The sequence below is a fragment of the Sparus aurata genome, chromosome 19 (genome assembly GCF_900880675.1).
Source record: "Sparus aurata chromosome 19, fSpaAur1.1, whole genome shotgun sequence".
Taxonomy (NCBI): domain Eukaryota; kingdom Metazoa; phylum Chordata; class Actinopteri; order Spariformes; family Sparidae; genus Sparus; species Sparus aurata.
The window spans coordinates 29,155,391-29,227,479 of NC_044205.1; the positions used below are offsets into that span (position 1 = coordinate 29,155,391).

General features: G+C 42.3%; 1 protein-coding gene across 1 annotated transcript; it reads right to left on the reverse strand.

Moving 5' to 3' along the window:
• Positions 1–12,815: 12,815 nt before the first annotated feature.
• LOC115569881 (NACHT, LRR and PYD domains-containing protein 14-like) lies at positions 12,816–57,441 on the reverse strand. Its single transcript, XM_030398086.1, has 11 exons — positions 57,418–57,441; positions 56,479–56,629; positions 56,021–56,140; positions 27,616–27,851; positions 25,620–27,426; positions 24,459–24,632; positions 15,857–16,033; positions 15,441–15,614; positions 14,984–15,157; positions 13,922–14,095; positions 12,816–12,964 (listed from the first exon to the last, which is right to left on the reverse strand). Exons 2-11 carry the CDS (start codon positions 56,607–56,609, stop codon positions 12,952–12,954), a joined length of 3,180 nt encoding a protein of 1,059 aa, XP_030253946.1. The 5' UTR covers positions 56,610–56,629; positions 57,418–57,441; the 3' UTR covers positions 12,816–12,951.
• Positions 57,442–72,089: the final 14,648 nt, after the last annotated feature.

The following is a 72,089-nucleotide window of genomic DNA, read 5'->3' on the forward strand; positions in this document are numbered from 1 at the left end:
GGCCCTGTGGATGTTTTCCTCATCAGTTCACCCAGCTGCCTTTTCCTTATTCATTAAGTATAATTGTTTGTTTTGTATGCTTTTTTCACAGTTGTGGTTACAGACTCCCTCTCCAACTCTCTACACTCACATAATAATTATCTAGTGAAAATCTAATACACAGCTTTCAGATCAGCAATAGGTGGTTTTGAAGAGAAAATTCAAAAACACAATTTCAATACTCAATACAACCTCTGTGATATATATTTTTTCCATCGGTGAATAAACAAGCTGTTCTCAAGCTAGACAGGTGGCAGGGTCTGCCACATGTAAACAAAATAAAACAGTATAAAGCGTGTTGTTCTTTAAGGTCAGTTTTTTCATTCAGTCATGACAACAAAGAGTTTGATTATTTAGTTTGTTTTGGCAGAAATCAGTCAGATCTTTCTCTCCTCATTAATTTGTCTTCCCTAAACTACAGACTGCTCCTTTAATCAGGATATTATTCAAATATCACCACACAACTGTGATAACCACAGGAACGATGTCAATGACAACAAATGTGCAAAAGGTCATTGAACTCACCACTGCCTTAGACACAACAACAGAAACATGTTTTTTTCCTGCTGTACTAATTAATAATCAAGATGAAAATGTGTAATGATTGTAGAATAACCTGAGAGGTTTGTGTCTGGCTTATAAACGTACAGCTGGTTTGTCTGAGGCAGCTGTGACTCCATCCCTGGACCTCCATCAACCAGGATGCTGCCTGTTAAAAAGTTAATAGCTTGTTAGCTAATGATAGCAGGCTATCTCTGACGGTAGCCTGGTTAGCTTGATGTCAGTGGCAGGGAAGGCACCATGCTAGTGCAGGAAGCCACACAAAGCATCATGTGACTGAATCTCAGTTAAATTAGACTGAGTATGTCCTCTACATTCACGGAATTTTGACAGCTAGCAAAACATGGCTAAAATGGCCCAGTTTTCTTGTATCGCGAGAACGTCAAACCAGACTCCATTCAAACATCTGCCAATTTAAGGTGTTTTTGCTTAGTGGCAGAGCAAACGCCTGAGGAATCACGAAAAAAAACATTCACATGAACGTATAGCACCCACTTTTCAATTCGGCGTGGATAAAATACACAAAATATCTTTACTTTGACCAATTCTTACGCTTTACTGCGGGTTAACACCGCTTCTAGACGCCCAGCAGGACGCACTTCATGCCAGAAGAAGACCGTGGGAACCACAGGCAGTCCGGCGCTGAAAGCTGTAGTTTGTGCTGCATACTGTGTCGCTATGTTAGCCGCAATGAAGAAACGCATCTTAAACGATCACAAACTCAAACATCTTCGGGTTTGACCAGCCGGACTTTGCCGAAAAGGAAAACTACCTCAATTAGCTGAATATGAAATGGAAATATGTGGAGAGGACACAGGCGCGTCCCTAGAATCTAGCGAAGAAAGGGTAACTCACTGACCTTTTTTGGACTGGGTTCTGGAGTTCTTTCTCTGGGCCATTGCTTCGTAGAATCTACAATACAGATTTTCCAGTAAAGCAGCTAGGAGCTAAGAAGCTAGCTGAGCTGTAAGTGTGTCAGAAACACGGACAAAGTGACGCCGCTCGGTGTGTTCTGCTCTCAGTGATGAAGAGACGACTTCACCAAGAAATCACGTCCTCACTTGGATACCAGCAAAGCCAAAGTCCATAGTAACGGTGACTGACTTTACATTCCACCAATCAGAGCCACGGAACCAGCTAAGGGGCGGGAGTAGAGGCGGGCTCTGGCGGCTTTGGACCAATCAGGTTGCAGCACAGCTTCCCAGTCTCGTCCTTGTCTTTGGAAAGGAGCAAAAACGTGGCAGAAGAAGAAGAAGAGTGTGAAACATCTGGGCGGAGAGCAGACGCGACCTGAGGACAAATACTGACTTTAACTAAACTTTATCTGTGTGCTATGTACGTGTCAATGCACAGAATGAAGAGCAGAACAAACTGAATCACATGATGGGGTAGAAACATTAACACAGCTAATTAAAGATCAAACTGTGCAAACACATTTTCTTCTAATATAAACTTTCACTTTGCTTCTCTCTCTCCTCCCCTGACTGTCATCATCATCATCATCATCATCATCTTCTTCCTCTTCGTCGTCATCATCATCCTCACCACCATCATCATCATCATCATCACCTCTTTATGAGTAATCAGTGATGTATCTCTGTTGATGAGTAAAGTGAGCAGCTCCCCTGCAGCACTTTAACATTTAGTTTTTGTATTACTGCGGTCAAGCCAGCCGTGACAAGCTAAGTTACTGATCTGATATTAATTTTATTGACTTCACTAATTGTTGGAATCAGGATGAATAATAAAATAAACCGAACAATGTGTGTGCAACTGAACCACTGAACTGCTGAACTAAGTATACTTCCAAAGTACTTTTACTGTGTTCTGTTTGAGTAATCTGTGTCAAAACCCTTGACAGGGAAAAAGAATAAGGATATTTCACCCAACTTTGATGTGGAATAAAAAAAACATACTTTACATAAGTAGTAAAAAATAATTATTATTGATTTCTGGTAAGGATTTTGAAAGAGTATTACTTGAAAAGTACACAGTAAAAGTACTTTTTTATCATGCATGCAAGTAGTCTAGGAAGTACTAAGTTCAGCAGTCAATAAATCTTGCACAACTTGTGGAAAGTAGCTTTTTTATTCAACATCTAAGTTCAAAAATTGATGCATTCAGGTGCGCTCTAGGACAATGGGAGGTGGGAGTTGTCAAACCTCGGGTGACTGTGTCAAGCAGGCGCCACCTAGTGGTCATTAAAGTCGATGCACTTTCATTTGTCACAAACACAATGTGATATACTATTAGAAACATTTTCTTATTTATGGCTGATCAGAATATTATGTCACTGACCTCCTCATGCAGTTCCCAGGGATCGTGATTGACTCAGAACCAGAATCAGAATCAGAATCAAAATCAGAATTCCTTTTATGGTCCTGCAAACAGGGACATCTGTGGGTCACAGCAACCTGAGGACAGTTCAATTTATCAATAAACAATAATAATAGTAGAAAATAAACAATATATTAAAAAGAAAGACAGACATTCCTATATACATCACATGTACAATTGCCACGCTCCTTTCTGTGACATCAACCGTATGAAGTCATTTGATTTCATTCACATTTAATTTAATTAATTTTATGGTAAAAGTACAGAACAGAAATCAATAACACCTCAGCTGAGGTGTCCAAATGACCTGAATGCACCCAATTACAATATCAAAGTAATGTAACTTGATTACTTTCCGTTAGTTTTGAATAACAACAAATAAAGACTGGAGAAATGAAATATCAATTAAAAAAATGAAGAACTATCTTAATTCTATTACCAATTGTTTATTTGTTAATTACATAATTATTATTGCTGGAATTGTTTCAGTCTCTTATGACAACAGGAGCCCAGGCCGGGACTCGATCCCTGAGCTAATATAAATTCCTAGTCATGGGGGTTATGCTCTACCAACTGAGTTACAGTATCCAACAGTTACCTGTCTCTCAGGTAAATTCACTATGAAAAATGAGTCCCGCCCACAGAGTTTCTGACCAATGCAGGTGGTGCGTGCCAAAAGGGGCGTTTTCCCGCGTAAAGAGAGTGGATTTCCCTCCAAAACCTCAGAGTGTATAAAAATGGCTGACTGATCGTCACTCTGTTTGGAGCTGCTCTTCTCTGAGGACACAAACACGGTGAGTAAACTGTTCTGTATAATCTGCTTTATGTGTCCAGTTACCTGCTCAGTACAGGTGTATTCATGTCTGTGTGGGAGGTGTACAGGTAGTTAATACTTATTGATCTCAGATAATAAGCCCAGGTGATGTTCCTTCATATATCAGCAGCTCCACATATTAACTACCGTCATGCGCTGTAAGTGCTACTTATGTGCGGGTTATAATGGAGCCAGCCTCCCTCTCATGTGGTCATATTTGTTTCTAGCTCAAATGTTTCTGAAATAACTCTGAACAGAAGCTGAAGAAGTCTCATTTAACTGTTAACTGTTGAGGTAAATTCAGCTGGAACGTAATCCTTTAATTACAGCCAATTAAATCCGTGATGGACGTTGTGTTTTGTTCCATGCACCAAACTCCATTGGGATTTGGGTCGTTTTTATCTCTGCCATGTTAATTACATAAATAATGCACAATTAACTAAACTTTGGTCACTATCTAAAAACAAGACGGTAGTTTCGGTAAAGTCGGCCGGAAGTCTATTTAAAATGTATTTATTATTTAGAACGGCATGAAAGCTGTTTAGCTAACGTTATACTGGTCAGTGTAAGTGAGTGGTTATGCTATGTTAGCTAGCTGGTGTAACTTGTTGCAGATGCACTGCAGGTTTGGAAACACGTTAGCAGCGGCTCAGCTGCCTTTATTAACGGTACTGACACTATAACGAGCTTGTAAAGACTTCTGAGTCATTTAATCGATTTAGTTTCGATTAATTACAGACAGGTTTGCATGTTAGCTAACGTGTGTGTCTGTTGTAGAGTGTTAGCATGAGGGCATTATCATGCTGTGTAATGTTAGCTTGTTAATACTAGCATCATTACAGCACAGTTAGCTAACAGGCTCCATGTGTTGTGTGTAATAATGTCACAGTATGTTAGTATATCAGCATCTAGAAGGTCATTTTGAGCAGCTAGTAGCATATTGTGTGTAAGTAGTTTAACACACAATATGCAGCCTCATTGTAGCTGCACAGAATGGATTCAATGTGTTTGTCTCAGTTCTGGTTTAATTTGATATTTAGATTGCTGCACTGACTCCCTGTGTGTCAAAAGATAGACTTTGAAATCATATTACTTGTCTATAAAGCACTACATGTTCTCAGGATTGAATACATTTGGTTAACTTTTGGTTTACCTTTAAAAAAACACATTTATTAAATCAGATTATAGCAGATGTTATAGTGCAGAGTGATGTGAGACTCCCGAAGTGATGTCATGTACATGGTTACAGACTGCTATACCATTCTTTATTATGAAATTATAATCCTGTAAGAATTCCCCTTTTTGCCAGATGTGTCTGTAATCTGATTACATTTTCTTTTTTACTGCTATAATCAGAATATACGCAAACACACACACCTATATCTATGTGGTCATCATGTTATATTAAAGTCCTTCCTCCTCTCTCCAGGTGAACAGTGGGACTTGTCTTCAGCTGCAGGTGGAACAGCTCTGACCTGTATGGTGATCAGACCCGGAGAGGAGAGACACCTGGTCCAACAAGGTCAGTGCAATAAAAGTGCAAAAATTAAAGGCAGAAAGTGTGAGATTTGTCAGTTGCTGTTTATTAATACTCTAAAATCAGTAAATGATTCTGGAGGATAGTCGAGTCTCATTCACAGGTCGTTGAATACCGACAGTTTGGGTTGGTAGAAGCTACTATAGTGTCTCTGTTAGGACACGGCTCTTTAAATTTAGTAGTATTTTAAATGTTTTTTGTTTACTGAGAGGAAATATAAACAGTGTGTCTGTTTAGAACGCCTGCATTTATATGATCTCATTTATATATAATATAAATGATATAATCATATTTTATTTAACATGTATATCTCCACTGTTCAGCCACAACATTAAAACAACTGACAAGTGAAGTGAGCATTGATCATCTTGTTACAATCAAATGTTCTGCTGGGAAACTTTGAGTTCTGTCATTTCTGTGGATCCTCTTTGACAAACACCACCCACCCAAACACCGTTCAGACCAACTACACCTCCTCATGGCAAAGAAACCAAGGTGTCAAACTGGCCTCCTCATTCTCCAGATCCCAGTCCAGTTGAGCATCTATTGGATGCGCCAGAACCAACTCCCATCCACGTTGGGGCCCCCGTGGATCGTTCTTGGCTCTGACTGCATCCAGTGGAAGCTCAGGTGGATTGAGATCTGGGGAATCTGGAGGCCAGGTTGACACCTTGAGCTCTTTCCCACGTTCCTCGGGTCGTTCCTGAGCAGTTTTTGCAGCGTTGCAGGCGCGTTGTCCTGCTGGGGGGGCACTGCCATCAAGGAGTGCTGCTGCCATGAGGGGGTGTACTCGGTCTGCAGCTGTGTTTGGGTGACTGGTGTTTGTCAAAGAGACATCCACATGAATGCTAGGACTCACGGTTTCACAGCCGAACATGACATTGGAACACAATGATCCATGTTATCTATTTCACCTGTCATTGGTTCTAATGTTGTGGCTCTCAGTGTATACACATGTTAAATACTTTATGAATTAGATCAAATAAATGCATTTAGGCACTGTAACCAGAATTGTTTATATTTCCTCTAAGTGAAACAAAACCTGTTTAAATGACTTCCTCTTCCTTTGAACCCTGTGGGTTTTGAGCTCGGACTTATACATTTTAAATGGACAGCTTCATTTATGTAGATTCAACATTAACATAAGCCTCGGCCTATACAACCAGCAGGCCACTAATAAGGATCGTATTCAGTTTCTCACGTGCAATTGTGCGGTAGTGAAGTTTTTGGTTGAGAAGCGGTTCTTGTGGTCTCATTCATGGTAGAGGTGCAGCAAACTGAGCTCCAAACACCAGCAGAATTACCGGAAACATGTTAATTTCTGTCAGCCTGTGTAAGGTTTTGCTTGAGCAGTTGTTAGTTTGTCTGCGTCCTTTGAGTGTATAAACCATGTTAAGCAGAGCTTGGTGTTAACATTGGCGTTCTCATATGTGGTAGAAGTGCAGTGAATTGAGAGCTACAACACCATCAGAACTGAGCGGAGAAGTGTTGATTTGGAGGCCTCGTTGTATAGAGCTGTCTAGGGACAAAAGTTCAGTAACAGTAATCCAGTTGTTAGTGGTCTGCCAGGCAAACCTGGTGTTATTATTGTAAGTTACATGTTAACTTGACCAGACTTCAGCTATCTTCAATGGCAAATGCCCGAGTGCAGTCCATCGGAGCTGATAGCAGTGTTTTCTATGAATGGCAGTAGTCAGGCCTTTGACCAGCTGCTGGTATTGGTAATACCGTATCCTAAGAGCCCTTGTGCTATCCCGCCAACTTACAGGCCTCTGTTGTTACACACCTATGGTATGGTAGAATCGTGCACAATGTGTACGTGTTTAGTTGGGCCTCGGCCTGGCTAGGGATATGCTCAGGGCCACGGTAAAAGATAGCCTGACGCCACTGAAGCGGCTCCGGTCTCTGCCCTCATCTGTCCATGCCGATTTCACTCGCGAGCTCAGTGTGTATGGGCGCGATGCATTTGCTTGAAGATAATGTTGAACTCTGTGATAAAACAAAATAAAAAAAAAAATTGCAGGAAATCAATTTCTTTGCAACTGTGTGTAACAGCATCCTGCTTGATAACACCATGCAGAGATCATTACAAAGCTGTTACAGGGCCCTCGGCCTCACTGCCCAGCAGACCACTAATAACGATCTGATTGTGTTGTGGTGACGATTTTCGTTCAGAAGCAGTTGTTGTGGTCATGTTCATGGTAGAAGTGCAGCAAACTGATAGCTTCAAACAGCTTGAGCGGTTGTTAGTTTGTCTGCGTTCTTCTGAGTGTATTGAAGGTTGTTTTCAGTTCAGGTACATCTCAACTCGAGCGCACAAATACGTGTTCCGAGAGTGCTTGATAAGCTTTATGAAGTCTTTGAGGTTGTTGTCTTGCAAACTGATAGCTACAAACAGCTTGAGCGGTTGTTAGTTTGTCTGCTTCCTTCTGAGTGTACTGAAGATTTGTTTTCAGTTCTTGTACATCTCAACTGGAGCGCACAAATGTGCGTTCAGAGAGTGCTTGTAAGCTTTATGAAGCCTTTGAAGTTGTTGTTTTGCTGGAGAAACATCGCGGTATAAAGCTTTTCAGGCTAACAGTGTTAGCTAAACAATTTTGAGTGCAGTAAGCTACAACAACCAGATCACCACTATAGAGTTCTAGGCACAAAAGTTCAGTTACAGCAATCCAGTTATTTGACGACCTGAGAATGAGACTAAAAAATCAGCTGTCTTTCTACAGAATTGCTTTATAAATATACCGACATCACCCAATTAATCAATTGATTAATAATTGTCCTCCATATGCAGCACACTGGCTCTCAACTTTCTGCTTTAATGCTGAATAACTTAATCTATAATAATACATCATGTTTGAATATTTCATATTGTTTATATAAATCTGCAAAGTAACTAGTAACTAAAGCTGTTGGACAAAGTGCAGTGAAAGTATGAATAATATAGTTAAAAACTCAATTTAAGCAAAACATGAAAAGTATTTAACATGTATATCTCCACTGTTCAGCCACAATATTAAAACAACTGACAAGTGAAGTGAGCATTGATCATCTTGTCACAATCAAATGTTCTGCTGGGAAACTTTGAGTTCTGTCATTTCTGTGGATCCTCTTTGACAAACACCACCCACCCAAACACCGTTCAGACCAACTGCACCCCCTCATGGCAAAGAACCCAAGGTGTCAAACTGGCCTCCTCATTCTGCAGATCCCAATCCAGTTGAGCATCTATGGGATGCATCAGAACCAACTCCCATCCACGTTGGGGCCCCCGTGGATCGTTCTTGGCTCAGACTGCATCTAGTGGAAGCTCAGTTGGATTAAGATCTGGGGGATCTGGAGGCCAGGTTGACACCTTGAGCTCTTTCCCACGTTCCTCGGGTCGTTCCTGAGCAGTTTTTGCAGCGTTGCAGACGCGTTGTCCTGCTGGGGGGGCACTGCCATCAAGGAGTGCTGCTGCCATGAGGGGGTGTACTCGGTCTGCAGCTGTGTTTGGGTGACTGGTGTTTGTCAAAGAGACATCCACATGAATGCTAGGACTCATGGTTTCACAGCCGAACATGGCATTGGAACACAATGATCCATGTTATTTATTTCACCTGTCATTGGTTCTAATGTTGTCGCTCTCAGTGTATACACATGTTAGATAATTTTTTCAGGTACACTCAAAACTTCCACAATACACTCAAAACTTCCACAATACACTCAAAACTTTCACAAATGCACACAAAACTTCCACAAATGCACACAAAATGTCCACAAATTCACACAAAACTTCCACAAATGCACACAAAACTTTCACAAATGCACATAAAAAAATTCCACAAATGCACACAAAACTTTCACAAATTCACACAGAACTTCCACAAATACACTCAAAACTTCCACAAATACACATAAAAAAATTCCACAAATGCACTCAAAACTTTCACAAATGCACTCAAAACTTTCACAAATTCACACAGAACTTCCACAAATTCACACAGAACTTCCACAAATACACTCAAAACACACTCAAAACTTCCACAAATACACTCAAAACTTTCACAAATGCACATAAAAAAATTCCACAAATGCACACAAAACTTTCACAAATGCACACAAAACGTCCACAAATGCACACAAAACTTTCACAAATTCACACAGAACTTCCACAAATACACTCAAAATCTAACAATGATACACAAAATAAACATAACACATACAAAAACTCTACAAAACTTCATAAATGTACAAAAAAGTTCCATAAATATTAAGAAAACCTCCAAAATGACACTCAAAATCTCTACAAACCTCCACAAATTCACCAAAAACTTCCACAAATACACATGAAACTTCTACAAATACACAAAACCTGCACAAAGAGACGTGAAACTACCACTGCTCTTCTTTCTCATCTTGCAGGTGATGGACGGTTGAAAGGATGAATCACCAAGACGAACAAGATGAGCCAAACAATGAAGTAATCAAGTTTTGTGGACTGACATGTTGTCTGATTTGTGCTCGGCCCAGGACAGGAAGGCTCTGCAGCAGGTGATCTATCCATCCACAGAGCATCAGTGACGGAGGAGAGGTGAGGTGTCTGCTCAGAGCTCAAAGAATACTGAAAAGACTAACAGAACCAGAAGTAACCGCTGACGTAGCTTCTGTCCTCAGGCTGTGAGGCAAGGCCTAGTGCCAGAATTGGACATTAGGATGTTCTGGGTTTTGAGCTCAAAAGGAACTTATAAATCAGAGAAATGTGGTCACAAATATTTTTAAGGAAAATGTTTCTTTCAATAGTTTCTGTAAAATGTGACCATGTATTTGTAAATTATCAAGTTTTAGCACAGAGTGAAACTGAGTTCATCACCAGTGAGTCTGGAGTAACGTGGAATACTTAGAAACTGAAATCAAAAGTAAATAATTATCAAAATTATTATTTTTTTCTGGCATAGACACCTTTATTAAGCAGTAGACAGGTAGGAAATATGGGAGAGAGAGGGGGATGGGACATGCAGCAAAGGACCTCCGGCCGGAATCGAACCGGGGTTGGCTGCGTATGTGGCATGCCCTCTAACCACCCGACCACCTGTGCGCCCTAATTAGCTTAATTATTAAATTTATGTCATTAAATGCGTCTAAAATGAAATTAAAAATGATGTAGGACTTCATTGATTTACAAAAAAGGTGACAAAATCATGTTCTTGTATTTATTTCTCTATTTTTTGTTTCATTTCCTATTTGTCATTTATTATTTTATTTATTAACGTATTTATTTAGAATATTCTTTTTCTTTTGCATTCAGAAAAATAATACACAAGATGGAAATATATAACTGAATAAATTTAAATAAAGAATGAATTCATCATTTAAATGATAAAGCAAATGTAAATAAAGAGAGGAATTAATACAAAGATGAAAACATACAGAGGCTGATTAAAACAGAAATATCAATGTCACATTTCACTTTAGCAGATTTTAGCTCACTAAACATTCACAGCTGATACATTTACCAAGTGTACAAACTGAGAGCATGTTTCTTTACACTCAGTTTGCAGCTCAACAAAAAACTAAACATCCGTCTCTACATTGCTACATTATTCTGCAGATTGTCTTTTCCACACTGACTAGGATGAAAACACTGTAAAATAATGAGCTCACTTACAAATCAGAGCTGGAGGAAATAACCCACAGATCATGGTTGGGTTGGACGACAGTATTCACACTCAAAGGTTCTGGTTTCAACGCTGCCGAGCTCCAGAACACATCAATGTGTTGTAGATGAAGGCTGACAGACAGAACGACAGCAGCTGAACTGTGTGTAGAGCCATTATCAGGGCAGATATTCAGCATTTCTCTGATGAATGCTTCCTGAGTGTTTTGTGTCCAACTGCCAATAAAATAAATGAAATGAAAACAGATCCTTTACCTCTGATGCAGCATTCTGTCTGTCGTCACCAGTCTGGTCTCACTCCACGTCCCCCCACAGCACTCTGATTGGTTAACACAACACAATTAACAGCCTTTCAACACTGAATGACCTCAATCTGTTGAGTCACTGGTGAGGAAGTAGAGAGGAAGTAGAGAGGAAGTAGAGCGGAAGTAGAGAGGTAGTAGATAGGAAGTAGCAGAAAAATGGACTGACTAGAGGAAAGAACCTCAGAACTGAGCTCAGGTACAGTACTGGTGTAAATTGTAGTTACATTCCATCACTGGTTATTCTCCACTTTCACACTGAGGTTTTTAATTTTCTGTAAATTAATATCAGTTTTCTACTTGATTACTCATAACAGACAAAAAACACATCAGTCGACCCGTAGAGGGAACATCAAATCCAGCTCATTTTTAGTGATTTGTCTTTTACAGAATCTGTTTTTCTTTAGAGAAATAAAATAAAACACAATACATACGGGATAAACCAAACAAACAAACAAACAAAACTAAATGAAATGAGACGCTGACATATAATAATATAGATGGAGGCGATTTACATCACATGAGATTTGAATAGTGGGATTAAATATAAAACATTCATTATATATTTCTTAATCACTGATAATGACACTCATGGTAACAGTTAGTACATGTTTCTTACTTCACGTCTAAAGGAAGTGAAAATGTTCTGATGTTCAGTGTGTGAGCAAAGTTTAAGACTGAACTGACTTTACAACTAAATCTACAGATATTACAGCAAATAAAAGCAACTCTGATCAATGTCTTTTTTTAACAGCAGATCAAATGACCATGTGAAAGTTAAAGTTTGTTTAAGGCGACAGATTCACAATGATGACCAGACTCTTTGGATTCTTTAGGTCACTTTCTGCCACAACAGTCTGGTCGGATCCACTCGACAAAGAAGACTTTAAAGCTGTCAGATACAGAACCTGCTCTGATAACAAACATACTTGGGTTTGGAGTCAGAACCGTGTTTCAGTTTGGAGACTTCAGTGAAGTTCTGATTAAATCCAAACTTCTTTTCTTCTTCTCAAACTATTTTCTGTTCAGTTCTGAGAGAATCTGGTGTTGGTGGTCAGAACCAGAACTGCTTTTTCACATCAACTTCTAAAATATAATGTGGAAATAAACTGCAATTCACCATCGTTCCACATGGTGGAGCTGCAACTGACAGCAAAAACAAATATCCAAATAAAGATGTTGATGTGAGAGAATAAAAGATTAAAGGTCCCGGTCCAGGTCCCGGTCCAGGTCCCGGTCCAGGTCCCGGTCCAGGTGGAGGTCCAGGTGGAAGTCCAGGTGGAGGTCCAGGTGGAGGTCCAGGTGGAGGAGGTGTGTGAGTGTGGAGCAGAAGGAGTGGAGGAGTGTCAGTGTGTCTGCAGAGACTGTGTAGAAGGACAGAGCAGCAGCAGAGCAGTCCAGATACACTGATGATACTCTGTCACATCCAGAGGAACACAGGGATGATGCTGGACTGGACATTGTGTGTGACAGTGGAGCTGATCTCAGAGCAGTTCACACTGCAGCACTGACAGTCATCTCCACTTGTTGTGATTGGTCCGTCAGTCACTGCTGGATGAAGCTCTCCTCTCCACTCCACCTCCCAGTAACACGGCCCAGTCAGAGCCTCTCCACCCACCAGCTGATGGTGCTGCTTCAAACTCTCTGGATCATCAGGACACAGCTGATCCTCTCAACACCTCCACCTTTCTCACCACTCTGACAGAGATCAGTACTTCCATCTGATGAGAGAAGCAGAGAGACAGCAGAAGTGATAAATGAGTGTTTCCAGAGACTCCCTCCATCAGCTGTCAGTCAGTGATATAAAGACCAGCAGGACTTCAGTCCTGTTCAGACCACAAGTGGAGCGGCTGTGTAGCGTAGCCAGCTTCCTTTCAGCTTCATGTTAACATGTTGGAGTGAAGCTCACAGACCTGCAGACACTTTGGACATCAAGTCTGTTTACTCTGCAGGTTTCACTGAAGGACACAGTGGAAATAAACTCCTGACAGTCCCTGAACGCATCATTACTGCAGGAACACAGATATTCACAGCTCACTTTAATGATGATTTACTGCTGTTAAAAACCAGAGTCTCACTCACATTTAAAGATTTCATCTACTTTGGAAACATTACATGACAAATATGTAAATATGGAGTCTGTTATAAAATATTTGGACAAATCAAATGACACATGGGCAGATATAAATATAACGTTAAAGGTCCTACATTGAACAGTAAAACATCAGCTGTGGTTTCTGGACTTCAGCAGAGGATACTATGGTTACTAAATGCAATGATGGTTCTCTGAAATAAGAGCCTTCAGTCAGACTGATCTGAGAGCTGTGACAAAGATTAACTGATGAGTTCTTCAGTGTTGAAATGAGAGAACAAACACTTTGAGATCAGATTTGATGCTCCGACAGTTTGATGAATGAGGACACGGTCTCTATACATCCTGTGATGCTGTCAGCTGTGATCAGCTTTATTTCCTGTAGACATGAACACAACAACAACCGTCGTCTTCATGTCAACTCAAACAGACCATCACAACAAGCTTCTGGCTCGTCTGATTGGCTGACTGTTCTCCTCTCACAGCTTCACTGAGGAAAGCAGGAAATACTGGATCTTTACTTTGATACTGTGTTTAGTACAATACTGCTGAAACCAGCATGAACTGACTCCAACCCTCTACTGACCTCAGAGTCTCCAGTCTACAGTCTGGACTCTCCTTCAGATCACACAGCAGCTTCACGTCTGAATCCTTCAGGTTGTTGTCTCTCAGGTCCAGCTCTCGCAGATGGAAGGGGTTGGACTTCAGAGCTGAGGCCAGAGAAGCACAGCTGATCTCTGACAAACTGCAGCTCCTCAATCTGAATAAAGAATAAATGATGGAGATAAAAATCAATTTATAATCCAATGTGTGTAAATCAAATGTTAGTTCAGAGGATCTTCTGTTAACAGATTAAATCATAAACATTAATTTACTAACAACTAACTGAACATTTTCTACAGTTATTTTAAGAAACAGAAGTCTGAAGACTGAATTTAGATTAAAAAAACATGAAAAAATGAACCAAAGGAGATTCATAACTTCATGGATGTAAGTAATGTATGAATGTAAACTCAACAGCAAAGTCACAATAAACTTCTTCCGGAGTTTATTGTAACTTTGCTGTTGTAAACATGCTGTTCCTACTAACAGTCACATTTCTTGGTTTTGTCACATGTAGCCTGTATTTCTACTTTGCACTTGCCCTCCAATAAATAGCTTAATAATAAACAAGTGTGTTATTGCTTTTTAGAATTGTAGCTGATTTGCATGTCTTCCAAACAATTCTCAGTATATTGATAATGTGAATAAACTCATGTTGAAAATAATTTGTTGGCACAAAAAAAATGGCAATTACATGTCACTAACAGCTACACAGGATACACAGCTAAGTAGTTAGTTTCCTAAAATTACTGTGTTAATTCATTTTACATGAATCTACATATTGTGTTATTAGGGCCTGAAAAGTAATTTGAAGCACTATGCGCACACACATACTGCCCTTTTCTGACTTTGAGCCTTTCTATCATCATGTGCACGTCTGAAGACTAAATTTAGATTAAAAAAACGTGAAAATATGAACCAAAGGAGATGTATAACTTGTATATATACGGATATATGTATATGTATATAAGTAATGTATGAATGTAAACTCAATCTTTAATTTAACAAATCAGATCTACAACAGTAACAGAGTCAGTGAACTCACAGCAGTCTCTCCAGTCTACAGTTTGGACGCTGTAGAAAATCACACAGCAGCTTCACTCCTGAATCCTGCAGCTTGTTGTAGTCCAGGTGCAGCTCTCTCAGATGGGATGGGTTGGACTTCAGAGCTGAGGCCAGAGAAGCACAGCTGATCTCTGACAAACTGCAGCCACTCAATCTGAATAAAGAATAAATGATGGAGTTAAAAATCTATTTATAATCCAATGTGTGTAAATCAAATGTTAGTTCAGAGGATCTTCTGTTAACAGATTAAATCATAAACATTAATTTACTTTAACAACTTACTGAATGTTTTCTACAGTTATTTCAAGAAACAGAAGTCTGAAGACTGAATTTAGATTCAAAAAACATAAAAATATGAACGAAAGGAGATTTATAACTTTATGTATGTAAGTAATGTATGAATGTAAACTCAAAATATTAATTCATCAATAACTGACAACAGAGTCTCCAGTCTACAGTTTGGACTCTGTAGAAAATCACAAAGCCGCTTCACTCCTGAATCCTGCAGCTTGTTGTAGTTCAGCCACAGCTCTCTCAGATGGGAGGGGTTGGACTTAAGAGCTGAGGCCAGAGAAGCACAGCTGATCTCTGACAAACTGCACCAACTCAATCTGTATGAAGAATAAATGTTGGGGTTAAAAGTCAATTTATAATCCAATATGTGTAAATCAAATATTAATTCAGAGGATCATGAGAACATTTTCTACAGTTATTTCAAGAAACAGAAGTCTGAAGACTAAATACAGATTTAAAAAAAAGATGAAAATATGAACCAAAGGAGATCTAGAACTTTATGGATGTAATCTCAAATATGTATTCAACAATACAACAGTAACAGAGTCAGTGAACTGACGTTAGTCTCTGCAGTCTACAGTTTGGACTCTGTAGAAAATCACAAAGCAGCTTCACTCCTGAATCCTGCAGCTCGTTGTTGTTACTCAGCTCCAGCTCTCTCAGATGGGAGGGGTTGGACTTCAGAGCTGAGGCCAGAGAAGCACAGCTGATCTCTGACAACCTGCAGTACCTCAATCTGAATAAAGAATAAATGATGGAGATAAAAATCAATTTATAATCCAACAGATGTGTTCAGGTTTTAAATGTGTAGCTCAACATTACTGTGTCCTCATCAATGAGCTTTTCTCTAAAATGAGTAGAGAGACTTTGTCATTGTGTTATTGTGGATCATCATCAGCCTTCTACAGACATCATCCACATGTCAGCACAACATTCATACAGCTGTTCATGTCAACACAGATTAATAACAAGCTGCTGATCTCAGTCAGGTCTGGATCAATAGAATTATTAAACATTTATCATTAAAAGTATTTAAAATGATCAATATCTTTAGATCATACTGGAAGACATGGCAGGACATCTTTCAATTCCAGCATTAGAACTGAGGCATTGGCTATAATCACTTTCCTGTGTTGAGTTTTTACTCCATTGACAGTTTTGTCAGAGCAATTTTATCTTCAAATATTGCATTTTTTTACATCCATTTACCAGGTGTTGGGAGAGCCTGAAAGACAAATCATGTTCTGCGATGAACGTGCACACGCGTCCCGTGAATGACCAAATAATATCCGGGTTTCAATTAACCGCAGGGTCCCTTTTAAGGTGTATATGTTGGCAAATAACCGCCGGTTCCAAATAAATGTCGGGTCTAATTAATTATTTTTTTTCTTAAATCAAGGAAGAAGACGTGACCACTGACACTGCACGATTTTCTTCTTTGCCTTTTTCACGTGTTGTGCTACTTTCTGTCAGTCAGTATCACACTGATGATCGCCATGGCTCCGGTGCAGCAACAAAATAAAAAGTACGACTTGAAATTCAAACTTTCTGTCTTAAAATATGCAGAGGAAAACTCTGGAGAAGCAGCCGCTAGACGTTTCTCTGTCGACCAGAAGAGAGTGAGAGAAACTGAGTTTCAGCGTCTGTCCGAGGAGGAAAGCAACAGGGCCAGGCTGCCTGCTGGAGGGAGGAAGAAGGCTAGCGAGGAGCCTGAGATAAACATGACTTATCAGCAAACGGGCACGCCACGAGAGAGTGTCCCGCAAAATGATCAGGGCGATGGAGAAACAAATGTCCGCCACCGTGAGTGACAGCAGAGATGAGGAGTTTGCAGCGAGTGCTGGTTGGCTGAATCATTTCCTCCGCCGCAACAACTTCACTTGCAGAAGACAACTATTGCCCAGAAGGATGCCAGAGAATTTACCGGAAAGCTGGAGAAGTTTGTCACATTTTCATCCCGGACTTTTGAGAGGAAGGAATTAAACGCCTGTCCTAAATTGCCGCCTGGTCTTTTAAGTGACTGAAACAAATAAACGGCCCGGCTGTTATTTGGTACTGCTCTATGATCCGGGTCGGATTCGTGACGTGGTAGCACTTTTTTTTTTTTTTTCCGCTAGTTGCATATATCAGCTTTCTGGAGCACAAAGTGCAGGAGCAAGCTGCTGCTCTTAACTTCTTGCACCAGCTACCAAAAGGCTGACCGTCTTTCTCTATTTCTTCTATCCACGCCCAGTGCCATTTATTTGTTAATCCGTTGTCAGTTAGGAGCACATCTTCCCCAGGCTTCATCAACTTGCTCTCCATCCTAATCTCCTCTGTGACGTCTCTGCTCGGGAATCAATGCAGCAGACTCGGTTGAAGCACATTTTTCCAAGACCCGCCCCATTTTACTTCTGATTGGCTAATAATGGTAGTTTGAGAGAGGGAGCCCAGCCAACATTTTCTCGACCTGCGTCTAGAAAAGGACGTCCAATCGACGTCGCGGCATGTCGTGACTTTAATTTGACTGTTTTTCTACATGTTAACATTAGGGGGAATACGATCTCAAAGAAAACATATTTAACTGAAAAAACACTGTCAAGAATTATTTCCTCTACCTACTGCTGTGTTGAGATGAAGATATCCAGTCATGTCGAGACGTTTATTTCACGTCTGATTAATGTCGGGCAGGCAGGTTGATTTGACGTCTATCTGACGTCTTCCACAGCTCTTAGACGGCATCAATTTACGTTTTTCAACGTTGTTTCAACGTTGTTTCAACTGTTAAAGAGTATTCGAAATGAAGGAAATATGTTTGTGAATTAAAGAACAACGTAGTATCATGTATATTGGCAATGTTGGCTGAAATGTTTGTGATTCTAGCATCCATCTAGGAACTATTTTTCCTTGCGTAGTTACCGCACCTAGCGGTTTCCGACGCATGCGCAAGAAGAACTTGGCAGTGGCAGTTGACGAGGAGGAGAGACCGACATGTGTGAAAGGTGAGTTACGAAACGTACTCTAATTTAAAATGAAACTGTGTTTGGTAAGACATTATACATTTATTAATTGCATGTTAAACTTTTGATTTTGTTGCTGCATCGTGTATTGTTACAGATAGCTGGTTTTTGCTTTTATTCGTAACCGAGCGGCGGCTAGCAGCCGTGTGTCCAAAAACCTTTTCCCGTGCATTGTGCAGTGACCTTTTGGAATATATGTTGTACCCGGTCTTCTTTTTTTAGTATTTCAGGATTTGAGAGCGACAGGGATGATAGCTTCGAGCTTAATGGACTAGCCGAGAGCTGGCTCACAGGCTACGTGAGGCAAGGACAAGCAATGTAATCACGTTACTTGTACGGGAACAGACGCCAAACCGAGCCTAGCATCGATGCTAAACCGAGCCTAGCATCGAGCAGTGCAGCTCTATCACATAGCCACCTGTCAGACTGACAGAGAAGTACGTGTCCACCCAGAAATAACACCTTTTTATGGCTCAAAGTATTCTTATTCCAACTAATTAAATATATCAAAATGTAAAGAAAAAAGTCCTGTAGTGTCTCACTCACCAGTGCGTCCATGGCAACGTCCCCTCCTATCTTAAAGAACTGCTAACCACACAAACCTCATCTCGACCCCTCCACTCGAACAACTCTCACCATCTCCACCCCCCCAGGACTAAGTTCCGCACCTTAGGGGACCGAGCATTCTGTTCTGCCACCCCTCGTCTATGGAACAGCCTCCCTGAATACCTGAGGGCACCACAGACTGTTGAATGTTTTAAAAAATGACTTAAAACTTTACTTTTTAGCAGATCCTATGACCACTAAGTTGCTTTTGACTTTCAGGTGTTTTTCTTTTCTTTTTTCTTTTATTTATGTTTTCTTTTATTAGTGCTTAAGGTTAATATATGAATACAGCCTCAGAGCCGTCCGCCCCTGTTGTGATGATGCTTGGACAGAGGAGCAATGCATAACAGCAGCAACGGCGAGGAATATCTTCAAATTCATTCTATTAGAGTAAATGTATTATGAAACTGTGGCACATGTCTGGTATGAAATGGAATTGTCCTTTAAAAAAAACATCTAATGTGCTATTGTGCTCCCCTATGTGAACAACAGAAAAGTTATAGCACACAACTTCCTATATTACTGATCCAATGATGTAAATGACAAACTCTTGGTGCTGTTTTTATTTTGTTCCATCCATCCATCCATTTTCGTCCGCTTATCCGGGGCCAGGTCGTGGGGGCAACTGCCTGAGCAGGGACACCCAGACTTCCCTCTCCCCGGACACTGCCTCCAGCTCTTCCGGGAGGATCCCAAGGCGTTCCCAGGCCAGCTGAGTGACATAGTCACAGCAGCGTGTCCTGGGTCTTCCTCGGGGTCTCCTACCGGCGGGACATGCCAGAAACACCTCCTGAGGGAGGCGTCCCGGGGGCATCCAAAACAGATGCCCGAGCCACCTCAGCTGCCTCCTCTCGATGTGGAGGAGCAGCGGCTCTACTCCGAGCTCCTCCCGGGTGACGGAGCGCCCTGCCACCCTGCGGAGGAAACTCATTTCAGCCGCTTGTATCCAGGAACTTATTCTTTTGGTCATGACCCAAAGTTCATGGCCATAGGCGAGGGTAGGAACGTAGATTGACCGGTAAATCGAGAGCTTCGTCTTTCGACTCAGCTGTCTCTTCACCATGATAGACCGATACAACAACCGCATTACTGCGGCCGCTGCACCGATCCGCCTGTCAATCTCACGCTCCATCCTTCCCTCACTCGTGAGGTCCTGGCTCGAAGGAGCCAACAAGACCACATCATTCGTGAAAAGCAGAGATGAAATCCAGTGGCTCCTGAACCAGACCCCCTCCGGCCCGTGGCTGCGCCTAGAAATTCTGTCCATAAAAATAATGAACAGAACCGGTGACAAAGGGTAGCCCTGCCGGAGTCCAGCATGCACCGGGAACAGGTCTGACTTACTGCCGGCAATGCGAACCCAGCTCCTGCTCCGGTCGTACAAAGACTGTACAGCCCTTAACAGAGGGCCTCCGACCCCGTACTCCCGGAGCACCTCCCACAGAATGCCACGAGGGACACGGTCGAATGCTTTCTCCAAGTCCACAAAACAAATGTGCGACGCTGCAGAGACGTGTCAGCCAAGACAGCCCCACAACATCCAGAGACTTGAGGTACTCAGGACGGATCTCATCCACCCCCGGTGCTTTGCCACTTAAAAGCTTCCGGACTACCTCAGTGACTTCGGCTTGGGTGCTGAATGGGTCAACCTCTGAGTCCCCAGCCTCTGCTTCTTCTATGGAAGGCGTGTCAGTGGGATTGAGGAGATCCTCGAAGTATTCCTTCCACCGCCCGACGATGTTCCCAGTCGAGGTCAACAGCTCCCAACCTCCACTGTAAACAGTGTTGGTGGAGGACTGCTTCCCCCTCCTGAGGCGCCGGATGGTTTGCCAGAATTTCTTCCCAGACCCGAGTTTTTGTCCCCCAGGCCAACCAGGCTCGATAGGCTTGATATTTTGTTATATGTACAAAATGCTAATAGGAATTTTGTCTTACAGGCTCATGACGAATGGAGTCATGGCGAAATACAACATGCATGGAGGGGGACAACGTGACAAACTGCCTTTTAAGGTGACACAGCTGTGTCATGTGATCAAGTGTAAGAAACTAAGATTGATATAACTGAAATTACTGAATGGGCTTAATTTGCATGTGGCTATCCTGGGCTCAGCTGGGCTACCATAGCACAGACTGTTAATGCCTACTTGCTTTATTAGGAACCATCACATTCAGGCTACTGTGTGGCTCCAAGAAGTGGTTCTTTCATTACTCTTTCAACTCCCAAAACAAAGTGTTCCTGCCATCTATAAAGTGCATTTAACATCTAAATAGGCACTCTGTAAAAATGTTACATTTTTTCTTATGCCCTCTCTCCGGCTGCTGTGACGAGATGGAGCGTGAAGGCCACAGACGCAGAAATAGAAAGCATTATCCAGACCCACCTGACACATGCCCCAGCATGACCCCCACCCACTTTAATTCAATAAAACATTTGTTACATTAAACATGATCATTTTTTATTCAAGTATTCAATATATAGATAACTAGATACATATATCTGGTCCTGAATGCTGTCTTTTTTACCAAAGATTAGTCCATGTACTATTTTATTTTACAGTATGGGTAGGGATGTCACGATTACTCGATTTCACAATTAATTGCGGTATTAAGCGCTACGATTAATTGATCGTAACCTTTTCCTGAATGCCGCCAGAAAATATTATGCCGGAACCATAGTTAAGGGCAACTCAAACGGAACAAAAAGAAAGTTACGCAACACCGAAGTGTTGCCGCCGGTTGCCGCGCCCACGTGTGTTGCTTTGTTTTGGTCCCTGCAAGTTGCAGAAGAGAAGCGTGCCTGTGGGGAAAATGGCAGAAGAGTTATTCCCCCCGACCAGACGTGTTAAATCAGCCGTGTGGGAATATTTTGTATACGGGAAGAACGATCAGGTTGTCGTTTAAGAGGACGGCTTGCCAGCATGTAAATCATTGCAGTCACAGGAGGAAACACATCTAATATGTTTCACCACCTGCCGGACAACCACCCGACTTTGTATGCCAAAATAAAGGTAAATACACAGTAACATCAAAATACGTCAATGTTTTCCTAACGTTGCATTGAATTAGTAGGAAATTAAATGTTAACGTGTCCTTTGCAATTAATTGTGTACGAGTACGACACGGGTTCGCCTTTCAGTGCAGCATGAGGTCGATCGCTTTTTTTTTTTTTCGTCGGACAGTCTCACTGTCAGTGTGCAGTGACGTGTAGAAGAAAACGCCATAAAGTCAAGGTCCTCACTCAGTCAGTGAACATTTAGCTTACCTCCTTTTGCTTTCTCCCATCTGTGCATAAACGTTAGGCTTGTGCTTCCAGCTCGATCCAGTGCTTGTACACTTGTGCTTCTAGTCCGTTTCATGTTTTACTTATTTGTTTATGTCATTGTAATTTAAACATAAAATAAATTAGCATAAATAATAGATAAGTTTCATATGTGGCCACATAAAATTAGACAAATGATTAAAACAATTAAAAATAAACTTAAACATCTGGTATAGATGACAATTGATGACTTTGATAATTTAAACAATTCTCCTGGGGGATTAATGATTGGTCCTATATAAATAGATACCTAAATATACAAATACAAATATTGGTTACTTGACTTTGTTGCTATATATTTTTGTGATGTTGGCATCAAAAGATAGCAATAAAGAAAACTTTAAGACCTTCAAGGAGTGTTCATGTGATTTTACATATGAATAGAGTTGTGAAATCAATCAACACATAATAATCGTGATTATCGTAATATCGTGATAAATTCTCTGACAATAATCGTACTAAGGAAAACTGTAATCGTGACATCCCTAAGTATGGGTGAACATCACTCTGGTATTTTTGACTTTATCACAGGTGAGTTTATTTACTATCAAAGTTTTAACCAGGTTCACCATTCCAGTGATATTTTAAGTTGGCAAAAGTGAAATTTGCTGTTGGTGTCTTTTGGACTTTTTGACCTCGATGCAGTCTGAGGAATTGTTTGCTGAAATTGAGAAGTTAATTCAAATAGTTATACATTAGATCATTGAGAATTGCACATGTATACAGCACAAGAGCTGTGCTTGAATTTATGGATGTGGTAATGCCAGTTATGTAGGCACAAGTTGTCATCTATTCGACTTTGAAACAGCGTGAAATGATGCCGTCTATTAGCTGTTGAAATGACGTCGGTCATGAGAACGATGTCAGAAAAACTGTCATTTCAGCACCTCTGGTAGACGTCGAATCAACCTGCCTGATCAACGTCAATTACACGTGAAATAGACGTCACATAGAGACGTTGAAAAGTCGTCTATACGATGTAGTAATGACATAGATTGAAGTAGCTTGCTCTGTGAGCCGTCGATATGTCGTCTAAACGACGTCGAAACAACGTAAGGTGATGCTGTCTATTAGCCGTTGAAATGACGTCGGTCCTGAGAACGAAGTCAGAAAAACTTTCATTTCAGCACCTCTGGCAGACCTGCCTGACCGACGTTGATTAGACGTGAAATAGACGTTGAAATGTTTGCTGGGAGAGTTGTGTTCCCATCATATCATTGGCAGACGGCACGGTGCCGGAATACTTTAAGCCCCTGAATACAGTATTTAAGTAAATACATCACTTTACAAACAGCTGTTTCAGCACTCACTCTCTGCTCACATTCAGACTTCATTATCATCATCAACTCCATCATCATCAACTCCATCAACATGCAGCTGACTGACTCTGAGCTTCATCCTAAATCATCTTCTAAACTTCACTCAGTAAAGTAAGATGCTCCATCTCTTAATTAGGGCTGCAGCTATCGATTCTTTTTGTAATCGATTAATCTAGCACTTTATCGATCGATTAATCGAGTAATCGGATAATTTTTTTACCGCGTTTTTAAACAACCAAAACAAATAATGCATAACGAAAATGATGTGGCTGTAAAATGATCAAGCATTTGTCAAAAAAACAGAGGTATTCATTCCAGCTCCAAAACTAAGCCCATTTATTAAGTGCCAGTGCCAATAATTAAACAACAATACAGTTAAATCAACTTACTGTAAAACATGTATAACATGTAAAACTGTGAATACAAACTTAAATAGTAAAGGCCATTTGGCCTTGGTTTTGTTTTCTTAATACAACATTACAAAAAAAGGATTGCACCTTCTGCAAATAACCCACCTGAGAACAAAGAATGAATATACAATATCAAGCCAAACAGTCACACAATGTGTACAATTTATAACAAATAGTAGAAGTCAAACTGTGTCCTGAAGGTTATATATAAAAAGACATTTTCTTTTAACTTTTCATACGTAGATGTGTCCCAAGAACTTAGACACTGATTTCATTCTGCAGCACAATAACAGATCAATCCTTCAGTTTCTGTACTAACACCAACCCAGTTTGAGTTGAGACTGAATTCTGAATCAAAATGTTCAAACTGACAAACATTAAAAAGAGCTGCGTGATTTGTGCTCAGATAAACACAGAAAACAAGAGAACTGAAGGAAATTCAAAACTTCTGTGAGAGATTTAAATTAGGTAGTTATACAGTGCATAAGAGAAAAAGACATGAACTGACCTCAGAACCTCCAGTTTACAGTTTGGACTCTTCAGTCCAGAACACAGCAGCTTCACTCCTGAATCCTGCAGGTTGTTGTGACTCAGGTTCAGTTCTCTCAGATGGGAGGGGTTGGACCTCAGAGCTGAGGCCACGACTTCACAGTGAATCTCTGAGAGTCTACACTTGACAAATCTGTGATGACAGAGAAAAACTTAAACCGTAAAAATAATCATCACAAAAGTAGACGCTGCATGTTTGATCACAAAGCAAATGAATGTTATGTGCTCGCATGTGTTTAACACAACTTTGATGTCACTCTGCTTTTCATCTACCAGTAAATTCATTTAATGCTTATTTTGCATTAATAGTTTAATCAGTGCTAAATGAATAAACTAACTATTCTTGTATTAAAAGGGCTGTGAAAGCCGACAACCTCCTGTAGATGTCGCAGGACACTGTTCATACAGTGACACAAGAAATTAATACAAGCACTTTATTTTCTGAAGATGTTTACTGTGTGTTTAGGGAAACAGTCAGAGTACTTGTGCAATTCATGAAGACATCTACATAAGTTCAGTGACACAAAAGAACTTTATGCACTTTAGTTTCATGTTTTTTGCTCTGAATCGCGTCACATAATCACCAAAATTCATGTTCAGGCAGAAACGTGATCAGAGTCAGTAGGACAGACAGGATGACAGAAGTTTTTCCACGTATAACTGCAGCATTTCTTTCCTCATATAAGTTGCCCTGATCCAAACCCGGCTCATCTCTGTGGTTCTGATTCTACCTCCAGAGGCGGATCAGAGCCGCAGTGTAACTGTCACACAGACGGTGATGCAGAGAATCGCTGCATGATTCCTGCACTGACAGGGCCGTGTGAATGAGGCTAGTGTGACTGTACACAGCAACTTGTAGTTCAGATCTCTTTTTACATTTTCAGTAACTGTGTTAAAGTGCAATATATCAACATATGCATCGTATCACAATGTATCGTGACACATATTGAATCAAGTCTTTGCTTATACTGAGCTGTAATTATAATTGTATCAGTGACAGTTTGTGTAAAGTGGAGTTCAGGTGTGTAGGAGGTTTTATATGGTACATGTGTGTTGAGGGAGGATCTCTACTCTAACACTGATGTTGTTTTACAGTCTTGATAGTCACATCTGGACTTACCGAGCCTTCCTGCAGTTCCTCACAGCTAGAATCAGTCTCAGTCGTCCCTCCTCTGATGTGTTGTACTTCTTCAGGTCCAACTCATCCAGAACCTCCTCTGACATCAGCAGCATGTAGGCCAGAGCTGAGCAGTGGATCACAAAGAGTTTCTTCTCTGATCTGTTCTCTGACTTCAGGAACTCTTGGATCTCCTGATGAACTGAGTGGTCGTTCATCTCCATCAGACAGTGGAAGATGTTGATGCTTCTGTCAGGAGAGACATCACCTCTGTTCATCTCCTTCAGGTTGTTGATGGCTCTCTGGATGAGTTCTGGACTGTTGTCTGTCTGACTCAGCAGACCTCCTAAGAGTCTCTGGTTGGACTCCAGAGAGAGGCCATGAAGGAAGCGAACAAACAGGTCCAGGTGGCCATTTTTACTTTCAAGGGATTTCATCACTGCTTTCTTCAGGAAGCCATCAAGTGTTAAATCAAAACGTTTCTTTCCCAGAAAAGCCTTAATAACCTCTGTGTTCCTGTTGGTGAAACAGTGGAACATGTAGACTGCAGCAAGAAACTCCTGAACACTCAGATGAACAAAGCAGTAGACTGTTTTCTGGAAGATCACACTCTCTCTTCTGAAGATCTCTGTACAAACTCCTGAGTACACCGAGGCCTCTGTGACATTAAGACCACAGCGCTCCAGGTCTTCTTGGTAGAACATGATGTTTCCTGTCTTCAGATGTTCAAACGCCAGCCTCCCCAGCTTCAGAAGAACTTCCCTGTCAGCCTCCGTCAGCTCCTGTGGACTCGTCCCACGTCCCTCATCGTACTTCTGCTTCTTCCTCTTTGTCTGAACCAGCAGGAAGTGTGAGTACATGTCAGTCAGGGTCTTGGGCAGCTCTCCTCTCTGGTCTGTAGTCAACATGTGGTCCAGAACTGTAGCAGTGATCCAGCAGAAGACTGGGATCAGACACATGATGTGGAGGCTCCTAGAGGGCTTGATGTGTGAGATGATTCTGCTGGACAGATCTTCATCACTGAACCTCCTCCTGAAGTACTCCTCCTTCTGGATGTCAGTGAAGCCTCGCACTTCTGTTACCATGTCCACACATGAAGGAGGGATCTGATTGGCCGCTGCAGGTCGGGAGGTTATCCAGATGAGAGCCGAGGGAAGCAGCTTCCCCTGGATGAGGTTTGTCAGCAGCACGTTGACTGATGACTTCTGTGTGACATCAGACACGACCTCATGGTTGTTGAAATCCAGTGAAAGTCTGCTTTCATCCAGGCCGTCAAAGATGAAGAGAAGTTTACAGACAGCGAGCTTCTCTGCTGTCACCTTCTGTAATGTTGGATGGAAAACATGGAGCAGCCTGAGAAGACTGTACTGCTCATCTCTGATCAGGTTCAGCTCCCTGAACGACAGCAGAACCAGCAGACTGACATCTTGGTTTTCGGAGCCCTCTGCCCAGTCCAGAGTGAACTTCTGCACCGAGAAGGTTTTTCCAACTCCAGCGACGCCGTTGGTCAGAACGACTCTGATGCGTCTCTGTTGGTCAGGTGAGGCTTTAAAGATGTCGCAGCACCTGATTGGAGTGTCATGGAGGGTCTCCATCTTGGAAGCTGTCTCTAGCTGTCTCACCTCATGTTGGGTATTAACCTCTTCACTCTGTCCCTCTGTGATGTAGAGCTCAGTGTAGATCCTGGTGAGGAGGGTTCCACTTCCTGTTTCATCACTCCCTGTTTCATCACTTCCTTCAGTCACATGTTCACATCTCCTCCTCAGACTGATCTTATGTTCATCTAAAGCATCCTGCAGAACACTATCAGCTGAAAGAGAAGAAAATATTCTGGGATTAAACTGAGAAAAAGAATCTTGATTAAATAAAAATGTTTTTGAATGAATGATAATCATGATAACATTAAATGATCTACAGAACACAACAATTGTTCCTTTAATAAATGAACAGTTCCTGTTTTCAGACATGATGACATCAGCAGACAGATGTTCAGTCTTACTTTGTACAGTGTTAGTCTGACTGACTGTCTGCAGTCCAGCTCTTGTTCTGGATCTTTTTCCACACTGGGGACAGGAGGAGTGTTCTGATGAAGCAGACTGGTCCCAGTATGAGGTGATGCACTGTCTGCAGAACCAGTGTCCACAGCTGGTAGAGACTGGATCCTTCAGGACGTCCTTACACAAAGAACAGCAGGACGGCTGCTCCTCCACAGAAACATGCCTCCTCTTCCTCTCTCTGTGAAGACATGTCTTTACAACTATAATGATTTGTTAACTATTGTTGAAAGATATCCAGATTTAGCCGACACTGTGTGGAAGCTCAGATGGTCACAAGGATCCATAAGAGGTCATTATTTTTCTGTTTATTCAGCATTCAATCTGTAATGAAAATGTTTGTTTCTATAATTTATATTTCTATCTGAGCACACACAGCATGTGATGACTCTGCTGTTATTTTTAATCTGTCCATGAGGACAAACAGTCTCTAGTAGGTCCAGCATGTTAGCAGCATAACAACATAGAAGCTTTGCCATTCAGCAAACTGGTCAGCAGGGGTTCTCAACACGTCACACACATGGACCATGGAGTGACACACCTCCACACCACCATCTCCGTGCTAACACCAAGGTTTCTCTATCACATCTTTTGTTTACAGATAGTTTCTAATTGTCTGGTGAAACAAGTTACTGTTACATTTATATTGTTAATAAATTATTTCAATTTGACAATAAGGCCTTAGTGTGGTGCACTGCAAACAAACAATGGAGATTATATCACTCATGACACCATGTAGACCATCTTTGGAAATAAGAATTAATAATTCAATGAGTCATCACAACATAAAACCAATTATCCTGAAGTAGACTAGTTTAAAAAAGGCAGAGACATCGTGCTAAAAGAGAAAAACAGATTCAGGGTTTCCCCCAGAAAACTTGCTAAGCCTTGTGCTAGGTTGGAAGGGCGGCCGATCAGTGGCGAAGCATGTTTTTCCTTTTGTGACAGGGGCCTGACACAGCCAGCAACTGACTGATGGCAGTGTCCTATAGGTAACCGATCCATGATGTAGTAGAATTAAGAGTGGTTCCATACTGCCTTGCATTAAATCAATGTTAAAAGTTGACTGGAAATTAAAAAAAATGACTGTAATAATCAATGTAAGTATTTTATTGGACCTATAATTGGTCCTCTCGTCAATCTAAAAAAGGAAGTAATATGACACATAACATTTATAGTATTTTGAAAACTTTGTCAACATCCCAAAATATATATTTTAATAATTTACCTGAACTTTAGAGAAGTAATCACGGCGAAGCACCTTGGCAAAATCCAGCAAGGCTCCATAAATTGTATGGTGGGCAATTTCATGCTTTAGGAGCCAGTAAAATTATGGCTTCATGCTCCATGTTAATCACTGGCTCGAATGCTGCAGCCTACAACATGAAAACAGTTCAAGCTAACTATTGGATATTTCATAATAGATATTTCATTATAATCCATTTCATATATTTACATTTGAAACAATGTGGCATTCTGCTGCCATATTGATGCTGTGTGATGGTGGAGAGACCCAACATGAGCATTTAGCACATCTGGACTGTAAGTCGTGCAGGAGCTTCAATAAAAGCTCTGGTCTGCATCGCCCGCTGCCGGTGGCTGCCAAAGACTAGGCAAAACATACTTAAACCGAAACTTTGACTTTATTAAAACAGCTACCGCCAGAGCTTATCTAACGCTGAATTTAACAGCTGCGTTTTACGACTAAACCACTGTGAAATTAGGGCATTTAATATTGTTAATATTGTCACGTAGTACAAAACAAACAAAGTAAAACATAATAACTGGTCAGGTACAGCCACCCGCTGAATTTCGGCACCCACTAATTGTGATTAAATTCGCTGGTTGTATGTTTCCCATCGCGGCATGGAGAATGCTGCTCTGCCACTGCAGCGGACGACGAGCTAACATCCATGCTAGCTGCCTCATCCACCCGCGGCTCAGCCAACGTCGTGCCGCTGCACACCTGGTCAACAGGTGAACCAGCAAGTTCAATGTCTCCACCTTTGTTTAGCCGACTTCAGAAGAATAAGTCAGCATTTTTTGGCCTTTTCTTTGTGACATCCTTTATGTTCAATCACAAGTAGCCTAGTTTACGTTGTGTTGACCATAAGATGTCGCCATTGCACTTTCAGCTTTGTTACTGATGTATACGAAGCTATTTTGAATAAATAGATAAACGATGCTTCGCCTGGCGGTGGGAAATTTAAGCCTGGTGGGCCGTCAGGCTTCTAATACACTGTGGAAACCCTGAGATTGATAATTGAATCGTGACAACTAATTACTTTGAGGACAAATATGACAAAATCAAACATTTGAAGAACAATTTTTAAGAGTTTGAAGAGTTTAAAATGTTTACCATGACTTTAATATGAAGGCTAAAACACTGTAAGTAGGAGTATACATTCTTAAGTTAGGTTTCTTTATTATTTAGTTTTTCACAGAGTTTTTCTAAACGTGTCGTCTTTGGACAGGACAGATGTCAGCTTACAGTAAAAACAGTCTCTTACTGTGTGTCTGAGGGTTCTGGTTCAGTTCTGAAGTGTAGAGGTTCACGTTTGGACCAGTCACTCTTCAGAGACAGACAGCTGGACACTGGAGACTCTGCTCTCTGTCTGTTGGACTGAACTCTGCAAACACAAACATGTTTTTTTTATTAATCTCACAAACACCCTAAAAAAAATCTATGATGTCATTTAAGAAGCTCTAAAAACACAAACTCCTGCAACAGTTTAAAAGTTTGTATTAGTCCTCTTAGATCAGATTACAGCTTTCTTCAAGGTGACTGACAGCTGTCACAGGTAAGAAGAGGAAGACACATTATTTATTTTAGTTTCACACACAGTTTGTTAGATTTAGGCAGCAAATACATCTCAGTAAATAATGTCACATAAAACACACAATCAACCAGTGGAATCAGAAAAGACTGAAAATGAGTCAGATAAATAAGTTAGTATCAGTTCTCTTACTGTGTGTCTGAGGGTTCTGGTTCAGTACTGAAGGCTGGAGGATTATCTTTGGACTGGTCACTCTTCAGAGACAGACAGCTGGACACTGGAGACTCCATTTTGTTCTCTGCTTCCTCCACACGATGACATGTCTGAGAAACAGGAAGTAGCTCACAATCTCCGGTTCTCCCTTCACACCCACAGCAGCAGTGTACAGTATAATATATGGAGGCAGATCTCCACTTGGTCAGCTCTCTTTAAATCTGAACATTCACTCACAGACTTTGGCAGTGAAATAAAAAAGGTTAGATGAAGACTCACCCTGCATCAGCTTTAGATTCCTCCCTCGTCTGTCGCCTCAAACTTCAGACAACTGACTGAACACTTTCACTTTCACTGGATCACATGATCTTAGCTCCTCCTCCTCTCTCCACCTACTGCTGTGTGTGTGTGTGTGTGTTTGTGTGTTACATGTTTGATGGTTCTGATGTGAGACTGCAGTCTGACCCAGTCAGAGCCGGTTCAGTACGATTACCGTAAATGAGCCACGGCTGCTGGAGCGCAGTCTGATACTGGAAGTGTTGTCTTCTTGTTGTCCACCACAGGGGCCACATGTGTGTTTGTGTGTTTAATATTGTGCTTCATGCTCTCAGTCAGGTTCAGTGACACACACACTTTGTTCACTTTATTTTATTATCATCCTGATTCCAACAATCAATAAAAAGTTGAACATCAGCTCTGATAATCAGTCGACCCGCAGCATACACACATTACAAACATACATGTACATTTATGCATCATTTTCTTTCACTTGTATTTTTCTTACTCGAGTACATTTAATATCAGATACTTTACTTTTACTCCAGTTTGACTTCTGGGTACTTTTTTACAACACTGTCAGTTTATCACAAACATTCAACATGAACACACCTGGAGAAACAGGACGGGAATGTAATCTGAAAAGTAACTAGTAATCTAAACTGCCAGACTGATGTAGTGGAGTAAAAAGTACAACATTCACCTCTGAGATGTAGTGGAGTAGAAGTATACAGCTGCAGAAAATGGAGACACTCAAGTTAAGCTCCTTGAATTTGTACCTGTACAGTACCTGAGTACATGTACTTAGTTACTTTCCAGGCTAGAAACACTGAGACATGATGATCATGTAGTCAAATACTGTGGAAGTGTTTTGTAATCAGCTCAGTTACACAAACAAATGATTCTTGTTCTCTGTTTCCACTGATGACATGTGATTACATTAGTTACTAGTTACTTTGCAGATTACATTCTGCATCAGAGCCAAAGTTGATCATTCTGAAATTAATTTATTCTATCAACAATCCAAACAGTGATTGTGATAATCAGCTGACTCAGAGTGAACGCTTCATACAAACATGTAAATATATGGATCAGTTACTTTTAATACCAACTGTAATAAAGACTTTTACTCGAGTGCTCTTCATGTTTGTGACTTTCACTTTCACCAAACTAATATTTCAACAGCACATCTTTGACTTTTACTGGAGTCTGACTCAGAGTACTTTCTCCAACACTGGCTGAAACAGAAGACAGATGTAGAAATATAATAAAGGTGGAAATCAGATATCTGAGGCGGTGACTGCTTCCACCTGCAGAGGGCGCTGCAGTACAACGTTTGTCACATTCATCAGTGATGAAGCTGAACATCACTCAACTCTTCTTCTTTAACCTCCTGCTCAACAGATAGTGAATGTTGCAGCTTTATTTATTATTATCATTTCTAAGAATGAGTTTGTAAGTTTTAATGCATCACTGAGCAGATGGAGGATTAAAGTTTGTAAAAAGCAAAACAAATCACAGACCGTCGACTAAATATATTGAATTTAGCAGAACTGAAGCTGCTGATGCTTAAAGGTGTGATTTTCTAATTAGAATAAGTAATAAATGAGAGTGTTTGGTGAGTAAAGCTACAAAGTGCAGCACTAGTGAAGGAAAAGGTAAAGAAAGAAGACGTCCATGTGTGACAGCCAGTGGCGGCTCTACACGGGGGCCTACAGGGGTCAGTGACCCTGTAAAAATGTCCCTGGCCACCGCTGTGCCAGAGAAACATATCAAGGTATTGAGAGAGCTGAGGAGCTGGTGGAGGTTGGAGAGAAGGCAGGTGATGAAAGTGAGGGCACTGACACAGAGAGGGACACTCCAGAGGGTGAGGAGGAAGAAAACATACAGGGACAGAGAGAGGAACAACCAGAGGAACAGCAAGTGGATTCATGTGGATCAAGTACTGCACCATCAGGTTTGTCATGTACAACAGCTCTTCTTGTTCAGGACATTTGCAAAGCAGTGTCATTACAATTCATAGTACAATGTGTCCATAAAATGATGCTTTCTGCCAGAAATGAGTTTTTGCCTCATTAATATGTGATTCTTATGTTCAAAAAAGAAAGAAATATTTGGCCTCAATTTTAAAATCCATGCATACAACAGTAAATAAATGTTGTTTCTAGTTGTGCCCTATCTTTACTGTGCATCTTACCACAGATATCAGCAAGTCCAAGAAGGATGTAGCAGTGCAGCCCAAGCTGAACATATTCAACCATGAAATATTGCACCGGGAGCAAGCTAGCAAGTGCATGGCTAGATAATTAGCATTGGCAGCACACGTTAATTACTGGCTGATAAAGTTACTATTTCTGCACAGAAACGTCTGTAACTTTCAGTATACATGCTAGTAATCCTCACAGTAAAAATACATGCTCCTCACAGTCTCACAGAGCGTTAAAACATTAAACACAGAAACATTAGTTGTGCACATGTCTCCACCTCCAGTTCGGAGGATTTTCCTCTGCTGAGGCGCGTAAAGAGGAATCTGCACTATTAACCACCAGGTGGCTCCAAAACTACAGTGTACATGTTTAGAAGACAAGCATGTCTATTTTGTGGAAATTCACAACAGGTTATTTCTAACTCTGTTACACCTGCTATATTACAAATCAGAGCTGGAGGAAATAACCCACAGATCATGGTTTGGGTTGGACGACAGTATTCACAATCAAAGGTTCTGGTTTCAACGCTGCCGAGCTCCAGAACACATCAATGTGTTGTAGATGAAGGCTGACAGACAGAACGACAGCAGCTGAACTGTGTGTAGAGCCATTATCAGGGCAGATATTCAGCATTTCTCTGATGAATGCTTCCTGAGTGTTTTGTGTCCAACTGCCAATAAAATAAATGAAATTAAAACAGATACTTTACCTCTGATGCAGCGTTCTGTCTGTCGTCACCAGTCTGGTCTCACTCCACGTCCCCCCACAGCACTCTGATTGGTTACACATCACAATTAACAGCCTTTCAACACTGAATGATCTCAATCTGTTGAGTCACTGGTGAGGAAGTAGAGAGGAAGTAGAGCGGAAGTAGTGAGGTAGTAGAGAGGAAGTAGCAGAAAAATGGACTGACTGAAGGAAAGAACCTCAGAACTGAGCTCAGGTACAGTACTGGTGTAAATTGTAGTTACATTCCATCACTGGTTATTCTCCACTTTCACACCGAGGTTTTTAATTTTCTGTAAATTAATATCAGTTTTCTACTTGATTACTAATAACAAACAAAAAACACATCAGTCGACCCGTAGAGGGAACATCAAGTCCAGCTCATTTTTAGTGATTTGTCTTCTACAGAATCTGTTTTTCTTTAGAGAAATAAAAAAACACAATACATACGGGATAAAAAACAAACAAACAAACAAAACTAAATGAAATGAGACGCTGACATATCATAATATAGATGGAGGCGATTTACATCACATGAGATTTGAATAGTGGGATTAAATATAAAACATTCATTATATATTTCTTAATCACTGATAATGACACTCAAGGTAACAGTTAGTACATGTTTCTTCACGTCTAAAGGAAGTGAAAATGTTCTGATGTTCAGTGTGTGAGCAAAGTTTAAGACTGAACTGACTTTACAACTAAATCTACAGATATTACAGCAAATAAAAGCAACTCTGATCAATATGTCTTTTTTTAACAACGGATCAAATGATCATGTGAAAATTAAAGTTTGTTTAAGGCGACAGATTCACAATGATGACCAGACTCTTTGGATTCTTTAGGTCACTTTCTGCCACAACAGTCTGGTCGGATCCACTCGACAAAGAAGACTGTAAAGCTGTCAGATACAGAACCTGCTCTGATAACAAACACACTTGGGTTTGGAGTCAGAACCGTGTTTCAGTTTGGAGACTTCAGTGAAGTTCTGATTAAATACAAACTTCTTTTCTTCTTCTCAAACTATTTTCTGTTCAGTTCTGAGAGAATCTGGTGTTGGTGGTCAGAACCAGAACTGCTTTTTCACATCAACTTCTAAAATATAATGTGGAAATAAACTGCAATTCACCATCGTTCCACATGGTGGAGCTGCAACTGACAGCAAAAACAAATATCCAATGAAATATGTTGATCTACAATTTTGTTGACAAACAGTCGTTGATGCTCTTTGTGTTGAAAATATGTGAGTGAATAAAAGAATAAAGATCCAGGTGGAGGTCCAGGTGGAGGTCCAGGTGGAGGTCCAGGTCCAGGTGGAGGTCCAGGTGGAGGAGGTGTCTGAGTGTGGAGCAGAAGGAGTGGAGGAGTGTCAGTGTGTCTGCAGAGACTGTGTAGAAGGACAGAGCAGCAGCAGAGCAGTCCAGATACACTGATGATACTCTGTCACATCCAGAGGAACACAGGGATGATGCTGGACTGGACATTGTGTGTGACAGTGGAGCTGATCTCAGAGCAGTTCACACTGCAGCACTGACAGTCATCTCCACTTGTTGTGATTGGTCCGTCAGTCACTGCTGGATGAAGCTCTCCTCTCCACTCCACCTCCCAGTAACAAGGCCCAGTCAGAGCCTCTCCACCCACCAGCTGATGGTGCTGCTTCAACCTCTCTGGATCATCAGGACACAGCTGATCCTCTCAACACCTCCAACTTTCGGATCAATCCGACAAAGATCACGGCATCCATCTGATGATAGAAGCAGAGAGACAGCAGAAGTGATAAATGAGTGTTTCCAGAGACTCCCTCCCTCAGCTGTCAGTCAGTGATATAAAGACCAGCAGGACTTCAGTCCTGTTCAGACCACAAGTGGAGCGGCTGTGTAGCGTAGCCAGCTTCCTTTCAGCTTCATGTTAACGTGTTGGAGTGAAGCTCACAGACCTGCAGACACTTTGGACATCAAGTCTATTTACTCTGCAGGTTTCACTGAAGGACACAGTGGAAATAAACTGCTGACAGTCCCTGAACGCATCATTACTGCAGGAACACAGATACTCACAGCTCACTTTAATGATGATTTACTGCTGTTAAAAACCAGAGTCTCACTCACATTTAAAGATTTCATCTACTTTGGAAACATTACATGACAAATATGTAAATATGGAGTCTGTTATAAAATATTTGGACAAATCAAATGACACATGGGCAGATATAAATCTAACGTTAAAGGTCCTACATTGAACAGTAAAACATCAGCTGTGGTTTCTGGACTTCAGCAGAGGTTCTGGTCTGTATACAGACCACATGGTTACTAAATGTAATGCTGGTTCTCTGAAATAAGAGCCTTCAGTCAGACTGATCTGAGAGCTGTGACAAAGATGAACTGATGAGTTCTTCAGTGTTGAAATGAGAGAACAAACACTTTGAGATCAGATTTGATGCTCCGACAGTTTGATGAATGAGGACACTGTCTCTATACATCCTGTGATGCTGTCAGCTGTGATCAGCTTTATTTCCTGTAGACATGAACACAACAACAACAGTCGTCTTCACATCAACTCAAACACACCATCACGACAAGCTTCTGGCTCGTCTGATTGGCTGACTGTTCTCCTCTCACAGCTTCACTGAGGAAAGCAGGAAATACTGGATCTTTACTTTGATACTGTGTTTAGTACAATACTGCTGAAACCAGCATGAACTGACTCCAACCCTCTACTGACATCAGAGTCTCCAGTCTGCAGTCTGGACTCTTCTTCAGAACCCACAGCAGCTTCATGTCTGAATCCTTCAGGTTGTTTCCTCTCAGGTCCAGCTCTCTCAGATGGGAGGGGTTGGACTTCAGAGCTGAGACCAGAGAATCACAGCTGATCTTTGACAAACTGCAGCAAAACAATCTGAATAAAGAATAAATGATGGAGATAATAATCAATTTATAATCCAATGTGTGTAAATCAAATGTTAGTTCAGAGGATCTTCTGTTAACAGATGAAATCATAAACATTAATTCACTTTAACAACAAACTGAACATTTTCTACAGTTATTTTAAGAAACAGAAGTCTGAAGACTGAATTTAGATTAAAAAAACATGAAAATATGAACCAAAGGAGATTTATAACTTTATGGATGTAAGTAATGTATGAATGTAAACTCAACAGCAAAGTCACAATAAACTTCTTCCAGAGTTTATTGTGACTTTGCTGTTGTAAACATGCTGTTCCTACTAACAGTCACATTTCTTGGTTTTGTCGCATGTTTAGATGTGTAGCCTTTATTTCCACTTTGCACTTGCCCTCCAATAAATAGCCTGATAATAAACCAGTGTTTGATTGCTCTTTAGAATTGCATCTGATTTGCATGTCTTCCAAACAATTCTCAGTATCAAGATAATGTGAATAAACTCATGTTGACAATAATTTGTTGACACAAAAGAAATGGCAATTACATACAACTCACAGCTACACAGGATACACAGCTAAGTAGTTAGCTTTCTATAATTACTGAGTTTATTCATTTTACATTCATCTACATATTGTGTTATTAAGGCCTGAAAATAAACTTGCGCACTATGTGCACACACATACTGCCCTGTTCTGACTTTGAGCCTCTCTATAATCATGTGCACGTCTGAAGACTAAATCTAGATTAAAAAACATGAAAATATGAACCAAAGGAGATTTATAACTTCATGGATCTAAGTAATGCATGAATCTAAACTCAAATATCAATACAACAGTAACAGAGTCAGTGAACTGACCTCAGAGTCTCCAGTCTACAGTTTGGACTCTGTAGAAAATCACAAAGCAGATTCACTCCTGAATCCTGCAGCTTGTTGTCTCTCAGGTCCAGCTCTCTCAGATGGGAGGGGTCGGACTTCAGAGCTGAGGCCAGAGAAGCACAGCTGATCTCTGACAGACTGCAGCGCTCCAATCTGAATAAAGAATAAATGATGGAGTTAAAAATCTCTTTATAATCCAATGTGTGTAAATCAAATGTTAGTTCAGAGGATCTTCTATTAACAGATTAAATCATAAACATTAATTTACTTTAACAACTAACTGAACATTTTCTACAGTTATTTTAAGAAACAGAATTCTGAAGACTAAATTTCCATTGATAAAACATGAAATATGAACCAAAGGAGATTTATAACTTCATGGATGTAAGTAATGTATGAATGTAAACTCAAATATTAACACAACAGTAACAGAGTCAGTGAACTGACCTCAGAGTCTTCAGTCTACAGTTTGGACTCTGTAGAAAATCACAAAGCAGCTTCACTCCTGAATCCTGCAGGTTGTTGTAACTCAGCCACAGATCTCTCAGATGGGAGGGGTTGGACTTCAGAGCTGAGGCCAGAGAAGCACAGCTGATCTCTGACAAACTGCAGCTCCACAATCTGAATAAAGAATAAATGATGGAGATAAAAATCACTTTATAATCCAGTCAGATGTGTTCAGGTTTTAAATGTGTAGCTCAACATTACTGTGTCCTCATCAATGAGCTTTTCTCTAAAATGAGTAGAGAGACTTTGTCATTGTGTTATTGTGGATCATCATCAGCCTTCTACAGACATCATCCACATGTCAGCACAACATTCATACAGCTGTTCATGTCAACACAGATTAATAACAAGCTGCTGATCTCAGTCAGGTCTGGATCAATACAATTATTAAACATTTATCATTAAAAGTATTTAAAATGATCAATATCTTTAGATCATACTGGAAGACATGACAGGACATCTTTCAGTTCCAGCATAAGAACTGAGGCATTGGCTATAATCACTTTCCTGTGTTGAGTTTTTACTCCATTGACAGTTTTGTCAGAGCAATTTTATCTTCAAATATTGCATTTTTTACATCCATTTACCAGGTGTTGGAGAGCTTGAAAGACAAATCATGTTCTGTGATGAACGTGCACACGCGTCCCGTAAATGACCAAATAATATCCGGGTTTCAATTAACCGCAGGGTCCCTTTAAACGCCGAGTGCAGGTGTATATGTTGGTGAATAACCGCCGGTTCCAAATAAATGTCGGGTCTAATTTATTTATTTATTTTTAATTCAAGGAAGAAGACGTGACCACTGACACTGCACATTTTTCTTCTTCGCCTTTTTCACGTGTTGTGCTGCTTTCTGTCAGTCAGTATCACACTGATGATCGCCATGGCTCCGGTGCAGCAACAAAATAAAAAGTATGACTTGAAATTCAAACTTTCTGTCTTAAAATATGCAGAGGAAAACTCTGGAGAAGCAGCCGCTAGACGTTTCTCTGTGGACCAGAAGAGAGTGAGAGAAACTGAGCTTCAGCGTCTGTCCGAGGAGGACAGCAACAGGGCCAGGCTGCCTGCTGGAGGGAGGAAGAAGGCTAGCGAGGAGCCTGAGATAAACATGCGGGGATGAGTTATCAGCAAACGGGCACAACACGAGAGTGTCCCGCAAAATGATCAGGGTGATGGAGAAACAAATGTCCGCCACCGTGAGTGACAGCAGAGATGAGGAGTTTGCAGCGAGTGCTGGTTGGCTGAATCGTTTCCTCCGCTGCAACAACTTCACTTGCAGAAGACAACTATTGCCCAGAAGGATGCCAGAGAATTCACAGAGAAGCTGGAGAAGTTTGTGACATTTCCATCCCGGATTTTTGAGAGGAAGGAATTAAACGCCTGTCCCAAATTGCCGCCTGGTCTGTTCAGTGAGTGAAACAAATAAACGGCCCGGCTGTTATTTGGTATTTTACGGTGTTTTCAAGTCTCCCACACACGCTCAGTCATTGATGCCGGTACGTCAGCTGTGGTTGTTGCTCCCGGTAATCGTGTTGTGTGTTGGACAGTGTTGGGCACGTTACTTTTAAAAAGTAATTAGTTATAGTTACTAGTTACTTCCCTCAAAAAGTAACTGAGTAAGTAACGGAATTACTCCACTATAAAAGTAATTAGTTACCAGGAAAAGTAACTATTGCGTTACTTTTATTTCTTCCCCCTTTTGAGCTCGGCAGTCACTTCAGCTATCAGCATCTACATATGTATTTAGAAAATGTCTTCTTTATGGCGGACCGGCTCCTGTTCTCCCTGATATTTTACCAGTGAAGCTCTGAAGGAGTCTGAGTCAGCTGATGATAACAGGAGCAAGTTCTCAACAACATACCTGTCTATCATTGCATTCACTTCAGTCTGTGTCACAAGTTTTAGTGAAGCTGTTAGCGGAGCTCACGTTAGCCACACCTGGCCTGCTGTCATCATCAACAGCTCAGCAACAGAGTTTTTATCCAGTGTTAGTTTTGAAGAAGCGTGTGCTGCTGAGAGATGATTCATTAGATCAGAGTTGTTTACAACAGACATGGACAAAAGAGATTAAAGTAGTGTCTGTACTTCCACTTAGAAAACGTTAACTTTCCCTCCGGACTCGCCATTGCTGCAGTTCACCTCTGCTAGTTTGTGTGTGAGGCTGCTGTGTGCGTGTGTGCGTGTGTGGTTTGTGTGTAAACTGAACACTGCGTATGATTGGCCTACAAACTCTCACTCCACCTTAGAGAGCCAATCACCATCACTTGCGGTTGTCTCGCCCCTCCCTCCTCCCTTTGCAGCTCCGGTGGCTGAGAGCCGAGTCGGATGACAGCAGCTCCGGTGACAGCGCGAACGTGATTCACGTCCTCAACAGGTCGTTCGCGGACGAGGGACGTCAAGATGTGAATCACATTCGCGCTGTCACTCACTCATGATTCGCGTTGCTGAGGACGTGATTCTCGTTCATGTACAGTGCTGAAAGTGGCGCTGTGTCACTCACTCACTCACTCACTCACTCAGGGCGTTTACATGACACTCAAGAAAACCAAATTACTGCGTTAGTCTGACTATGAACGGATTTTTAAGATGCATGTATACACCTTTGTCTGACTAAAATCGGACCGGATCGGATTTCTCATAGTCGAATTACACTACGTAGATTATTCGATTGATAGTTGCATTACTCCTGCATGTATACGTTTCCAGCGGATCGGATTTTGCGTTCTGCACAGGCGCGAAATTTTTCACCAAGGCCGTGATCCGGAAGTAGACGGGCGGTGGCGGCGTCTTTCCTCCGAAATCACCGCAAGAAAGAGCGCCAGAGTGCACCTAGTTTGTGTAATTATCATGTACACCATATACGAAGTGTACAAAGATGTAGCTTCATCTCGCTCTTCGTACGCCATCTTTCTTGAATGCCGAGGCAGCTGGTGACGTAAAGAGGTCAGCCGGAGGTGTGCCATTAGTTGAAATGGGTACAGCGCCACCTAGCGTACCGGGGTATGACATGCTTTCGGCCAGTAATTCGATTTTCTCACTGGCATGTTTACTCGGATAATTGCAGTTGTCCGACTGAGCAGCATAGTCGAACTATGGCTGTAATCTGACTAAGCTGTGCATGTAAACGCACTCACTCAGGGCAGAGGAGTTGATTCACGTTCAGTAACCGTACTGCTAAAATTAGCGCTGTGTTGCTAGCATCCGTGTTGCTAACATCCGTGTAGCATTATGTTAAGTGATTTTACTGTGCACAGAGGACACTTTCACCGTGTGATAATTTTAGTGCATGTATACCACTCAAAGCAGCGCTGCGTCTCCCGCGAACGATTGTGTACTATAGTCCGTGAACGCACCGTCCCTCAGTAAGTGAACGTGAACCTCAGGGCTGATTAATGAACTGAATGACGGATCGTTTGGCTGCTTATCAGTTCAGGGAGTTGGAGAGCACTGAACGATTCGGTGAACGAATCTTTTGAACGAATCTTTTTAATGAACGGATTCTAGAGATTCAGTAAAGTAAAAAGAACTGCCGTTCCCATCACTCGTCTCTGCAGGGGGATCAATGCAGCAGACTCGGTTGAAGCACATTTTTCCTAGACCCGCCCCATTTTACTTCTGATTGGCTAATAATGTTAGTTTCCGGCAATCCGGCTTTTCCGACCTGAAAATGAGGCTCTCGTGAATCATGCACATCCGTCAGGTGTTGGTAAACATAATGACATTTAATTTTGATGATGACATGATTTCTGTAGGTTTAATATCACGGGGGGCGAATGGCGAATTTAAGTTGCACACAGTGAAAGCTATACACTCTAAATGATCCTGAAATCGATTTTTATTGTCACCACTGCTATTTGTATAATTTCTACAAGTCACCGTTTAAGTTGAGGGACTGAAATCCTCGTCATCCTATTCAAAGGCTGCAACAGGCGACTCATTGAACTCATTGAAGTTAGTTTCAGGTTGGATATTTGGTGGATCTTCACTCGGGTCCAGCTGTGACTTTACTGAGGTTCACCCAGTGTGAGCAGCAGGAGGACGGTTAGCTCACCTTCCAGAGCCGCGCTGAATCACTGAGACTGATTTAGGGACCGTCATTAAATTACATAGCATAAATATATTGATACAAAATAATTACATTTTTTTCGATATCTTCCATGTCATGTGACCCAGTGACTCCAGCAGCAGATTGTATTAGTAAACTGGACGAATGAGACACACCTATTGTTATTGTATTTTAGTGCTTCCTCTACTTTATATGAATATTAATATTGTGACGAGCTTGAGCAGAAGAAAGTCTCTCCAGACAGATCTTTAAATTCAACACGGGTCCTGAATTACTGACGTAGTAACGTGCAGAGACCACAACTTTATTCACCCCTTTTTGACACAAACATTTGACGAACATCATCACCCGCCTTCCCAAACTCTGTCATGGTGCACTCTGCAAACAACAATGTCTATGTGATTCACAAGCTAACATCTTCAGAACACAACAGCACCGATCAAACATGTACACAAAACATCACGTTGGTACACATCACAACAACAATCTGATAAACGCTTGAGAATCACTCCCATCAGTCTTTGCGCCAACAGCGCTACCAGTCGGCAACCGGCACTGCCCTGATCATTACATAGCCCCCATCTGAGGGGTCAGTCGTCCCCGACAACCCCATCACCCAAAACAAAGTCCCTCAAATGTTCAGGGCATTTTCGCTGGCGGACAGGCCGTCCGTCGCTCCCAGAAGTTGTAACGAGGGCAGTGTCACACCGGTCGGGCCGCAGCCTGTCGCTGTCGTTCTCCTCTCCAGCAGTAGATGGGGCAAGTGGCCGATAAGGCGAGAGTCTGTCTTGATGCAGCACCACCACACGTCCCCGGCCAGGCATGCGTACCCGTTACACCACCTCAGACAGTCGGTTCACAACTTCACCAGACCCTTGCCAGTGACTCTGAAGCTTTGGGGAGACGCCCTTCTTGCGGACAGGACAATACACCCATACTTTATCCCCTGGTGTGAAGGCTTGCCCTCGGCACCGCGTGTCATAGGTTCTCTTTTGCCGTATTCCAGAGTTGACCTGAACTTGGCGAGTGTAGTCATGAACGGCCTGCAGGCGATCGCTCAGCCTGCGGAAGTAGTCCATCTCTTTCCCTCCAAGAATCTCAGGCTCAGGTGGAGCTCCGAACACCAGATCCACCGGTGTGCGGATCTCTCTCCCAAACATGAGGGCAGCAGGCGTGCACTGGCTGGACTCCTGGACCGCAGTACGATAAGACCACTGGACCAGGGGCAAGTGGCGGTCCCAGTCCCGCTGGTGTTGGCTGGCAAGGATAGCAAGTTGAGTAGCCAAAGTACGGTTAAACCGCTCCACCAACCCGTCGCTTTGTGGATGGAGTGGTGTGGTCCTTGTCTTGACCACCCCCAGTCGCCGACAGACCTCCCCGAAAACCTGAGACTCGAAATTCCGCCCCTGGTCACTGTGGAGCTCAGCAGGGGCCCCAAAGCGGGAGAACATCTCCTCTACCAACTTTTCAGCTGTGGTGGTTGTACTCTGATCCAGAACTGCATACGCCTCTGGCCACTTGGTGAAATAATCCATGGCCACCAGGATGTAGCGGTTTCCGGAATCGGTGACCGGAAAGGGCCCCAGGACGTCCACCCCCACTCGCTCCATCGGAGCCCCCACCAGATACTGCTGTAGTGGTGCATGCGAGCGCTGGGTAGGCCCCTTCTTAGCAGTGCAGGAGTCACAGCAGTGCACATGCAACTCCACATCTCGTCGACAGCCAGGCCAGTAGAACCGCCCCCTGAGGCGGCGGAGAGTCTTGGAGTTCCCAAAGTGTCCTGCCCCCACCGAGCCGTGAACCACCTGGAGGACTTGGGGCCGGAGCAGTCGCGGCACCAATAGCTGCAGGCAGTTGTTTCCCTGTCCAGGAGCATGCCACCTCCGATACAACAGCCCATCATGGATCTCTAGGTTGCCCCATTGGGAGTGGTAGGCTTTCACCTCGGGGCCTTGTGCAGACACCTCTGTCCAGTCCGGGCGCTGGTCTCTTTCCAACCATCCTCTCGCCCGTGCCAGGGTCTCATCCATCTCTTGCTGCTGTCTCAGTTGCGGCGTAGTCAGTGGATACCATCGGCCCTCACTGTCGGTTGTCTGGGCAACCGCCACCGTTGGTATTGCTTTGTCTCGTTCCTCCTGCAACTGACAGTAACGGCATTCCAAAGCCACACAGGGCCGCCGGGAGAGTGCGTCAGCATTGCCATGATGTCGTCCTGCCTGATGCCGGATATCAAAGTCATAACCCTGCAGGGCCTCCAGCCATCAAGCGATCTGCCCCTCAGGCTGCTTAAAGTTCAGTAACCAGGTCAGGGAGGCATGGTCTGTGCGGATGAGGAAGTGGCTGCCGTGCAGGTAGGGTCGGAAGTGTCGTACTGCTAGAACCACTGCCAGCAGTTCACGTCTGGTCACACAATAGTTCCTTTCTGCCCGACTCAGTGCGCGACTGAAGTAGGCCACAGCTCGCTCTCCATCCACCTCCTGCTGTGAAAGGACAGCTCCAACTCCCACATTGCTGGCGTCTGTGTCCAGTATGAAGGATCGCTGGGCATCGGGGACAGCCAAGACTGGGGCTCCCGTAAGGGCTGTCTTGAGTCTATGGAACGCTGTGGCACAGGATTCATCCCAGTTGAACGGTTGACCTTTGTCGGTCAGACGGTGGAGTGGGCTGGCGATGGTGGCAAAGCCCTGGATGAACCGGCGGTAGTAGGACGCCAGGCCCAGGAAGCTCCGCAGCTGGTTGACGTTAGCAGGGGTTGGCCAGTCCCGTACAGCAGCTACCTTTGTTGGATTGGTGGCTACGCCCCTGCCACTGATCACGTGGCCCAGGAACTCAGTCTCTTGGGTCAGCAGGTGGCACTTGGCAGGGTTCAACCTAAGTCCTGCCCGCCGGATGGAGGCAAATACATCTCGCAAGTTAGACAAGGCCCTGTCAAAGTCATTGGCATGCACCAGCAGGTCGTCGAGGTATACAATGCAGTGGCTGCGGGGTATATCAGCCAGCACCCTCTTCATCAAACGCTCAAAAGTAGCTGGTGCGTTGCAGAGCCCAAATGGCATGACACGGAACTGCCACAGCCCCCGCCCGATGGTGAAAGCAGTCTTTGGTCTTGCCTCAGGGGCCAGCTCCACCTGCCAGTAGCCACTACGCAAGTCAAGGGAGCTGAACCAACTGGACCCAGCAACCCAGTCGAGAGCGTTGTCGATTCGAGGGAGTGGATAAGAGTCTTTTTTGGTGATGGCGTTGAGACGGCGATAGTCCACACAAAAACGCCAGCTGCCATCTTTCTTCCTCACTAAGACAACCGGGACTGCCCATGGGCTGGTGGAGGGTTCAATCACCCCAGCAGCAGCCATCTCAGGGATCATGTCCTCTGCTGTCTGGCGTTTAGATAAGGCCAATCGATGGGGTCGTAGACGAATGGGCTGGGCAGAACCGGTGTCGATGGAATGCTGGACCAGCCGAGTCTGCTTACAATCTTCATTTCTGGCAGCGAAGATTTCAACAAAGTCATCCAGGAGGCATTTTAACTGGTGGCATTGCTTTGAGTCAAGGCTGTCACAACAACGCTGCCATAAGTTGCGTACTGCTTCAGTTGTCTCGGCTGAGGGAAAAGCAGCTGGCTTGGCAAGTGGAGTTGGCTCAGGCGGTGGCAGCGTAGGATTACAGTCGCTGGGTGGGCGGGATGGTGAGACACAGGGGGGTGGTGTTTGCTGGGCTGCTGCTGTTTGACAGTGGGAGCGTTGATCCTGGGCCCCTTTCTTCTGCCCTTGGCCGGACTGGAGAGCCATGATCTCTGTACCAAGGGTGATGGTTGCTCTCACCATGTCTACGCAGGCTCCCCAGCGGGTCAGCAGGTCCAAGACAACAATGCAGGGGTCCTGGATGTTGGCGAGCCAGAAGTCGTGTGTCAGCTCCTGGTTCCCTGCTTGTATTCGCAGCGGCTTTCTCCCTCTCATGTCAGCTTTTTCTCCTGTCACTGTCATTAGTTGTGTGTGGGTTGGTGACCATGCAGCTGTGAGTGGACCAGTGGTGCCCGGTAGGATGCCAGGTCGCACCAGAGAAATTGTAGATCCTGTATCTACCAGGGCCCGGCAGGGGTGGCCATCAAGTTGACAGGCCAGATACAGTCCTTTAGTGTGTCCTAGGCGTCCAACCAGTGTACATCGGCCTTGGAGGGGGGGTGGAGGCTTGAGTGGTGGACCCCTCACTGGACCACTCCACTGTCGTTTTTCGCCGGCTGGTTGGCTCTGGCCTTTGGTGCTGGTGCAGGACAGTTACGGGCGATGTGACCAGGCTCATCACACCGGTAGCAGCGGTCAGTCAGTTGGGGTGGCCGTCGCCTGGCTAGTGTGCGCCAACGCTGAGGCTGCGGCGATGGAGGCCGAACTTGGCAGACTTCTTCAACCGCCGCTGCCTCGTAGTCAGTCATTCTGACTTGCGGTTGGAGGATGGAGGGCCTCTGTTGGCCAGGCCGAGGCATGGAGATTACCACCTCAACCCGTTCAGCTTCACAGAGGGCCTCACTTAGGGTTTGGGGCATGGCAAGGCGAACGTGTTGCCACAACCGTTCCGGGGTAAGCCCCTGCAGGAAAGCGTGGAGGGCAAGTTCCTCTTGGGCGGCTGCAGGGAACCGTGGGTATCCATGTTGAGCATGCAGTTGCACATCTGCAGCGAAGGTGCCCAGGCTCTCTCCTTCCTGACGACGACAGCTGGCCAGCTGCTCCCTGCTTTGGTTAGTGAAGGGCCGTTGTCCAAAACGCCTATCCAGTGCCCGGGTCAGGGCTTGGAGGTTCCGCTGCTCTGCTGGAGCCAGGTCGAGAAGCACCTGCAACGCCTTCCCTTCTAATGCCAGGGCCAGGTGGGTAACTGCTTCTTCGTCATTCCAGCCACTGTGCCATGCTGCTAGCTGGACCTGTGAAAGGTATGGCTCCAGTTGTGTGAGTCCATTATACTTGGGCAGTTTGGCTGCTGTTCTGGGTGCAGCTCTGGGGTACATCAAGTTGGGTATGGGGTCCAGTGATGGTGGCTCAGTAGCAGCAGTTGCAGTGATGGGTGCCAGCAGCTCCCGAGGAGGCAGGTTATCTCCAGCAGTGCCAACTTCGGTCTGTAGGTGGCGGTCGACGCCGACGAATGGGTGGCATCGTCTTGTAGTACCACCTCCGGCCTCTGGGTGGCGGATGTCGGCGGCGAGCAGCGGGCGTTGGCCTGTAGTGCCGCCTCCGGCCTCTGGGTGGCAGTCGACGCTGGCAAACGGTGGGCGCCGTCTTGTAGTACCACCTCTGGCCTCTGGGTGGCGGATGTCGGCGGCGGGCGGCGGGCGTTGGCCTGTAGTTCCGCCTTCGGCCTCTGGGTGGCAGTCAACGCTGGCGAGCTGTGGGTCTTCTCCTGTAGAACCACCTCCAGTAGCCAGGGGGCGGTGTGGATAGATGGCACTGGAGCCATCAGGGACCCGCGGCGATCTGCTGACTTTCAGTGGTGGAGACAGCATGTTTCCTGTATGGCTCGCTCCAGCTCTTGAATCTCCCGATCTATCTGTCTTTCCATCCCACTTCTGACACCAATGTGACGAGCTTGAGCAGAAGAAAGTCTCTCCAGACAGATCTTTAAATTCAACACGGGTCCTGAATTACTGACGCAGAGACCACAACTTTATTCACCCCTTTTTGACACAAACATTTTTACGAACATCATCACCCGCCTTCCCAAACTCTGTCATGGTGCACTCTGCAAACAACAATGTCTATGTTGATTCACAAGCTAACATCTTTAGAACACTACAGCACCGATCAAACATGTACACAAAACATCATGTTGGTACACATCACAACAACAATCTGATAAACGCTTGAGAATCACTCCCATCAGTCTTTGCACCAACAGCGCTACCGGTCGGCAACCGGCACTGCCCCGATCATTACAATATGTAGAAATGATAATTTTTTTTCTCAATAGCTTCCATGTCATGTGGCCCACTGACTTCTGAAAATAGTGTTAAGAAAGTTCTCTAATGCTCAAGAGGTTCACATATTTTCAAGCAGCAATGTCAGCTTCTACACTATTTTGTCTAATGTCTTAGATTCTGATTCCTAAATTCTGAAAATGATTTTTTCTTTTTTTTTAAATCTCACCACTAGGTGACATTTAAAGGGTCATTTTTCAAAATGTTCTCCCAGGCGGGCATGTCCCCGGACCCCCCAAGTGTTGCTGGGTTATCAACTCAGAGCACAGCTGCTACAAAAAATATAGGGGAAACACTGACTGTTCTAAGAATTTTGGTTTAAAATACAAGGCAAGAAATTATGACAAATGATACACACACCTGGTGAAGGACCCTTGTTACGTGGGCCGATACACCGAGGAAAAAAATCTTCCTATTTTTCACAACCGAATGTTTTCAAGTATGAATATAGGACATTTTTTTCTCGCAGCCAAACGCTGCACGCTGGAAATCCGGCACGGTGCCAGAATACTAACCCTAACCCTGCATACAATATTTAAGTAAATGCATCACTTTACAAACACCTGTTCCAGTACTCACTCTCTGCTCACACATTCAGACTTCATCATCATCATCAACTCCATCAACATCAGCTGACTGACTCTGAGCTTCATCCTAAATCATCTTCTAAACTTTACTCAGTAAAGTAAGATGCTCCATCTCTTAATCCTACCTTACTGTACTGATAGTGTATAATTTATGCTCCTGTTCACAAAGTGACATCCTGTCTAAATGGAGGCATCATTACTTGTTGGTGACAGATCAGATATGATGCTTCAAACAGCTGCATTAGGAAATAAGCTTTACAGTCTCTGTGTGCTCCTGTAAGTGTAAGAGTGTGTTTGTATCCTCCATGTGTGTGTGTGTGACAGAGACTGGCTTTATGTACAAATGTAGAAGTTACACTGTGTCCTGAAGGTTATGAATAAAAAGACATTTTCTTTTAACTTTTCATACGTAGATGTGTCCCAAGAATTTAGATATTGATTTCATTCTGCAGCACAATAACAGATAAATCCTTCAGTTTCTGTACTAACACCAACCCAGTTAGAGTTCAGACTGAATTCTGAATCAAAATGTTCAGACTGACAAACATTAAAAAGAGCTGCGTGATTTGTGCTCAGATAAACACAGAAAACAAGAGAACTGAAGGAAATTCAAAACCTCTGTGAGAGATTTAAATCAGGTAGATATACAGTGTATAAGAGAAAAAGACATGAACTGACTTCAGAACCTCCAGTTTACAGTTTGGACTCTTCAGTCCAGAAAACAGCAGCTCCACTCCTGAATCCTGCAGCTTGTTGTGACTCAGGTCCAGCTCTCTCAGATGGGAGGGGTTGGACCTCAGAGCTGAGGCCACGACTTCACAGTGAATCTCTGAGAGTCCACAACCAACAAATCTGTGATAACAGAGAAAAAACTATCAAAATTCTTCATCATAAAAATAGACGCGGCATGTTTAATCACAAAGCAAATGAAAGTGAGTGGCTGTGATCAGCTGGTCAGTTGTTGAGTCTGAGCTGGTCAGTCACTGATCAGCAGGTCTGTGGTTTAAAACTGAGCACCTCCTGTCCACATGTCAAACCCAAACCAGCAACATGATGAACAGAAACTGAGGCTTTAGACAAAAGTGTCCATCAAACAGCTGTAATGTAAAGTGTCATATTCTAACAACCAAGATGCTGTGATTTGTTTGTTTAACTCTATTTCAACATGATGTTGATTAACTGTAAAATCACTAAGTTGTAACTGCACTTGTGTGTTTTTATCTCAGTTATGTGCTCGCATGTGTTTAACACAACTTTGATGTCACTCTGCTTTTCATCTTCCAGTAAATTCAGTTAATGATTTATTTTGAGTTTAATCAGTGCTGAATAAATACAATAATTATAATAAGGGCTGTGCTGAAATGTCAATACAACAATATATTGTAATATTTAATGGCAATATATTTCATCGATTTCAAGCTCCAACAATCTGTATTCTGAAAATAATGATTCTTGTTTTAAACGGGCTGTGAAAGCCGACAACCTCCTGTAGGTGTCGCAGGACACTGTTCATACAGTGACACAAGAAATTAATACAAGCACTCTATTTTCTGAAGATGTTTACTGTGTGTTTAGGGACACAGTCAGAATACTTGTGCAATTCATGAAGACTTCTACATAAGTTCAGTGACACAAAAGAACTTAATGCACTTTAGTTTCATGTTTTTTGCTCTGAATCGCGTCACATAATCACCAACATTCATTTTCATGCAGAAATGTGATCAGTCAGTAGGACAGACAGGATGACAGAAGCTTTTCCACGTATAACTGCAGCATTTCTTTCCTCATATAAGTTGCCCTGATCCAAACCCGGCTGGCCTCTGTGGTTCTGATTCTACCTCCGGAGGCGGATCAGAGCCGCAGTGAAACTGTCACACAGACGGTGATGCAGAGAATCGCTGCATGATTCCTGCACTGACAGGGCCGTGTGAATGAGGCTAGTGTTACTGTACACAGCAACTTATAGTTCACATCTGTTTTTACATTTTCACTAACTATGTGTTAAAGTGCAATATATCACGATATGCATCGTATCACAATGTATCCTGACACATATTGAATCAAGTCCTTGCTGATACTGAGCTGTAATAATAATTGTATCAGTGACAGTTTGTGTAAAGTGGAGTTCAGGTGTGTAACAGCTTCACTTCTTCTCTGAGCTCGGTGATGATAAAATCCTCCACTGAACTGAACTGTTAAAGACGCATTAAAAAAAGAAACAGTGCACAAAATGTGGATTAAAATCTCGACTGTGGAGACATTTCTGAAGCCTCCATCACCCAAAGAAAGACAGTGAGAAGATGACAGAAGTTACTAGTGTTCACTAGTTTCATAGATAGAAACACAACAATGATTTTTATGGACATTTCTAAATGAACACATGTTTAATTGTTTGATAAAGAAACAGGTTAAATACTAATTTAAGGAAAACTTTTCCAATGTGGAGGTTTTATATCGTATATGTGTCTTGAGGGAGGATCTCTACTCTAACACTGATGTTGTTTTACAGTCTTGATAATCACATCTGGACTTACCGAGCCTTCCTGCAGTTCCTCACAGCTGGAATCAGTCTCTGTTGTCCCTCCTCTGATGTGCTGTACTTCTCTGTGTCCAACTCATCCAGAACCTCCTCTGACATCTGCAGCATGTAGGCCAGAGCTGAGCAGTGGATCACAGAGAGTTTCTTCTCTGATCTGTTCTCTGACTTCAAGAACTCTTGGATCTCCTGATGAACTGAGTGGTCGTTCATCTCCATCAGACAGTGGAAGATGTTGATGCTTCTGTCAGGAGAGACATCACCTCTGTTCATCTCCTTCAGGTTGTTGATGGCTCTCTGGATGAGTTCTGGACTGTTGTCTGTCTGACCCAGCAGACATGCTAAGAGTCTCTGGTTGGACTCCAGAGAGAGGCCATGAAGGAAGCGAACAAACAGGTCCAGGTGGCCATTTTTACTTTCAAGGGATTTCTCCATGGCTTTCTTCAGGAAATCATCCAGGGATGGGTAGTGGGTCTCATGGCCACCAGTACCTCTACCTAGCAACTTTGATATCTTCTGCAAAACAGATTTTGGCTTTGGGTCCCTGGGTGTGAAGTCTTTTACAGAAGCCTCCAGGACCTCTGTGTTCCTGTTGGTGAAACAGTGGAACATGTAGACTGCAGCCAGAAACTCCTGAACGCTCAGATGAACAAAGCAGTAGACTGTTTTCTGGAAGATCACACTCTCTCTTCTGAAGATCTCTGTACAAACTCCTGAGTACACCGAGGCCTCTGTGACATTAAGACCACAGCGCTCCAGGTCTTCTTGGTAGAACATGATGTTTCCTGTCTCCAGATGTTCAAACGCCAGCCTCCCCAGCTTCAGAAGAACTTCCCTGTCAGCCTCCGTCAGCTCCTGTGGACTCGTCTCACGTCCCTCATCGTACTTCTGCTTCTTCCTCTCTGTCTGAACCAGCAGGAAGTGTGAGTACATGTCAGTCAGGGTCTTGGGCAGCTCTCCTCTCTGGTCTGTAGTCAACATGTGGTCCAGAACTGTAGCAGTGATCCAGCAGAAGACTGGGATCAGACACATGATGTGGAGGCTCCTGGAGCTCTTGATGTGTGAGATGATTCTGCTGGACAGATCTTCATCACTGAACCTCCTCCTGAAGTACTCCTCCTTCTGGACGTCAGTGAAGCCTCGTACTTCTGTTACCCTGTCCACACATGAAGGAGGGATCTGATTGGCTGCTGCAGGTCTGGAAGTGATCCAGACGAGAGCCGAGGGAAGCAGCTTCCCCTGGATGAGGTTTGTCAGCAGCACGATGACTGATGACTTCTGTGTGACATCAGACACGACCTCATGGTTGTTGAAATCCAGTGAAAGTCTGCTTTCATCCAGGCCGTCAAAGATGAAGAGAAGTTTACAGACAGCGAGCTTCTCTGCTGTCACCTTCTGTAATGTTGGATGGAAAACATGGAGCAGCCTGAGAAGACTGTACTGCTCATCTCTGATCAGGTTCAGCTCCCTGAACGACAGCAGAACCAGCAGACTGACATCTTGGTTTTCGGAGCCCTCTGCCCAGTCCAGAGTGAACTTCTGCACCGAGAAGGTTTTTCCAACTCCAGCGACGCCGTTGGTCAGAACCACTCTGATGCGTCTCTGTTGGTCAGGTGAGGCTTCAAAGATGTCGCAGCACCTGATTGGAGTGTCATGGAGGGTCTCCATCTTGGAAGCTGTCTCTAGCTGTCTCACCTCATGTTGGGTATTAACCTCTTCACTCTGTCCCTCTGTGATGTAGAGCTCAGTGTAGATCCTGTTGAGGAGGGTTCCACTTCCTGTTCCATCACTTCCTGTTTCATCACTTCCTTCAGTCACATGTTCACATCTCCTCCTCAGACTGATCTTATGTTCATCTAAAGCCTCCTGCAGAACACTATCAGCTGAAAGAGAAGAAAATATTCTGGGATTAAATTGAGAGCAAGAATCTTGATTATATAAAAATGTTTTTGAATGAATGATATTCATGATAATATTAAATGTTCTACAGAACACAACAGTTGTTCCTTTAATAAATGAACAGTTCCTGTTTTCAGACATGATGACATCAGCAGACAGATGTTCAGTCTTACTTTGTACAGTGTTAGTCTGACTGACTGTCTGCAGTCCAGCTCTTGTTCTGGATCTTTCTCCACACTGGGGACAGGAGGAGTGTTCTGATGAAGCAGACTGGTCCCAGTATGAGGTGATGCACTGTCTGCAGAACCAGTGTCCACAGCTGGTAGAGACTGGATCCTTCAGGACGTCCTGACACAAAGAACAGCAGGACGGCTGCTCCTCCACAGAAACACTTCCCTCTGTCTTTCTGAAGAGATAAAGGAAAATCACTCAGATTAGAAATCATAGATCAGTCTGACAAAAGAGAAGACAGACTGTAAACATAAGTATGTCTTCTCCAAGGTCTGAATCTGGACTGAACTCCCAATCACTAACACTTTGTTTCTGTCTGAGTCACAGTGGAGCATTGGAGCCCGACCGATACAAATATTTGGTGATTCAAAAATCCGACATTCTGATATATCAGCTGATATATATATTTAAAAAAAAGAAATAATCCAGAAACGCGTCACAAAACCTCAACAGATTTTCGTAACAGTTATTTGTAGTTATTTATGAGTCCTCACTGAAATAATATGATAATGCAGTTTAAAAATAAACTTGGTTGTTTTATTGTCACAACAGAACAGAGGAACATCAAAATATATGATAGAGTTTGTGGCGTTCTAAACACGAGTGTTGCCAACAGGACGTTGTAGAGCAGGGGGCACACACTGTTTTAGCTTGAGAGCTACTTTCAAAATGAGCAGGTCAAAATGATCTACCTACATAACAAATACTAAACATCTATTCATTTATACATACACTGAGTATACTGTATATAACACAATGCATAACTGATATATAGAGTAATGTAACCCTTGATACTGCACATAAAAACTGACAGCAGTAATGCACATAGGTGACAAACAGCCATCAATACTGCACACAGTTTACACACCGGGAGCTGCTGGTTTTCTCACTGAAGGTTTTGAAAGACTGAAAAATGATCTCTCCCCGCGTGCGTTCTTTCATGGGCAGTAATGTTAATATCTCCTCTTTTCAGTCATATCTGTAAACACCATCTGAATAAGAGCACACATCTGGGCTGTATCTCTGGTGTCTGTACACTCGTCTAACTGCAGTGAGAAACACTCGCAGTCTGCAATGTCTCTCCGAAGCTGCTGTGTCAAATCCTCGGCCATGACTTCACAGCTGTGTAACTGTACTTCTTGATAGCTGAAGAGCTTTGATTGATGAGAATATTTCTAGTCTGTATTTAAAATCCCGAAACAAGGAGTCAGCTGCCTCAACAAAGGCCTCTTTTATCATCTTAGCACTTAACAAAGTGAAACAAACAAAACAAGACATAAATGTATCGCCTGTGATGAAGTTAGTTTCAGGTTGGATATTCGGTGGATCTTCACTCGGGTCCAGCTGAGACTTTACTGAGGTTCACCCAGTGTGAGCAGCAGGAGGACGGTTAGCTCACCTCCCAGAGCCGCGCTGAATCACTGAGACTGATTTAGGGACCTTCATTAAATTACTTAATAAATAAATTAATACAAAATAATTAATTTTTTTTCGATAGCTTCCATGTCATGTGACCCAGTGACTCCAAACCAGCAGCAGACTGTATTAGTAAACTGGAGAAACAAGACACACCCCTTTTTATTGTATTTCAGTGCTTCCTCTATTTTATATGAATATTAATATGCACTTGGACAACTGACATCCTTTGTGTTTAGTACTGGATACAAAATGAAATGAAAAAAATTAAATGACTGTAAATTTAAGAAATTGTTTTGTGCTGCCTGAAATGAAAAACATGAAATCAAATACTGTAAATCATTTTCTTTGTGCTGCCTATTTAAGTGTGAAGTGTTTAATAAACTGATAAATAAATATTTTTTGTGCTCCCAGATATTTTACTTTAGGAGCACATGTGCTCATTGGGAAACATGTCAGCGTAGAGCCCTGCTCAGTACAATATACCCTCCTCTTTCTTCAACAACTGTGTTTGATAAAAAAGGTTTGATGAAGATAAAAACAGTCTCAGAGTGAAGATTCTGGGACAGTATCCATGAGATACTTCCAGCCCTCATCAATGGAGCCTTTTACTTTGCAAAGATAAAGAAGAAATCCTCACTTGTCATTAAAGCAGAACATAAATCCCTCATTTTTTTAATTTATCTATCTGTAAAATACTTTGTGCTCCTCATCCTGACATTCAGTGAAAGTTGTAATTCTTGTGTTTTGAACAGATCATTTGATCCATCTGCAGTAAAAACACTGAGATGACTTTTGTTGGTTTTCATTCATCAGTAATTCTTCCATCGCAGCAAAACACGTTGAATAAGCCATCAAACTCCTGAAGGTTTAACTGAGCAAACTAAAGACTTTGAAGACTAAATTTCTCTGACAGACAAACAATGAATGAACTTGAAGTATCTCACTAGTCAACAATATTTAGGCTATATCCCATGATGCAACACTGCAGTGTGTTCAAAAAGAATATCTGATGTTGACACATAATTGTCTCGTCACTACGTATGATACAAATCACAAAACTTTAAAACATAATTTCCATAAAAGATATTGACTCCTATATTTTGTGCAGCTACAGTCATATAATGGTAATGATTTAATTATATAAACTGAAGTTAGTATCAGTTCTCTTACTGTGTGTCTGAGGGTTCTGGTTCAGTACTGAAGTGTGGAGGATTATCATTGGACCGGTCACTCTTCAGAGACAGACAGCTGGACACTGGAGACTCTGCTCTCTGTCTGTTGGACTGAACTCTGCAAACACAAACATGTTTTTTTATTAATCTCACTAGAACACTTAAAATGTAGGAAGCTCTAAAAACACAAACTCCTGTAACAGTCGATTATTAGGAGTTTAAAGTTTGTATTAGTCCTTTTAGATTAGATTACTGATTACATTAGAAGGTGACTGACAGCTGTCACAGGTAAGAAGAGGAAGACACATTATTTATTTTAGTTTCACAGACAGTTTGTTAGATTCAGGCAGCAAATACATCTCAGTAAATAATGTCACATAAAACACACAATCAACCAGTGGAATCAGAAAAGACTGAAAATTAGTCAGATAAATAAGTTAGTATCAGTTCTCTTACTGTGTGCCTGAGGGTTCTGGTTCAGTACTGAAGTGTGGAGGATTCTCATTGGACCGGTCACTCTTTATAGACGGACAGCTGGAGACTGCAGACTCTGCTCCGTCCTCCTCTTCCTCCACACAATCACTCATCTTCTGCACTTCAGAAAGCACTGAGGTAAATATGTAGCACATGGAAGGAGAACAACATGAAGACGAGGAAGACAAACAGGTGAAACAAGATGAAGAGGAGGAGGAAGGTGTAAAATGGAGCTGGTGAAGCTGCAGACTCATCACCCAATGTGATGCTCAACAAAAGTGACATTTACAAAGATGGGCCATGTTTCTGTGTAATTAAAGGGACGTCCCTCAGTATGATGTCCTGCTCTGTCCACTCAAAACAGAGACTCAACTAACTGCCTGCACACTTTCTCTCTAACTTGTTGGTTGCTTCCTCCATGTTTCATGTACCTGGATCACCTGCTCAGGTTTGTGGTGTGATCACTTTATGAGCTTCTCTCTGTTATTCTTTGCTCAATGGAATGTAACCTCACTGAATAGTCCTGCAATAAATCACATGTTTTCATAAGCTTCTAAAATACAAACATGTTGTGATATCACATTTAAATTGGTGTTTATCAAATACAATGATTGATTATTTGAGAATTTGTATTCCAGCCTAAAATGTTAGAAGTTCATAGTCCTTAGTTTTAATATTAACACTTGTGTTAATATCCTGATCCTTTTGATGAACATTTAGTCTAATTAAGGCTAATTAAGCAACATGATACTTTTGACCAACATTTATTGTATCTACACTGGAACAACACAATATCTTGACTGTCTGTGCAGTTTGATCCAAGTCTATAAAACAGACCTTTGAGCATTAGATGTTTAATTAAGTCTGAACCTGCTGATGACGATTTACTGATTAACTATTAAATCATTTTGTCAGCTGTACCTGAAGTGGTGGACAAAATATTGAATATAAATTAAATCCAGTAAAACAAAACCACTGTGGTCTTCTGGACTTCAGTCAGTCTGAGAGGTAACCAGTAACACTGACAGTGAACTCAGAACATGAGAATCAAACAAGTCTGATCAAGAGTCTCAACCCAGACAAACCGGTCTGTTGAGGAAGTAACACACACACACACACACACACACACACACACACACACACACACACACACACACACGTCAGTTTTCTATAATATGAGCTTGTTGTCTCTTGTTCAGTGTGAGTTTTGTATCCAGTCACTCTGCACTCACAGAAGAATCAGAGACTTTGACTGTAAAACAATAATGTAGAAATAAAACTCACCCTGCCTCAGACGTCTTCTCCTCCTGCTGCTGCTCTGTTCAGTCAAGATGGAGTCTGAACTCTGACTGACTGAACACTTTCACTTTAACTGTCTCCTCCCTGTTCTCACCTGCTGTACCTGAACCACCTGGTCAGTGTTGCTCCTCCTCTTGTCATTTCCTGTAAATCACATGTGTACTTTTTTCTGTTCAGGTGTCTCCATGATGACCTCCCTCTGCTTGAACAGCTCAAACTAACACAGATAAACCAAACACAGCAAACTAAGTTCAGATTGCTGTCAGACAATCTTCCCCTGGTCAGCTGAGTTTACCTCCCTTGAACAATGTTTCTGGTTGTAGATCAGCTGAACAAGTATTTGGTAACGTTCAGCTCTTCAACGTGAGCTTTGTCCTGGAACAGCTTCTTCACAGACATGTTGCTGCTGCAGTCGTCTTTGTAACACCACAACAACTTGAGTTAGTCTATCAAGTCTCAGTGTGTCAACAGCAGCCTGACAGCGAGCAGCAAACTGCAGCTGCCAGAGTAACAGAGTAATATTACCACTGTACTCAGATCTGTATTATCAGGTCTTAACTTCAGTAAACGCTGAGTCGAGCTGCTGTCAAGTTAAACCACTCCACTGTTTGACATTTTAATCCATGATGCTGGAAAAAGATCATATTTTATGACTCATCATCTGATTGTGAGTCTGCAGAATAAGATTCAGCTCTTCAGCAGATGTGGTGGAGAGTAAAACATGTGTGTGTGTGTGTGTGTGTGTGTGTGTTGTGTATTTAGTTGTGCAGCCTGCTGTGTATTTAAAGTGTGTTCACAGCAACAGTCACTGTGAGAATGAACCACAGTTACAGCTGGATGGTTCAGCACAGAATGATCCAACAGGAGGTTTGACACACATCTCAGAGTACTTTCTCCAACACTGGCTGAAACAGAAGACAGATGTAGAAATATAATAAAGGTGGAAATCAGATATCTGAGGCGGTGACTGCTTCCACCTGCAGAGGGCGCTGCAGTACAACGTTTGTCACATTCATCAGTGATGAAGCTGAACATCACTCAACTCTTCTTCTTTAACCTCCTGCTCAACAGATAGTGAATGTTGCAGCTTTATTTATTATCATCATTTCTAAGAATGAGTTTGTAAGTTTTAATGCATCACTGAGCAGATGGAGGATTAAAGTTTGTAAAAAGCAAAACAAATCACAGACCGTCGACTAAATATATTGAATTCAGCAGAATTGAAGCTGCTGATGCTTAAAGGTGTGATTTTCTAATTAGAATAAGTAATAAATGAGAGTGTTTGGTGAGTAAAGCTACAAAGTGCAGCACTAGTGAAGGAAAAGGTAAAGAAAGAAGACGTCCATGTGTGACAGCCAGTGGCGGCTCTACACGGGGGCCTACAGGGGTCAGTGACCCTGTAAAAATGTCCCTGGCCACCGCTGTGCCAGAGAAACATATCAAGGTATTGAGAGAGCTGAGGAGCTGGTGGAGGTTGGAGAGAAGGCAGGTGATGAAAGTGAGGGCACTGACACAGAGAGGGACACTCCAGAGGGTGAGGAGGAAGAAAACATACAGGGACAGAGAGAGGAACAACCAGAGGAACAGCAAGTGGATTCATGTGGATCAAGTACTGCACCATCAGGTTTGTCATGTACAACAGCTCTTCTTCTTCAGGACATCTGCAAAGCAGTGTCATTACAATTCATAGTACAGTGTGTCCATAAAATGATGCTTTCTGCCAGAAATGAGTTTTTGCCTCATTAATATGTGATTCTTATGTTCAAAAAAGAAACAAATATTTGGCCTCCATTTTAAAATCCATGCATACAACAGTAAATAAATGTTGTTTCTAGTTGTGCCCTATCTTTACTGTGCATCTTTCCACAGATATCAGCAAGTCCAAGAAGGATGTAGCAGTGCAGCCCAAGCTGAACATCTTCAACCACTCTGATGGGGGACAGGAGACGGAGCTTTAGGCCAGACTGGTATGAGGGGGTCAGGGCTCCATGCCCACCTTTTGCAGCATCGTCCTGCTGGATTTCATTTCTCATTTTTGATGGCCCGACCTCATTGTTTCAATCCATGCACTCTTTATGTACAAAATAAACTTTTGTATGATTTTAATGTGATGCAACATTAAAGTTTTTCATGTTTAAATATCATTTATTTCCGTTTGTTAACGTGCCCCTCTGATTAAACACTGGCCCCCCCAGTAACATTTGTCTAGAACCGCCACTGCATGTTTCCAACCTCAGAGACTTCCTGTCAGCGGCCAAACGCTCTGCCTCCTCAGATCGTCTGCGTCCAGTGAAAGAGACTGAAACGTGTTGAAAGAAAGCGTCTCGGCTCGCTGTCAGACATCAGGCGGCACCTTTAGCCTCGACGGCGAGGAGAAGCTTCAGACGGACAAAAGAGGCGTTTGTGCTGCTCGGAGAGACGAACGAGTCGAGCTGATGAGACGCTTTATGTTTCATATAAAGAGCAGCAGCCCGGAGCAGTTAGCAGCTGATCCAGGATCTGCTGCTCCGACACCTTTAAACAACAATTAGGAGACACCAAGGATTCTTTATTAATACAAGATGCTAATAACAAGCTGCTGAGGCTGATGATTATTTACAACATTCAAAGAATATTCTAATAGAAAGAGAAAAGACTGTGCGGCCGTGCAAAGTTTACAAAGACACAACCAACACTTTCCAAGTTCTGACCCTGAGTCAGTTTATGAGTTTCTATTTATTGGTTGTTGCATATACAGACTCAGAGTCGCTCACAGCTCATTTTCATCTGGAGTTTCTTGTAGATTCACCAACAATTTATCTTCTTTCACCTTTTTACTTTCAACCCCTTCAGACACACATTTTTTTGGCTGGGCAAAATAAAAACATAAAAAACTGATTCTGACTCTCCAACATAAAGACAAAGTGGAAAAAACACATTTTTGGTAACTGGTGTTTTTAATAGTATTTCTTCATGTCCATTCCAATGGACGCCACGACGAGATGGGCGTAAAATGTCCTCAAAGTTTTTCTACATAGCAATCAATCAGGTATGAGCTAAACACCTGGAGCTGGATGTTTGCATGCTGTTGAGTCTGTGTACAGTTCTGAACATGCACATGAACTTGATCGGTGTATCACAGCGTGGGTCGGGAACAGCAGTGACGTCATCAGCAGGAAAACCCGGAGAAATGACGCAATCTTGTAAAAACATGTACATGAACACATGAACACAATAGATGTATGATTGTAGATAAGATGAGCTGAAAATAAATGAGTGGAACTTCCAACATATAAGCAGACTGTTTATAGCAGCTAATGAACTGATAGAAGGTTCACTTGGAATGGAACTGGATGTTTTCATACACTACCAGTCACAAGTTTGGACACACCTTCTCATTTAATGCTTTTTCTTTATTCTCATTGTAGATTCTCACTGAAGGCATCAAAACTATGAATGAACACATATGGAATTATGTAGTAAAGTCAAAAGTGTGAAATAACTCTCAATATGTTTCATATTTGACATTGTTCAAAGTAGCCACCCTTTGCTTTGATTACTGCTTTGCTCACTCTTGGCCTTCTCTCCATGAGCTTCATGAGGTCGTCACCTGAAATGGTTTTCACTTCACAGGTGAGCCTTGTCAGGGTTCATTTGTGGAATACATACATGCACTTTCTGTGTGAGTGTATGAAAATTGATGGTGAAATTGAGGAGCTGAGGGAGCTGAGGGCAGAATACATGGAGGGGAAAGAGGCCGCGGCAGTCGGCACAAGGTGGGCAGCAGCGGAAGCAACCACCGCAGCAGCAGCAGACACAGAACCGGAGGCAGTGCCGGTCCCAAAGAGCTGCCAACGGAACCAAACGTCGGACACTTGAAATGCCACAAGCCCGTGTGTGGTAACTGTGAGGAGAGCGGAGGTAATCTGCAGACTGTGACCAGTGATCACAACGGCTCTTTGTTCGTTTTACATCAGCTCCTTTACAGCTTTTTACATTATTATTTTATATTATTTGGTGTTTAAATAAAATGTTTCATGATCAAATAAGTTTTTTTTAATTGTTAATGTTCTTGTTCTGAGTTGTTTCTATTAAAATCTTGTGTAAATATGCAATAATTAGGGTTTACTATGTGCGATGATATGAATATTGATAAATGTATAATTAAACGTGTTAAAATGTACATTTTGCTGTTATTTGGTTTGAAACAAACATCATTTTTCTGTCTAACGACGCGCCTTGCCACTGACGATAAGAGAACCTTAAGAGCGGTGTGACTGAAAATCTGCGGAAAGATGTTTTTTTGTAATCGTTTCTGTTAGCTACAAATAAATACTGTTGTAGAAAAGAATCCAGAAGCTGGTGAAAATGAGCAAAACTGAAGCTGAATCCAGAGAAGTGATTGAACAAACGGACGTTGTTTAAATGTAACGGGTTGTGTGTGTGCGTGGTTCTACGGTGGATGTGATAGTGATGTGGAGAAGAATCTCCCAGACAACCAGAGAGATTTGATACTTGTGTCTTAGCAAAGCAGAGTTTTATTATGAGGCTCAAGTTAAAGGGAAGAGTAAGTGGACTTTAGGAGTGGCCAGAGAGTGGATCAACAGGAAGGGACTAATCAAAGTGAATCCTCAGAATGGTTACTGGACGATATGGTTGAGGAATAAAAATGAGTCCAAAGCTAACGCTAGCCCTCCAGTCAGTCTCTCTCTGAAGCGTCAGCCTGAGAAGGTGGGGGTGTTTGTGGATTATGAGGAGGGTCTGCTCTCCTTTTATGACGTTGATGCTGCAGCTCTTATCTGCTCCTTTACTGGCTGCTGCTTCACTCACAAACTCTATTCTGTCCATGTACTAATGATGGTGGTAAAAACTCTGCTCCTCTGATCATCTCTCCTGTCAATCACACTGAGGAGAACAAACACTTGATTTTCTACACAAAGATTCACATCATTTCATGGAATAAATGGACATGTTTTAATCTGCTTTCACCCTGCAGTCTTTGTTACAAATTCCACTCATGTCAAACAAATGTGTTGCTCAAAGTATGTTTCCAACATGTCCTCTCACCTGGCTACAGACTGAGCCTCTGGGCAGCGTCCCAGCAGCGCTAAACACTCTGCCTTCAGTATCCTGAACCTGTGACATGCTGGGGCAGACTCCAAGGCACGGTCCATGCAAAATACAACCTAGAGACAACCACAGCACACGTGTCTGGAACCGCTGATATATCATAGAATACATGTGGATTTATTGCTGATGTGTGATGTATACATTGTTGATTTGTCACATTCTGATCCATGTGTTTTTATCTGTTTTACTACAAATGTTTTTCTCTGATGTGTCACTTTGATTTTTCACCACAACAACTCACCAGTTTTACCACATTGATTGATGTTATCTAATGTAGTCTCATTTATTCTAATAACTGCATGACTATTATATTATCAGAACAACAATGTTCTCAGAATTATGACGCAGTTGCATTTTGAATTGAACCATTTCATTATCTGATCATTGTAAATATAAGAAGAGCTGCATCCTGACAAAAAATGTATTAAAGAGCAAAAAATTGATTTTGATTTTCTTTGTGAATAAAAAAGAAACAGCTAAAACAAAGTAACTTGTGTCTGATTGATTATTGAGTTTGTTATTGATATCAACAGCTGATGTTTCTAATGGTGACCAAATCATGTGATTAAAAACACCATCAGCTGTTCTCAGAGTGACTTGAGCTGACGAGCTCCAATCCTCCATCACACCTGAGACAGCTGGTAGTGTGAGATGATGTCTGTCCCCTTTGGACAGCACGGCCACACAGGAACACACAGTTGTTCTGCACAACGTTATGCAACTGCAATCATTCACATCTGTGTCATGAAAAGTAGAACAATTACTATCCCAAGTAATAACAAGGAAATATTGCACCGGGAGCAAGCTAGCAAGTGCATGGCTAGATAATTAGCATTGGCAGCACATGTTAATTACTGGCTGATAAAGTTACTATTTCTGCACAGAAACGTCTGTAACTTTCAGTATACATGCTAGTAATCCTCACAGTAAAAATACATGCTCCTCACAGTCTCACAGAGCGTTAAAACATTAAACACAGAAACATTAGTTGTGCACGTGTCTCCACCTCCAGCTCGGAGGATTTTCCTCTGCTGAGGCGCGTAAAGAGGAATCTGCACTATTAACCACCAGGTGGCTCCAAAACTACAGTGTACATGTTTAGAAGACAAGCATGTCTAACTCTGTTACAGCTGCTATATTACAAATCAGAGCTGGAGGAAATAACCCACAGATCATGGTTTGGGTTGGACGACAGTATTCACACTCAAAGGTTCTGGTTTCAATGCTGCCGAGCTCCAGAACACATCAATGTGTTGTAGATGAAGGCTGACAGACAGAACGACAGCAGCTGAACTATGTGTAGAGCCATTATCAGGGCAGATATTCAGCATTTCTCTGATGAATGCTTCCTGAGTGTTTGTGTCCAACTGCCAATAAAATAAATGAAATTAAAACAGATACTTTACCTCTGATGCAGCGTTCTGTCTGTCGTCACCAGTCTGGTCTCACTCCACGTCCCCCCACAGCACTCTGATTGGTTACACATCACAATTAACAGCCTTTCAACACTGAATGATCTCAATCTGTTGAGTCACTGGTGAGGAAGTAGAGAGGAAGTACAGAGGAAGTATAGAGGAAGTAGCAGAAAATGGACTGACTGAAGGAAAGAACCTCAGAACTGAGCTCAGGTACAGTACTGGTGTAAATTGTAGTTACATTCAATCACTGGTCTTTCTCCACTTTCACACTGAGGTTTTTATTTTTCTGTAAATTAATATCAGTTTTCTACTTGATTACTAATAACAACAAAAAACACATCAGTCGACCCGTAGAGGGAACATCAAATCCAGCTCAGTTTTAGTGATTTGTCTTTTACAGAAACTGTTTTTCTTAAGAGAAATTAAAAACACACAATACATACGGGATAAAAAAACAAACAACAAACAAAACTAAATGAAATGAGACGCCGACATCGTCTCTCTGAACCAGTTCCAGATCAGCGGACAGAGAACACCGAGCAGAGTGACGCCTCACCGTCTGGACTGACAAATAATTTCTGATACGTTGGAGATTTTATTGATTCATTTTAGGACAAAGACTTTCTTCAGTTTGATTTTTTTGTAATAGTTTCTGTTACCTACACATAAATATTGTTATAGAAAAGAATCCAGAAGCTGATGAAAATTAGCTAAACTTTAATCTTCATAAGTCAGAAATAAAACCTGAATCCAGAGAAGTGATTCAACAAACGGACGTCGTTCAAACACGCAGAACATTTATAATAACATAGATGGAGGCGATTTACATCACATGAGATTTGAATAGTAGGATTAAATATAAAACATTCATTATATATTTCTTAATCACTGATAATGACACTCAAGGTAACAGTTAGTACATGTTTCTTACTTCACGTCTAAAGGAAGTGAAAATGTTCTGATGTTCAGTGTGTGAGCAAAGTTTAAGACTGAACTGACTTTACAACTAAATCTACAGATATTACAGCAAACAAAAGCAACTCTGATCAATATGTCTTTTTTCAACAACGGATCAAATGACCATGTGAAAGTTAAAGTTTGTTTAAGGCGACAGATTCACAATGATGACCAGACTCTTTGGATTCTTTAGGTCACTTTGTGCCTCAACAGTCTGGTCGGATCCACTCGACAAAGAAGACTTTAAAGCTGTCAGATACAGAACCTGCTCTGATAACAAACATACTTGGGTTTGGAGTCAGAACCGTGTTTCAGTTTGGAGACTTCAGTGAAGTTCTGATTAAATCCAAACTTCTTTTCTTCTTTCAAACTATTTTCTGTTAAGTTCTGAGAGAATCTGGTGTTGGTGGTCAGAACCAGAACTGCTTTTTCACATCAACTTCTAAAATATAATGTGGAAATAAACTGCAATTCACCATCGTTCCACATGGAGGAGCTGCAACTGACAGCAAAAACAAATATTCAATTAAATATGTTGATCTACAGTTTGTGGACAAACAGTTGTTGAGGCTCTTTGTGTTCAGAATATGTGAGTGAATAAAGAATAAAGGTCCAGGTCCAGGTGGAGGTCCAGGTGGAGGTCCAGGTCCAGGTGGAGGTCCAGGTGGAGGTCCAGGTGGAGGTCCAGGTCCAGGTGGAGGTCCAGGTGGAGGAGGTGTGTGAGTGTGGAGCAGAAGGAGTGGAGGAGTGTCAGTGTGTCTGCAGAGACTGTGTAGAAGGACAGAGCAGCAGCAGAGCAGTCCAGATACACTGATGATACTCTGTCACACCCAGAGGAACACAGGATGATGCTGGACTGGACATTGTGTGTGACAGTGGAGCTGATCTCAGAGCAGTTCACACTGCAGCACTGACAGTCATCTCCACTTGTTGTGATTGGTCCGTCAGTCACTGCTGGATGAAGCTCTCCTCTCCCACTCCACCTCCCAGTAACACGGCCCAGTCAGAGCCTCTCCACCCACCAGCTGATGGTGCTGCTTCAACCTCTCTGGATCATCAGGACACAGCTGATCCTCTCAACACCTCCACCTTTCTCATCACTCTGACAGAGATCACCAGCTGATGAGAGAAGCAGAGAGACAGCAGAAGTGATAAATGAGTGTTTCCAGAGACTCCCTCCATCAGCTGTCAGTCAGTGATATAAAGACCAGCAGGACTTCAGTCCTGTTCAGACCACAAGTGGAGCGGCTGTGTAGCGTAGCCAGCTTCCTTTCAGCTTCATGTTAACGTGTTGGAGTGAAGCTCACAGACCTGCAGACACTTTGGACATCAAGTCTGTTTACTCTGCAGGTTTCACTGAAGGACACAGTGGAAATAAACTCCTGACAGTCCCTGAACGCATCATTACTGCAGGAACACAGATACTCACAGTTCACTTTAATGATGATTTACTGCTGTTAAAAACCAGGGTCTCACTCACATTTAAAGATTTCATCTACTTTGGAAACATTACATGACAAAGCTTCTGGCTCTTCTGATTGGCTGACTGTTCTCCTCTCACAGCTTGACTGAGGAAAGCAGGAAATACTGGATCTTTACTTTGATACTGTGTTTAGTACAATACTGCTGGACCAGCATGAACTGACTCCAACCCTCTACTGACCTCAGAGTCTCCAGTCTACAGTCTGGACTCTCCTCCAGATCACACAGCAGCTTCATGTCTGAATCCTTCAGATTGTTGTTGTCACTCAGCTCCAGCACCCTCAGATGGGAGGGGTTGGACTTCAGAGCTGAGGCCAGAGAAGCACAGCTGATCTCTGACAACCTGCATTGACTCAATCTGAATAAAGAATAAATGATGGAGATAAAAATCACTTTGTAATCCAATGTGTGTAAATCAAATGTTAGTTTACAGTTAACAGATTAAATCATAAACATTTATTTACTTTAAAAACTAATTGAACATTTTCTACAGTTATTTTAAGAAAGAGAAGTCTGAAGACTGAATTTAGATAAAAAAAAACATGAAAATATGAACTAAAGGAGATTTACAACTTCATGGATATAAGTAATGTATGAATGTAAACTTAAATTTTAATTCAACAATAACTGACCTCAGTCTCTCCAGTCTACAGTTTGGACTCTGTAGAAAATCACAAAGCAGCTTCACTCCTGAATCCTGCAGCTTGTTGACACTCAGGTTCAGCTCTCTCAGATGGGAGGGGTTGGACTTCAGAGCTGAGGCCAGAGAAGCACAGCTGATCTCTGACAAACTGCAGCGCCACAATCTGAATAAAGAATAAATGATGGAGATAAAAATCTATTTATAATCCAATGTGTTTAAAATCAAATGTTAGTTCAGAGGATCTTCTGTTAACAGAATAAATCATAAACATTAATTACTTTAACAACTAACTGAACATTTTCTACAGTTATTTTCAGAAACAGAAGTCTGAATACTGAATTTAGATAAAAAAAAATCAAAATATGAACCAACGGAGATTTATAACTTTATGGATGTAAGTAATGTATGAATGTAAACTCAACAGCAAAGTCACAATAAACTTCTTCCAAGAGTTTATTGTGACTTTGCTGTTGTAAACATGCTGTTCCTACTAACAGTCACATTTCTTGGTTTTGTCACATGTTTAGATGTGTAGCCTGTATTTCTACTTTGCACTTGCCCTCCAATAAATAGCCTAATAATAAACCAGTGTGTTATTGCTTTTAGAATTGTAGCCGATTTGCATGTCTTCCAAACCATTCTCAGTATTATTTTAATGTGAATAAACTCATGTTGACAATAATTTGTTGACACAAAAGAAATGGCAATTACATATCACTCACAGCTACACAGGATACACAGCTAAATAGTTAGCTTTCTATAATTACTGTGTTTATTAATTTTACATTAATCTACATATTGTGTTATTAAGGCCTGAAAATGAATGTGGCGCACTATGCACACACACATACTGCCCTTTTCTGACCTTGAGCCTCTCTAAAATCATGTGCACGTCTGAAGACTAAATCTAGATTAAAAAAACATGAAAATATGAACCAAAGGAGATTCATAACTTTATGGATCTAAGTAATGTATGAATGTAAACTCAAAACAACAGTAACAGAGTCAGTGAACTGACCTCAGTCTCTCCAGTCTACAGTTTGGACTCTGTAGAAAATCACACAGCAGCTTCACTCCTGAATCCTTCAGCTTGTTGACACTCAGCTCCAGCTCTCTCAGATGGGAGGGGTTGGACTTCAGAGCTGAGGCCAGAGAAGCACAGCTGATCTCTGACAACTGCAGCCACTCAATCTGAATAAAGAATAAATGCTGGAGATAAAAATCTATGTATAATCCAATGTGTGTAAATCAAATGTTAGTTCAGAGGATCTTCTGTCAACAGATTAAATCATAAACATTAATTTGCTTTAACAACTAACTGAACATTTTCTACAATTATTTTAAGAAACAGAAGTCTGAAGACTGAATTTAGATTAAAAAAACATGAAAATATGAACCAAAGGAGATTTATAACTTTATCGATGTAAATAATGTATGAATTCAAACTCAAAATATTTATTCAACAATACAAGAGTAAGAGAGTCAGTGAACTGACCTCAGAGTTTTCAGTCTACAGTTTGGACTCTGTAGAAAATCACACAGCAGCTTCACTCCTGAATCCTGCAGCTTGTTTCTGCCCAGCTCCAGCTCTCTCAAACGGGAGGGGTTGGACTTCAGAGCTGAGGCCAGAGAAGCACAGCTGATCTCTGACAAAACTGCAGCTGTCCAATCTGAATAAAGAATAAATGATGGAGATAAAAATCACTTATAATCCAGTCAGATGTGTTCAGGTTTTAAATGTGTAGCTCAACATTACTGTGTCCTCATCAATGAGCTTTTCTCTAAAATGAGTAGAGAGACTTTGTCATTGTGTTATTGTGGATCATCATCAGCCTTCTACAGACATCATCCACATGTCAGCACAACATTCATAAAGCTGTTCATGTCAACACAGATTCATAACAAGCTGCTGATCACAGTCAGGTCTGGATCAATAGAATTATTAAATATTCATCACTAAAAGTATTTAAAATGATCAATATCTTTAGATTATACTGGAAGACATTGCAGGACATCTTTCAATTCCAGCATAAGAACTGAGGCATTGGCTATAATCACTTTCCTGTGTTGAGTTTTTACTCTATTGACAGTTTTGTCAGAGCAATTTTATCTTCAAATATTGCATTTTTTACATCCATTTACCAGGTGTTCGAAGAGCTTGAAAGACAAATCAATGTTCTTTGCGATGAACGTGCACGTCCCGTAAATGACCAAATAATATCCGGGTTTCAATTAACCGCAGGTCCCTTTAAACGCCGGGTGCAGGTGTATATGTTGGTGAATAACCGCCGGTTCCAAAGAAATGTCAGGTCTAATTTATTTATTTATTTTTAAATCAAGGAAGAAGACGTGACCACTGACACTGCAACGTTTTCTTCTTCGCCTTTTTCACGTGTTGTGCTGCTTTCTGTCAGTCAGTATCACACTGATGATCCCCATGGCTCCGTGCAGGCAACAAAATAAAAAGTATTACTTGAAATTCAAACTTTCTGTCTTAAATAATGCAGAGAAAAACTCTGGAGAAGCAGCCGCTAGACGTTTCTCTGTCGACCAGAAGAGAGTGAGAGAAACTGAGCTTCAGCGTCTGTCCGAGGTGGACAGCAACAGGGCCAGGCTTGCCTGCTGGAGGGAGGAAGAAGGCTAGCGAGGAGCCTGAGATAAACATGCGGGGGGATGACTTATCATGAAACGGGCACACCACGGAAAGTGTCCTGCAAAATGATCAGGGGCGATGGAGAAACAAATTCCGCCACCGTGAGTGACAGCAGAGATGAGGAGTTTTGCAGGCGAGTGCTGGTTGGCTGAATCGTTTCCTCCGCGGCAACAACTTCACTTGCAGAAGACAACTAATTGCCAAGCAGGATGCCAGAGAATTCACAGAGCGCTGGAGAAGTTTGTGACATTTTCATCCTGGATTTTGAGACGAAGGAATTAAACACCTGTCCCAAATTGCCACCTGGTCTGTTACGTGAGTGAAACAAATAAATGGCCCGGCTGTTATTTGGTATTTATGGTGGTTATCAAGTCTTCCACACCCGGTCAGTCATTGATGCCGGTACGTCAGCTGTGGTTGCTGCTCCCGGTAAATCGTGGTTGTGTGTTGGACAGTGTTCGGTACGTTACTTTTAAAAAGTAATTAGTTATAGTTACTAGTTACTACTTCCTTCAAAAAGTAACTGAGTTAGTACGGAATTTCTCCAATATAAAAGTAATTAGTTACCAGTAAAAGTAACTATTGTGTTACTTTTATTCTTCCCCCTTTGAGCTCGGCATTCATTTAGCTACTCAGCATCTACATATGTATTTAGGAAATTTTCAGCGTTGCGCAAGGCACGGGTCAGGTATTGGTAAACATATGACATTTCATTTTGATGATGACATGATTTCTGTAGGTTTAATATCACGGGGGGTGAATGGCGAATTTAAGAGTAGCACACAGTGAAAGCACTACACTCTATGAATTATCCTGAAAATCGATTATTATTGTCATTACTGCTATTTGTATAATTTCTACAAGTCAGCGTTTAAGTTGAGGGACTGAAATCCTCGTCATCCTATTCGAAGGCTGCCAACAGGCCGACTCATTGAACTCACTGAAGTAAGTTTCAGGTTGGATATTCGGTGGATATCACTCGGGTCCAGCTGCGACTTCACTTAAGATCACCCAGTGTGAGCAGCAGGAGGATGGTTAGCTCACCTCCCAGAGCCGCGCTGAATCACTGGAGACTGATTTAGGGACCGTCATTAAATTACGTAGCATAAATATATTAATACAAAAATAATTACATTTTTTCAATATCTTCCATGTCCTGTGACCCAGTGGACTCCATCAGCAGATTGTATTAGTAACTGGACGAATGAGACGCACCTATTGTTATTGTATTTTAGTGCTTCCTCTATTTTAAATGAATATTAATATGTAGAAATGATGATTTTTTCTCAATAGCTTCCATGTCATGTGTGTTGAGACTCAGTCTGGTTAAGGTCATGTGTTTTTGATTTGGTCTTCCCTGTTTTAATTTGTAATTCTTACCCTTCCCTCTCGTTTCAGGTGTCTTGACTTCCTGCCCTCATGTCCTCCTATGTGCTGATTTGCAGCAGCTCCGCCCTGATTGTTCTCACCTGTGTCTGTGTCTCCCCCCTCCCCTTGTGTATTTAAGTCCTGTGCCTAGTGTCTGTCCTTGCCAATTTGTCCTGTTGTCACGTCAAGTGCCCAGCCTTTTTCCTTGAGTTCTATAGTCAAGGTCAGCAGCTCTTAGTTCCAGTTGGTGTGTTTTCCTGCCATCCTGTTTTGCCTTGCCCTGTGCATTAAATCTGAGTTCTTTTCCGATTGCTCTCTGTGTGTCGAGTCGTGCATTGAGTCCCTGCCACTGATCCCTCTCAGTACAAACTGGCCATGACGGACTCAGCCGACTCTGACCCTGTGTGCTCTGCCCTTTACTCCTCGTCTCAGAGACTCTCTCACCATGACGAGAAGCTGAACTGCATCTCTCAGCGTCTCTGCGAACTTGCTGCTGTTAGTGAAAAGTTCCAGTCGTCCGTGGGGAATCAAGTCAAGCTCCTCACTGAGCAGCTCCAGCAACTGCTGTCCCACAGCCAGCCCCAGAGCCGTCAGATCCAGCTCCAGCTTCTGCTCCGCTCCAGCTTCCACCGGCATCACCTCACCTCACCTGGCACATCCTGAG

Coding starts and splice junctions, on each gene's coding strand:
- LOC115569881 (XM_030398086.1), bottom strand. CDS start 56,609: ATGAGTGATTGTGTGGAGGAAGAGGAGGACGGAGCAGAGTCTGCAGTC. Junction 27,427..27,615: donor TCAGACTAACACTGTACAAA/GTAAGACTGAAC, acceptor CTTCTCTTTCAG/CTGATAGTGTTCTGCAGGAT. Junction 15,158..15,440: donor TGTAGACTGGAGACTCTGTT/GTCAGTTATTGA, acceptor TTCTTTATTCAG/ATTGAGTGGCTGCAGTTTGT.